The 64656-nt window shown below is 37.0% G+C and overlaps 1 protein-coding gene, 1 long non-coding RNA gene, 1 other non-coding gene and 1 pseudogene across 3 annotated transcripts; 2 read left to right on the forward strand and 2 right to left on the reverse strand.

Annotated features, from left to right (window-relative positions):
* Positions 1–7358: 7358 nt before the first annotated feature.
* Positions 7359–7474, forward strand: LOC139991916 (5S ribosomal RNA; annotated as a pseudogene).
* Positions 7475–7654: 180 nt separating this feature from the next.
* On the reverse strand, positions 7655–7773 carry LOC139991889 (5S ribosomal RNA). The gene has a single exon (XR_011800962.1). It is a non-coding gene; the product is annotated as a 5S ribosomal RNA (ribosomal RNA).
* Positions 7774–33453: 25680 nt separating this feature from the next.
* On the forward strand, positions 33454–37163 carry LOC139988303 (lipase member H-B). The gene is made up of 8 exons (XM_072005541.1): positions 33454–33643; positions 33769–33826; positions 34322–34470; positions 34550–34792; positions 35278–35466; positions 36082–36220; positions 36290–36361; positions 36736–37163. The coding sequence occupies exons 1-7, from the start codon at positions 33565–33567 to the stop codon at positions 36345–36347; spliced, it is 915 nt and encodes a 304-aa protein (XP_071861642.1). The 5' UTR covers positions 33454–33564; the 3' UTR covers positions 36348–36361; positions 36736–37163.
* An 11212-nt stretch (positions 37164–48375) lies between these two features.
* On the reverse strand, positions 48376–50352 carry LOC139990850 (uncharacterized). Its single transcript, XR_011800679.1, has 2 exons — positions 50004–50352; positions 48376–49893 (listed from the first exon to the last, which is right to left on the reverse strand). It is a non-coding gene; the product is annotated as an uncharacterized lncRNA (long non-coding RNA).
* Between the last annotated feature and the right edge of the window lie 14304 nt (positions 50353–64656).

A 64656-nucleotide genomic window follows, 5' to 3' on the forward strand; every position in this document is an offset into this window, starting at 1 on the left:
AATCGCTGGCACTTGCGGCCATCGACGATTATAAATCGAACAGAAATCCGTATTTACTGCGTGCGCGGTGTCACGATGATCGTCGTCGGGACCAGAGACGACTGCGGCCTATCTCTATCCTTCTTAAGTAGCTTTATGGCATCGAGACCATGGCATCGATACTCCGGTCTTATAACTACGTAACATTCCCTTTCCGGTAATTTTACAAATCACCGATGCTATTTCAGGAACGGTTTTTCCGCCCGAGAACGTTAATAGCGCATTATTTATAAAGCAATCGGCCAATTAATATCTCTCCACCCCTTGGTTGGCTCGATCCCTCCGTTAGCTATTCCTTATCCCTTCTCTCGATTCTGCCCTTCCTCTTCGACTCTCCCGAGGCATCGGGCGTCATCGTTATAACGTTCGGTTTTAATATCGAAGCCAGAGGAAAGGTCGTGAATGCTCGTAGTGCTGGGTGGTCCCATTGTGAGACGGCGGAGAAGCTAAAGTGGATTTTAAACGTCCGCCGGGCATAAAGAAGTACAGAAATTTACGTTCGTCGGCGTCCTCCTCCTCCTCCTCCTCCTCTTCATCCTCCTTCTCCTCTTTCTCGTCCTCCTTCTGCTCCTTTTCCTTTTCCTCGTCGTCGTCATCGTCCTCGTCCACGTCGTCGTCGCCTCCTCTGCTCTCATCGTCGCTCTGGCCACGGAAAGAATGCCGTGATGATATACCAGTTTCGTAACCGTCTCCGGTGCGTAGCCGGCTCCCCCGGCAAGAAGCGAACCCTCCTTCAGGAATCCGCCGGCATTAGCGCTTTTTTCGAGGCCGTTTTTACGGGGCGTCATTGCCGATCCGCGCAGCCGGCGTACACCCGATGACACTCGTTTCCAGCGTGCCGATACACGCCGCCAGCCAGAGGACAGAGGACTACTAGCTTCGGGGGAAGAGAGCAGCGAAGAACGACGAAACAGCAGACGCGACAGCAGAAGAAGGAAGAGGAAAGAAAAGGAGAAGAGTAGGGACCGGTGTGTACTCGTTGCGCCGGCATGCTTCCTCGATACCGGGAAACCTAACTAATAATTCCGACCGGCTTCGTTGTTCTCCTTCTCCTCGTGATCATCCGCGGCGTGGTTCTCTTCCTCCTCGTAATCATTACGGTTATCATTATTTCAGGTGCAACGACGAAGGACGAGGTTGAGAAGCGAGCACCGAGTGTGGCAGAGGATAAAGGAGATGGTAGGAGGAAGAGAGACCTCCCAGCTACCTCAGGGCTCTCGAACGTTCAACGACGAGGGGAGAACTCGCTTCTCACTCCAGGCGATTCTTTCCATTTGCCCCGGTGTTTAGCGGCCACGGTGCGAGAGAGCGAGCTTTTTGTCCACGTACAACTTTGTTTCTTCGCTTCCTTAGACTTCTTCGACGAGGCATCCTCCTGCTCCTTCTCTACCTCCTCCTCCATCTTTTGCTCTTCTTCGCACGCAGCATGGAGAATCGGCACGGACTCTTAAGATCGATGCGTTTGCAGCCACGGCTAAACGCATGTCGCCTCGAGACGCTAGCTGTGTTATTAAGCGGCGAGAAAAATTCATAATGCCGGCAGAAACGGAAGCAGAATCACGGCTCCTTTCGTTTCCAGATCGGCCGGATCGATGGTCGTCTGGAATGTCATGTATTACAATAATTACCTATCGCTAATCACTTAGACCATGGCCTGTTCGTCGCGCCGATAAACATTTTCGCAGGGGACAGCAATTTCCGCTTTCTAATTTTTGCTTCTTTTGATGGCATATCGCGTGTCCGCTCCGCGAAACGACTCCTAAATGGCGCGTACACGCTTTATAAACGCCTACCGGGAAACGAACTGTGTGTTTTGCAGCACGATTGCTGTAGAAATGGGATGGGGTTAAGGGTGTTTGAAAAGAAGATTTGTGTTGAGTTATGAGCTATAGATCGGAGTTATACTCTCTCCGTCTCTCTGTTGAATACAGTTATTATATATAATTATTTAATTTCCTAAGCCGATAGGCGTGGGCTAAGTATGATAAATAAACAACAACGATAAGTATGATATTTAATTACATAGTAATTAGAATTCAATATCACTATTTAATGGTGTATAAACTTTTTTGCGAAGATGTTATTTTCAGCTTCGTGCAACTGTCTAACGTTCTCTGTTTCTTGCATTTTATTTTCTTATCATGTAATGTGTATTTTATTTGAAATATGATGGAATTTCAAACTTCGTGATCATGAATTCCGTCTGTATACAAAATAGAAAAGAAATAGCACGCTCTTTAAATTACATCATTGTACGTTAAATCATAACTATTAACGTTCATATAGTATCAAATATCATATTTTAAGTCATACTTGTCTAGGTAATAATTTCAATTTCTATATGAAAGTAACGAGCTGTAACGAAGACAACAGAGAGAAACCTGAATAACTAATTAACTTTGTTATCAAAATTCGCTCACGATTCTCTGTCTTCTACCAGAAAAGTGGAAAATATCGAGTGTTCTTAACCGAATGATGTTAATTCGATGTCAGGGATTGTAGAAAGACGCTTGATCGGTAAAATTGGTGCGTGGTTGAATAGGTTCACGCGATGTGTCGTGTCGGGCATTAAAACCCTTTTCTCTGTGAGACTCGTCGCAAAAGGACTATCGAAAGGGAAAGTATAGAGCAATAAGTTTTAAACTAGAAAATATAGAGCTGCAGAACGTTTTGCTGGTGTGGAGTCGGAGAGGAACGGTTCATTAAAGAGTTTTGTCGGAAAAACGACCCGCATCGACGCCTGACGTTGAAAAACAGCACAGGAAATTGTAATGATTTGTACTGGAGGCGCTCCGTTAGCGGTAATAGTGCCAATAAGTGCTTCTGGGAATAAAGCAATTTATCCTATATCGACGTAATATGTTTGTATAAAGGTACGTCGAACGCTGCTCACCGTGGATAAATCGCAATTGCCTCCGAAACGAAATTTCCTCCGCCGACCTGTTTCATATCACGCACTTAAGAATTTATTTCCTCGTCTTTTTTCGGTTATTATACGTGACTTGTTACGTGGTTCTTTTTATAGGAAAATAAAATGCCTCGTTCTAAGCATTATGAAGACATTAGGCGTTAATGTAGTGTTTAATGCAAGATGAGACATTGATTGATAACGCTTAAATCGTAAATCAGTGTCCTTGAGGGAGATGAATGGTTTTTATAAATTTTTATTGGACCTTTTAATAGGAAGCTTTCTTCCTTTTAATGAGAAGCGCTTGTTGCTTCTACCTACCTTATACGTTCGATGTTCAATACGGCATTTACCTATGAAGAAAAAAGATTTGAAGAAGAAGATTTTTTCTTTTTTACGTATGTAGATTTAACGCTGCAACAACTGCGAGGTTATTAGCGACGAAGTTTGATATGCTTAAAGTATCATGTCAATTATTTTTGTTTCTTTGCTTGAATTTAAGCAGATCGTGGATTTTGTGCTTGTTAACATCGTCTTTGATATACGCTTTCAGTTTGTGCTCGATGCCACGTGTGCAATACTTCGAGCAGGACAAAATAAAGTAGACCGTTGTGACAATTTTGTTCAATAAGCTTCTTTGTTTCTAACCATTAAAATGGTGGCTACTAAAAATTATTATAGTTTCCAATAGTTACAAACAATATCACGATGATATTATTGAGGTAAAACGATACTAAAACGAAACTGACATGCGTTGGAGTTTCATTCGCGATAACTCCCAAGTGTGAAAATTCTACGCACGACCACGATTTATCAATCTCCTCCCGAGGAACGTCGCGCGATCATTTTCACACACAACGTCCCAAACATAGATTCATCAAAATGAATCATCACACACGCGTGACCCTTCAACGATTACCATAACGAGCCCTCGTGGAAGTGGTGCTCACTTGCACGCCAGTTTGGTTTTCTCCAAACAATTTATGCTTCGACACGTAATTGGGGCCGAGGTGCACACGGAATTCCGACCTTGAACGATCTCACCGACCGAACCAGAACAAGGGGGATACGGGATAAGGTGTGGAGAAGGGGAGGAGACTACAGGGACGAAGGGAGTCCCGACGAAATCAAGCGTGACCACGAGGGATGCACTACCGATCGATGAATCGACCTGGTAAAAAATTCGAACGCGATGTAAAGTTGAACGGACGTCTGGTTTTTGCCCGGGGAACCGCTGGCCGCACGAAAATCGTCGGAAGCTGTCTGCCAACGGCCACCATCTCTCTCCGTCTTTCCCACGATCCATTACGCGGGTCGTGACGATCCTCGACCACGCTCCAACGATTGATCAGCCTTGACATTGAACGTTGCAAAAAGGTTCTGCTTGTAGACTTTCTGCTTTTCTAAAATCCCATCGAACGATTTATGGAAATATCGAATAGCTGTGATTAGTCATTAATCTTAATTCACGTTTACTGGAATTTTTTTTAGTGTTTTGTAAAGTAGAATAGGTAGTGCTTGTGTTTCTTTATTTGAGCTGAAAATGGAAATTAATATGAAAAGAATGCTGTTGGCTAGTTTTCAAAAAATGACTATTCATTCTAAAGGTATAGTGTATATCCTGCTAATATTAGACTGAAGAATAAAAGCATGGAAATAAAGTTACAATTGTTGAACTACTTCAAAATAGTTCAGACCTACTTGCGAGCTAGTAATAAAGAGCATCTCTAACAAGTTTCTTACAAATAATTAAAACGAATTGAATAAGAAATGCAATATGTTCCAAGGATGAATTAATCAATAATTTCATTAATTTGACGCGAGTTTCCTTTTCGGTTCGCTAAATAACTTAATTGAATAATTTAATTAATTCCATCAATGTGCTGGATATTGGCAACTCACCAGTAGGTAGTATAGTACCAGTCATCAATGATCCTCATAGCAATGATTGTATGGATTGCAAAATCCATATGTAAATAAGTTATTAAGCTCAAAATATTGATCACAGGTAATACCAACAGGTTAACTCGTTGCTTAACAACTTAGACGTAGCTATAGTCAATGAACACCGCTGAATGCTTCTTGGGTTCTAAGGCTCGACCAAATCGAACGACTTCTTAAATCTCAATGAATCTACCCGATCAACGATGAGGCGAAGAGAAAGGCCAGCGAAAATATCGAACGTTCATCAGGTTTCGCGTTTTCTTCGGCAGCCGCGGCAGGCTTCCTCCTTCCCAGAAGGCTCGGAACTGCCTGTTCACGATGTTCGTTGCGGTCACACCTACATCGGGTAAACAACGGGGACCACACAAATTGGCAATAGTGACCGGTACCGGGTCGATCTTCGTTCTCGAGCACAGTCCCGCTTCTTTTTCACCATCCCCGACTAATTCGCCGCCGTAGAACGACCTTTACATAGCCTACACCTTTATGCAACAAAAACTCACTGCGAGATGACTTTCGAAACATCAGAGGCCTGGCGCCCGCTCGACCTCGATCGACCGGTCGACCACTGCATCCTCTTCGTCCCGACCTCTTTTTAGAAATTAGATGCTCTTTATCTAATACGGTCGTATCCCTGTAATTCGAAAATCTCTAGAAATCAAATTATGTTATTTCGAGTTGCTTCTCAGGTATTTCGATGTGTTAATTTGCTTGTACAACTAGAATTCAAAGCCTAACTTCTGCGAGTCGAAATTTGTTTCTAGGTTTTTTTTTATTATTATTTAATTTGTACTTTACAATTTTTCTAGCTGGATATTCCATAAATTTGTTTCTATGTACACGTCAGAGTTTCATCACTGCATCGTCTGCACACAACTCGGGATAATAGAAAATAAACTTCGTTATTCGTAAGAACAAACTATAAATAGGTACTTTTAGAAGTTGTTAGGTGCAATTGATTATCTTGCTTGTTTTCTTGGAACTTCATCAAACTCAATTCGCTGCTGGGACAACTATCATCTTCGTCGTATTTTCAAAGCATCACACAATTGCAAAATAATTTAGGAGTTTAATACACCGTAGCTTTACATGTTAAAGTTGAGATCAAACACTAAACGACCCACTTATCTTGTTCTTCGATGTAAATATATACTTCTGAAAGGAAACGAAGAATTTCAAGTTCACACAATCTTTCGATGCAGTTTGCAAAGGAATATTCCACATGGCACTACACAATTTTGTTACTTCTTAATTGACCATAAAATAAAATAAAATTCTCTTTAAGAACACCTTTAAACAATTAAAACAGTACAAAATTTTTATACATAATCTAAATATGTTTCAAATATCCGAAATCGAGGCAATTTCCAGTGATATTTCTACATGTACTTCGAAAACAAAACTTCGATCATTCGCGTGCGAAGACATCGACCGTCGCCAAAACGAACCGAAAAGGCGACTCAAGTCGATTCGCAATCAATCGACACCTCGATAAAAGAATGTAACCATTGACGAAAAACACGTGCTCCGAATAAACTTCGGTGATTGCACGAGCGGCATACGAAATTTCAGTATTGTCATCGGCCATTCCCATCTCTTATAAATAGCGTTCCTTGTGGCGCCGCGAATCCCCGACTTCCAAAGATGTCCGCTTAAATCACGATCTGGCGACAACGTGTGCGTATTATGCGCCCAGCGAAATCTTCACGAATGAGAATTAAGAATATTCACGGCGCGGCACGGCAGCATAACACGTCATACACGTTGCACGTGCCGCTCCCATAAGAATGCCGATTAAGATGCGAATGGAAACGAATTTACGAGACGATTCCTGCGAAAGGTTCACAGCCCTCTTCGTTGGAATGAAACAAGAAACATGGTAGGTTGGGAGTTAGGCTATAGTGATTACAGTAGATATGTATACATACATAGTACAGTAGATATGAGTAAGAAATCAATTATATAATGTGATGAACTTTGGTGAACTCTGTTGAAGTGATTCTCACTTCTAGGAAAACTCTACGTTTTCTCTAGTATTTAGTTTTCTTAGTCCTCGAAGCCATTGAGTATTGTTTAACTCTAAATCAATTTGAAGGGCCTCTCAGCCTCATAGCCTTTTCTAGAAATATGCGATACATAGATGGTGCAGCGGGGTATAGATAGGCCAGTTTTCGTAATTATATAAATACCCATAGGTCCATGGCTTCGAAGCTCTGTTGTAATGTAACGCTGCCAAAGTGCGGATTTGGATTAGCATACACTGTACTTATACTTACTTAAATATGTTTCTATTACACATTCATTCACGCGTTCCCCTCTGTACTATCGAGATAAATCTCAACACTAAGGAGGCCGTTTAAATATATTTTATTAAAAACTTGAAATTATTTTTTCTATTATGTCGTTAAATAATCAATTAATAGATTATATTGGAGAACAATGTGGCATAGTAAGATTTAAGTTTTCAGTCAATGCTCAAACCACGTTGGAAGCACTCGTTCTCGTCCGATCACGAAAGTTAAGCAGCGCTGGGCACGGATAGTACTTAGATAGTTCGCTTGGGAATTCCGTGTGGTATTGGCTTTTTTTTTTTAGTTTTCTTTCAATTCTATTTTTCTCCTTCATAACTTCTGGCCATATACATCACATTAAAAATTAGAAATATATTTTTAATATGAGAACTGTTATGTCCGTGCTTGCTATTATGTATATAATCAGAGTTTATAGAGAAGAATAAAAAGAATTGAAACAAAATTTAAAAAAAGCCAACACCACACGGAATTCCCAAGCGGTCAACCATCTAAGTACTATCCGTGCCCAGCGTTGCTTAACTTTCGTGATCGGACGAGAACGAGTGCTTCCAACGCGGTTTGAGCATTGACTGAAAACTTAAATCTTACTATGCCATATTGTTGTCCAATATAATCTATTAATTGCCAATTATTTATGTATTTCAAATGATTATTTCAAATTTTAATATAAAGATATATATTCATTTCGTAGTAGCTCATTTAGAACAATTTTTCTTTTGCACTTTTATATTATGTCTTAATAAATTGTAAATTGTTGTTAACACTGTATAATAATATTGTACAATGTATAAAAATTTCAAGACTTGATATTAATATTCTCACGATATTGGTTTCCCAGTATCGTGTAGCTGTTGCACTTGACATGCAAATACAGCAGCTACACGATTGTTTCTGAAAAACCAATATCATGACATCTGACCGCCGCGGGAACTTGAAATCTAAAATTAGATATTAATATTGTTTTAACAAAAATGATTAATTCAAACGTAATATGTATACAAGTCCAAGTATTATTTCATTAATTATAATATACTATTACAGTGAATTTATTTATTTGATGTATTTATTTATAGTGATTGAAAAGAGCTTAATGTAGTAATGTACATACAACTAAAACAACTAAAGTTGCACAACTACTCAACTTTTGAGTAACAACTCACCACTCACAACTTATGACCAAGTTCAACTCACTCCAACTAATGACTAACGACTAACGACTAACTTCTGAGTACAACTAACTCACTTTTTACACTTCCTTTTATCCCACAGCTTTCGGTACTTCTACCACGCACATGTGTTTTGTAGCTGTTAATGACCTAAGATGGTCACGTACACCCTTTCAATCAGTTATTGCCCATTGGAATTTCCCATCCTTCCCGGTCCGTCAGCATTTTCACTTTTTTATCTGAACTGTAGTTCATCGGAATTTCCCCAAATAGTTCTTCCACGATACTATACACTATTAATATTCATTTCTAGTATTAATTAAAACTTCAAATGAATTTTGCCGAAAATAAATACTGTACTTATTTTTTAGAACTTGTAAAATATAATATTGCATATATACAGTATTGAGCGTAAAAAGCTTCTTTTAATTGTTTTGGAAAAAGCTATTTGTTTCTAATAATAGAAGAGATACGCTACTCTTATGCTTATTGTACATACGTGAATAAAATCCACTGCCAACCAGAAACGATCTATCTTTATAAAAGAAATGCACCAATCATATTCGTTTTCTATACGAGAAAAGTGTGAAAACGAAATGGAAAGGGGTATTCCATACCAGTGGTGTGCGTAGCTGTTAAAAATCGAAAGTGGATTTCCGCGCGTAACCGGTCACCGTCCGAAGAGAAAGAACGTGGCGTTCGATATGGAAGGAGCACGTGCAGCTTGCATGTGCACGCGACCGACAGAATATCTACATATATCGTTACCTTCGATCATCCACGATTAGAAACCACCTATTCGTATACGGAAGTTGCTATCGCTGTATCTTAGTTCGTTTTCCTCGCAAAGGAATGGTTTTTGACCCTTAACTTTTTTATGCTTGATAGTCTCCACAGTTTTAACTACTGTTCGTGAAACAGTATTAAATTATCATATTAATGGTCAGAAGCTCCACCTTCTTATTTAATTTCTGCTATTTATATTTCAAACACGCGGCAAAGTAGAAAAGATGATCTTTTCCCCAAACAATTTACAAATCCAAACGACCTATGAAGTTTAATAAATTTTTGTCGTGATCCGCTCTACCATAAAGTAAAGATCGGGGTTAAATTGATTTTGTGTTAGGATAATTTTCTGTCGCGATTTTATTAAATTATATCGCGTGGAAGCACATAAATTCAAAGACACAAAAATTTCAAAGGAATCTTAATTGCTTCGATAGAACTACTTACCGATACGCAAAAATAAGACTAAAATAAAATAAACAAGGTAACGTAAATTTCAGATGAATACATTTCCCTCGTTATTTTAAATAACGCAATCCTTGCCTTTCTATTTATATCCCTTTTCAGTAAACGCGAGGCGGAATCAATACAATATTGAGCCGTTAATAATCCTTGGCTAAGTAAAAATTATTTAACAACGTACAAACATTCGATACTAAATAAATCGAACAACGAAACAAAGTTAAATTCCTGTAAACCAACATAGAGCTACATACAATGAACGTTTCAACGACTTCAGTGACCCAACATTCCTTTACCCTTTCAATGGCACAACAACGATCGACAGCAGTCAAAAGGATAATGTTTCAGTAACTGCAAATTGTCACGTCACCGTTTAATCCCTTCAATCGCTTACGCTCGATATGTTCGTCCAGGCTATGATTAATGCAATGCGACGTGTCAATTATATTCGACGATCGACAAGTAGAATCGCGGCACCGTCGATTTCGTAGAAAACCAGCGAGATTCACTCAGCCGTAATGACTTCGTTTACAGGCCGTCGCATGAAATACCACGTCCATCATCATCCCCGCGGAAGAACAAAGAAAGTGGACGGCGTAAAGACTCTTGGTGTCTTGAGAGCCAACGTGTTCGACCCTCGATTAACACTTTTCAATTGGTTGCCTTTCACGTGTGGAAACGGTTCACGGGCAAATAGAAGAGAAGAGAAGAGAGAAACAGACAGGGCCTGTCGGCATGAAATTGAAATAAAAGGTATAATAGAAAAATCTGCTCGTTCTCCTTGAAGGGTGCCGCGTGCAGCGCGAAACGAATTGACATTCAAACGAAGTAGCGGCTCTCCCGATTTGAAAGTAGACACCTGTATGCTGGAGGGCCCTGGCTCGCGCATAAACATGCCTCCGCGGTGAGAATAAATCTGAATTCGATTTGCCACGAATTTACGACGATATTGTCGCCGAGCAGTGAGAAACGGTGCGAGCCCAGAGATTAATATCATCGCGTCCCGGTGAGTCGTGTTTGCGTAAATTTCCCGTTATGTTTGCACTCGCGAACCCTGACAAAAATTCGCGGGTTCCACGTCCTGCGATATCTCACGTCGGATATCGATGCATACGGGGTAACAGTGAGATTTATTCAGAATCGTGAGCGAGGTAACACGTTGAGTTTGACCCTTTCGAATTTCGATGAAATTCATATTTCCGCTGAAAAGTGGTGGAAATTGTATTAATTTAATTTTGAATTTACAACGAAAGCAATTCTCGTCCATGCTCGTCTTTCTTTTAAAAAACCAAAGATTATTTTGCCACCTTTAATTTCTATTTAACATATCTCAATACTTTTCAAACAAGACGTCCATCGTATTATATTATATAATTTTTACGAGTGCGTCTGTAATTATATCGCAGACAGATTATGTGCCATATACCAACCATTTTTACGAGTGTTTAAGTAAAGCCTTGGATAACAAATTGTGCCTCATTTAATACGGTGATTATACCGTTTTATTCTTCAACTTAAACGGCGCAACTTAATATCATGTACGATATATCAACCACAAAGTTGCTGCTTTAATATGTTAAATGATACTAAAACGTATCATCCAATACATCCCGAGTTATTACCGAAAACAAAGCCAAGAAGCAGCCATACGAAGAAACTCGTTAGGAAGGATATATATACATATACGTATAACTCGATGATATTTCCGTTCAAATATATCATTTACCAGAAATTTTTCGAATGATTACCGGCATTATTTATTAGATAACCGCACGATCTCGCTATTAAGCGTTTCCTCTGCAATTTCTTTGCTCCGCCATATCGATAGCTCCATACATATAATAATATATCCACCATGATGCTCTTATAAAATGCAGACCATGGAGATTTATAATAATAAAGAGTTGAATTTTTCTTTATTTATCTGCATTTTTTCTTATTTTTTTCAGATCAAAGAGACAGACGATAACACGTCATGAAGTTCCAATCTCGCCGCGTCTCTGCCTCTCTCGGATCAATTACAATCCACCTAAATGGTAGATTCCACTCGGCCCAATAAAGGCGTATTGCAATTAGTACCGACTGTATTTCCATCCACCGATGCTCCTCCCGGTCCATCTGTTATTGCCGATGCATTATGATAGCGCCGAGAAACCGTGAGAGATGCTGAAGAGCAATGTACAGTCGCTACAAGCAAATTCCAACGTAAGTACAAGCAACGAGCAGCGAATCCAATGGTAAGTCGATCGTTCGATCTCTTTCAGGCTTCTGCCCAATGTGCGAAGACTCTTAACTTTCACGTCGACTGTTTTTCAATACGTTGACTTTATTACAAAATCAAATGTTTAGTTGAGAGTGGACTGTGTTGAATTTCTTCTTGTTGCTTAACTCTTGTTCTGAAAAGGACAGTTATGTGAACTGTGCGAGAGAATTGAATCGAAGCACGATCTGTGGATTGACGTTTGACAAGTCGTTTATTATGTTTCACGATGTTTTACAGTGACGAAGACGCGATATGTTTCGACAATTACAAACTACGATGACTTGAGAAACTGTGATACAACGTGGTTCGCGCAAAGTAACGGAAACTTTTCTATATAGCGAAATTATATACTTGAAATAAACTTGCTTTTTTGTTCTGCTTATCCTGATCGTTTCCTAGAGAGAAGACATTTGGTATGCTATTGATTAGTTGAATCATTATAATAGAAATTTGTTGATATAGTAAGATGGGGTTATCCGAATCGCCTAAGTTTCGACATTAAAAAATTTAATCTTGAGCTTTGTATGGAAGAATCAAATTTGCTTATTAATATTATTATTTCTATTATAAAACATTATTTTTATATTAATTAGTCTTTAATATAATAACGGTGAAATATGAAAATACCGTGTTCTTTAGGTCCAACCATCTTATGTTCTTTGGGACCATTTATATCCGCTTTCCCGAAAACTGTATCATTCAAAATTGCGAAACATCCCTTTCGTATAACAATCATTTGAACAAACATCGTGTCTGGTCCATTCCCCTTTCCTCAACACCTTCTCTCGTAATAAGCTTTACGAACGTCAATAAGACGTCCAAAAATTTCCATCCGTCTCCACAACCAATGTGCGCTAAATGCACGTTCAATCCGACGACGGCCATTTACAAGCGTAACTCGTAACTTAGCATCGCGTTAGGTCGACTTTACAACCTGACGGAGGAGTTCTGAGAGCACGGTGCACCGTTTTACGTTCTCTTCCTCTGCATCCCCGTTTCATCGTTCGTTCGAACGGGGAGGGAGAAATTAACAAGTTACCGGCGTACGAGAGACTGGCGCGCGCGTAATTACGTTCGTTACGTCGCGTTACGTACGTTTACTCTGGCCGACATATCGTTAAGCCAGCCCGGCGATTCCGTCGAACGATGGAAAAAGAGCCGCAGGAGAAAGGAAACGCGAGGCAGAAAACGCGACGATGGTAGCGAGGAACGAACTGGAACATCCGCCGTCTTCCCTTCGTATCGCCGCGTTCTCCGAGGAATTTTTACGACTCGAACTCGACGGTCGTTCGAGCTAGGATAGCAGCCCGGCTTCTTCTTCCAGCAGAGTGCCAGCACGGGGGCCACTTGCAGCCCTTTACTACTTTCACGTTTAAGCGGCTATTAGCGGCGATTTTCGCGACGGCAGCCTCCTCTCTCGGCCCACACTGTGCACAACCCACCTTCCCACCATTATTACCTTCCCTCCCAGGGAATCTATCCCTGGCAACTCTTTGTTCGCGCGCCCGTCACAAATATGTGCAACTTTTAATCCCCTGCTTCCTGATTCCCTGAGCTTCCTTCACAGGATGGATCTATTAAGAGCCATGATTTCGTGATATGATACGCAAAGCAACAGTATTACGATAGTTTTATAGTATCACGATAGTATTTGAATACCTATCGTGTAAAATTTGCGTTGCATTTAATTTTTAGAATATTGTAATGAGTGCGATTATCATGATTGTCATTAAAGTGATAGAATTTGAAAACAAGTTGGTAATACATGTACAAGTTAACGAACATTTATTAGAAAAATATTATAAATTATCGTTATGTGTACAATACATTGGATTGATAAACAGCACATAGTGTGGTAAAAGATACTTATAACTAACGATATTTCTCTCAAAAATAGAAAATTATTATTATTAAATATTAATTAATATTTAAATAAATTTAGAAACGAGGGAAAAAATTGTTATATAAATATAAACTTTTATTTAAGTATATCTTATAAAGTACATTGACTCTATAATAATTAATCATTTCTTCGTATAGTTCTAGTCCAAGTCTCAGGTTATTATCTATGTATTCCCCAAATACTATCAGCTCCTTTGTTCCAACGCCCGAAACATAATTATTCTAGCCATTGACTGTTTTTACGACTTCGTTATATCGTGGCCCACACTATACATCGCTGAAACGACGCCTTGATGAAGAAGGGTTTCTTTGAAGACACCGATTTTTCGGATACCTTCCCATTCCACGTTCTCTGGTTCTAGTTCACGGTATGTAATTGCAGTTAATGAGATCGAGAGAAGACGGCTTTTATTGGTCGACGAGTGATTTACGTGGTTTGAAAGGCGGTTTGATGGGGTACAGGTTTGATTATAGGGGTTGGTTAGGAAAGAGCAAAGGAAATGGTTTGCTTGGTGAGACATGTTTATTATCTTTGAGGCTCGTGGATTGTTAGTGGAAAAGATTGTTCAAAGACTGTTCTCATTTACACGTATAAAATAAAATTGTTCCTTTTAATATCATGTTGGAAATCCATTTGTAATTATCTTTGCACTTATTCCGGGACGTTATAACGAGCTGTTCCATTTTTTACTCGTCTTTTTTTCTTCTTTCTCCGTAGCTATTTTCAAAGATAAACTAAATGAGCATGAAAACCTGAACTTGTTTGAAGGGGATATTATTTTAAGGAAATTATGTTTTCCAACCATTTAACTCTACTTTTATTTATTTTCATGGTTGAAGGGCATACTATTCTACGGAATGACGTTAACGAGATTGCATAAGCGTAGTATGTAGGATTAATATTAATACTCTTCGCGCGAGACGTTCAAATGTATGAATAATATTTGGAAACATGTAAGTTTTATAATAAATTTAATATACACCTTAATTTAACATTATACTGCAAATATTAATATCGCGTAAGAATTCCATATCAGTAACGATTTGTTGAAATAATTGCTCATTGAAAATTAATCTGTGCAAGTTGAATATTCGAACATAAGATCACTCAATTTCTTTGTAATTTTTATCTTAAAAAAATAACAATTAAAAAGAATGAATGAATGAAAATTTAAATCAATCTCTTGCCCAAAAGTATTTCAATTTGTGAACTTCTTCATTAATGCTATGGTAACAGACTAGTTCCAAACATACTTTTTCCATAAATACATTAACATCCGCTGTCTACTACTCATTTAAATGATGCTGCTTTATTCCTTGAGATTTACTCTAGCAACGTAACACATATATTTTCCCTGGAAACCATAGATTGAATTATACTACACTATTTAATTTTAAATTTAATTTTTGCTAAATATTATATTATACGCGCGCTTTTTCTCTGACGCTGTTACCTAAGCCACTCACATCGTTGAACATTTTCTAATCCATGAAATATATCTCATCTCGATCGTTATAAAAATTTGAACAAGGTGAATCACCGGTCACCACCGTGGCAATAAACGTTTTAATGAATACTAACGTTTCTCCTTCTCCGTGACCTAGAAACATCGAAATTGACATTACACGCGTTATCTAATCGACAAAGCATTAACGAAGAGAACCCGCCAGAGTTGTCGCCACGAATTAGCAGCTAGTTTCTAAACAGAGCTGCTGGTTTCTAAACGGGAGCAAAACAGCTCGCTTCTAACTCGTTTCTACACAGATGGCTGATTATTGGAGGCTGGCAGGATTAGTTAATCTTCCATCTCTGCGGGAGAGTGGTTCTGCCAAATGGCGTGAGCATCGCGATCTCTGAAAATCGCGTCGTCGCATCGTCAAGCGGCCGATTTCCGGGAAACGGCGAATTCCTCGGCACAACGCGAACCTGTTCCCCTCGAAAACGACCTTCCTACGCCGAACAATGGGTGTAGGCAACGGGCGTGGGTGATCGACGAAGGATACCAACGCCAGATCTGACCTTATACGATCCGCCATGATGATGTAGCTCGATTGGTTTCCACGATGCGGAACAGGGACAGTATCTTGGATAGTGTCTCGTTATTTTCGATCTATTTTAAGAAAATCTCGTCTTGTCATTTAGCGTCGTTTAGGGTTCGTTTAAAGCAAGTAATTCTTTCGAACGAAAGTAAAGTTAGAAATCTTAGTCGTTCGATTTTTGGTACGTTCAAATGGAATCACGTGTGTAATTTTTCGACTTATTGCCGAAGAATTATAGGTGTTCCTCACATATGTATTTCGTGATAATTATTGTCATGGCAACTGGTGAGACCGTAGTAGCGTCATTATATATGAATATCCGCAGTATAGTGATTATTTAGAATTACTTTAAGGAGACTATTTTGGTTTTTTGAAGAGAAAGATATACTTTTGGTCGCGTGGAAAAATGATCTTGTTTTAAAAATTTATTTCGGAGGGACTACTTATTTTATAGTACGATTTCACTTTCTTCCTTATAGATATAATACGTAGCATATTATTTAAAAGAATCATCGAACAAATACATAAACGAACGTATCCGAGAAATTGATTACATTTTTTATCCCTGGTTATATAAATTTTCCGCCGAGAATGTAGGACAATGTTAAGAAACTAAGGAACTCTCCTGTAATATTAAATTTGTGGAGGATAATGGTGACAGAAGAAACACGTTTGTCATCGAGAATGAATGATATGTCTTTTAAGTTCGTGGGCAAGGTCGAGTCGCTTTTACTTTCGCCAGGATGGAACAATGACGCCCCTTTTTCTGCTGGTAAAATTGATGGTGTGCGTCGAGTGAAGTTGAATGCTGTGTATCAAGGAACAATTGAACGCCTCTGCCCAAGCGAACGCATTGCACTACTTTAAACGTGTTTCATAACGTACTGGTAATTATGTAACACTTTTTTCAGTCATCTACAGAATTTCGTTAATCGAAATACTTTTCAAATAATACGTAACAATATAATTGTAGAATATGAATAAAAAAGGCTGTAAATGTTAAAACTCAGGTGTTGAAATATTTTCGAGAGCCATTACATCGATAATTCATATTTTATCTCGTAAAATAATTCTTCTCTCTTCAAAATAATTACTTCATAGAGAAGTAAATGACTTCAATAAAACAACATTTGTTGCAATCCCATAAATTAGTTTTGAAAATGTAATAATATTGGTCTATACTATTGCAAACTATCACAAAAAGTACTACTTATTATACATTTCTGTTTATGGTGCTTATTTATGCAATCTGTTTAATGATTCACACAATGATCAGCACTAATTAAATCATTATTCGCACTATGTACTTTTTCATAGCGTCATTTAAGTCTTCTATCTACGCTATTAATCTTGATGTATGCGTTGCCTAGTTTGTGATCTCTATGTGGGAGTTGCATTCTATGACATTTCCTCGAGGGAATCGCAAATAGCGAAAAGGTGAGTCACAAGAGAAATGCGATACGGTCAACGACAGTATACACTGTCGCTTTTTGCCCTGGCACTAAATCACTAGAGCTTCAAACGACTATGACATCAACGACCGCAAAGACGCACCCATTTACGAGTTACTAGGTCTGCTGAATCGATCCGAGAAAACAGATCCTTCTTTGAAATCCCCGATCGAGAAAATGTGGAATTCAAGGAATCAACAATTCTTTTAAAAAAATATATTACTTATACTATTTTGATTTTATATGATATATATACGAAAAGAATTCATGTGATAATTCACTAACAACGATAAAGAGGACAATGAAAAACACATATATAAAGTTATACAATATATAATGTTAATGTATAATGTTACATAAAGCACACACACATATACACATGTTTTTTCATTGTCCTTTTTATCGTTCTTAGTAAATTATCACATAAATTCTTTTCATCGTTCTTAATAAAATATAAATAAAATCTTTTATTTAATTAAAACAAGAAACTCTATTTTCTTATTGAAACAAGAGTAAGATCAGGACATGAAAATCGAGGTCCGAGTAAGATTAATCCATCGAACGAATCCTGTCGTATCATTCGATCTCGGATGAGATCTGATCGAATGATCGATAGGGATTGCGGCATCGATGATCAATGGAATGTGGTTCGGTGGCCTGATCGCGACACAAGAGGAGGCGTCGAGAAAACGTGATTAAAAGGGACGGCTCGGTTTTCCTCGACCCTCGGTTACTGGGGAACCAGTAGATCTGGTTCACCCGACTAAACGGCGTACGTGTTACAATGCGCCACCGGCACGAAGGTCAGCACCGTAAATTCTTGTCATTCATCGTCTGTACCGTGCTAACTACGTGCAAACAACCCGCGAGAATTCCAGCCGGAAGATTGATTTCTAAGCGGTCGATCCACCACCTAAAACGTTCATAATTCAGGCCTGTATGGGGCGAATTAAGAGGCGATCTTGCCCTTTATCATCCTGACGGGTCAGGGAGATTAAAATCCGAGAATCGATGGTGGGGGAAGAGTTTCGAGGTCCTTTATTCTGGGTAGAATGATGAATTGTGGCCTGGAAACCGCTACGGGAGAAATTTATATCGCGTTGATATATTTTCTCAGAGCGATTCGCTACTGTAGTTAATGGAAAGGAGTGAGAAAGAAGGTTTTTGGGTTGTGACAAGGGAGGGTTTTTATGAAAGAAGTTTTATCTATAGAGGGTTTGAGCGGTGATTGATGCGAATTGCAAACAAAAGATATTATAGAGGATATTTCCAATTTTCTCGGACTTATTACATGAATACGATCTATCGGTGAAAATGAGTATTAGAGAAGCTTCAGAATGTTGAAGTTTAACGACCAGGAATTACGAGAGCACAAAGAAAGATCTAATATATAATAAGGAACGAATATTTTGATTTATATGACTCTTTATTAAAATGACCAGAAAAAAGAAACAGTTAGATATTAAAACAAACCGACAATTTCCTTGATCTCTGTTTGAACAATTAATTGAAATTAAAAACAATTAATCATCCGAACATTTTTATCTGCCTATTAATTAGGCTATTCTTCCGTACTACTGTACTATGAAACCTAACATAATATAATATAATTTACATGTACCCAGTCACTCTTTCATGATTTCCATCCAAGCTCACGTTCCGCGTCAGGTGGACCGAATTCATTATCCGCAATCTGGCGTTGCTATCGGGACCGCGGATCTCGTAAAAAATTCTGAAGGCGTTATCAGAGGAAGTGCTGTCACGGCTAGTAGGATCTGCTATGCTAATACGTCGTTGGCCACGCTGAGGCCGGCATGGCAGCGGCAGAAGAGAGGAATCGCATTTGCTATTAGGAATGGCATGTGGCAAAGGGCAGCATGTTGAACGAAGAGGAAGATTAGGAACGCTGCACCTGTGCCCAGAAAGGGTATACGCGTAATCATACGTTAAATGCCACTAATCCGATAAGAAATTGACTGACAAATCGCCATTCTCTACCGGGGAACGCACCCACACAACCGCCACGTCACGTGCGATCGCTGCTTAACGTCCGCGAGCGGCGGAAAGAGAGAGTAAAACCTTTAATGTCAGGTGGTGCTTCGTCATTCCACGGATACTCGCAGCGAAGAACTCGCCTCTCCGGTATTAGCCTATCTTTTTATAATTAGCAAACAGAATCGCATCGCGTATGAAAGATTCGTGATATTGTGTAGATGTAAGCTACCTTTTGATTTTTGTCTTATTTTCAATCGTGGAATCTCCCTGACTTCACATTTGCTACGAATTCAGGAACGCAGCGTATATTTCTAAAAATTCATGTATTTTTAACAAAAATCATAAATTGAACTACGTATTAATGAGAATGACACACACACACACACGCACACACACACACACACATATATATATCTTACATATTATATTATAGTAATCTTGCTATGATTTCTAAATTTTTATATCGCAATTTCACTTCCGTTTTGGTAAACAGAAAATCTTTTAATGTATTGACATAAACTTTATCATACAATTGTAATAGAGATAAAAAATCTTAAGAATAAAGCAGAAAAATGTTGCTTGTAAAAATAGTTGCAGATATGATAATAATAAAGACAAATATCGAATTATATCTTTATTATTAATAATCTTATATATATACCATTGCGCACAATTTTGGGATTATTCTTAATATCTGCAGTGTAAGAAAGATATAATTCAGTATTTGTCCCTTTATTATCATGACTGCCTTTATTTTTGCAAGCAACGTATTTCTGCATTATTCTTAAGATTTCTTAATCTCTATTACAATTGTGCGCTAAAGCATTTCTTAATACATTAAAAGATTAAAGATTTTCTATTTACCGAGATGGAAGTAAAATTGGGATATAAAAGTTGAGAGATTATAGCAAAATTGATACAATATGAGTTCGTGTTGATTAGCACAAAGATTATAAATGTTTGCTGGCATCGGTAGTTTTTGGTCTCGTTTAAATACTAACGTTAGGAAAGAAAATACTTATAATGTAAATATTTAATATAATAAGTATAATAAGTATTCAATATAATAAGTATTTTTTTTTTTTTTTTTTTTTTTTTTGATATTGTATAATGATATTCTCATTATACGAAAATACTAAAACACATTTTTATCGGAACCTCTTTCGTTCAAAAAGAACAGAGATGGAATTTCATATGGAGAATAAGCACTTAATATTTATTAAGATGAAGTTTATTGCTGATGTCGACTTTCACTAATAATGTTTGCTCGCAATGATTAACTTTCGCTTACACTTGTAAATTGAATTTTTCGCATCGACTAATCAACGTAAAGAAAATAGTAAATACGAACATAACTAAAAAGTTCGTAATAAAAAATTTTTAGTGTTTGAAAGGCAGGAGATTCGATATATGCCAGGAACCCCAGGGCAGAGGCTGTTAGGCTGTCATTAACTTTCGCTTTCGAATGATCTATCACACCATAAAACGAAGAGAAAGCGAAATTCCTTGTAAATCACTGATAGAAATCCAAGCCACGAATAAAGCGCTTAAATTAAAGAAAAAATCAGCGACATTAACCCCTACCTTGTTACCCAGATGTAGCTTCGACGAGCAGTCAGGCGAACGGTGATCTTCCCACCACTTCACCACTAGCCCACAGAACAACTTCGGTAGACACCTACTTCCCGTTTGCGTATCGAATCCCACTAAAGAAACACTCTGCCTGCGTCCACGTGGTCGACGGAATCTCAGTCGCTCGATCAGCGATCTCGATTCTCTCGAAAATGTTCGAACGTTCGAACGAGCGCCGATGATATACAGTCAATATACGTAGAAGGTTCCGGTGCAATCTTGGGTCGACAAGACCAGGACACTACGCCGGTACCGAGCACACGTCACGCGAGACGCCTCCGCATGAAGCGTCGATCTCATAAACAGTCCGATCACGACGATTTCGAAACACCACGGGAGATCCTCCCCGCGAAAGGAGGTCCACCGGAGAGGATCAAAGAGGATAGAAGTGGGGAGGATCGTAAGCAAGAAGACGGAAGGAGAGGTGGCGCGATGACTGAAAAGATTTCGACGGGGGTTGACCAAGCAAGTCCGTCCTTGACGCGTTTGGTCGCGACCGGTGAAACGATCCTCTCCAATGTGGAATTTGCAGACTCCCTAGGATCGTCGTTCGACCGACGTCCAAGAAGTGGAAGATTGGCGGGGTCGTTGCCGCGCGGATCGTCGTGGAGTGTTGATCGTCAGAGGGAGATCTCGCGATGGCTCGAGCCTATGGTCTCGGGAGAACTGACAGTGGCCTCCGCTCACCGGAGTAAGGTACACCCTACTACCTCACCACTACAACTGCTAGTTGCTGCTGTTACCACTACTAGCTGGATCATGCTACAACTACTACTACTTCTACAACTACTACTACTTCCACTACTACTACTGATACTACTACTATTAATGCTACTACTACTGCTACTAGTACTACTACTACCACTACTACTCCTCTACTGCTACTAATACTATTACTACCATTGCTTCTACTACTACTTCTACTATTACTACTACTGCTGCTACTACTACTACTACTATTACTACTACTACTAATACTAATACTAATACCACCGGTACTACTATTACTACTACTACTACTATTAATACTAATACCACCGGTACTACTATTATTACTGCTATTAATGCTACCACTATCGGTTGGGATCACTCTCTCCCTTCTGTTTTCTCTGCGTTCGCCTCTCGTTCGGTCGTTCTACCACGCCGATCTCTGACGACTTTCTTTCTCCTCCTTTCGTCCTTCTGTCCCCCATCCTCTATTGCACGCTATCCCGAATCCCTGCCAATCCAGCTTCATTTTCTCTGGCACGGCGGCACTCGTTGTATCGGAGCACCGCGAGACTCGGCGGACGTCCTTACCATATGTGAAAGGCGCACCCACATGGACTCCCTGGCCTGGTTGCACTCGTGTTTATGATTCTGTTACGGGTCCCCGGCTGCGTGGAGCGCCGCGCAGCGTCGCGGGTGCGCGCACTCTGTTTCTCGACCGGCTCAGGGATGCCATGCGGATCATGGACACGTCAATGTTCGCCGCGTCCAATGAGACGTTTTCTGATACCACGAGACGTGCTACTGACCAACGCTTCACCGCGGCGCGGTGGAGGGAATTTTGATGTCTGCTCGCGTTCCAGCGACTGATCTTGCTCAGCAGCGAACTGCTCGGATTTAACGCTAGAACTACTGATTTTTCATATTTACGTAAGTATATTATACGTGATTGATTGAAATTAAAATGGTCTGAGATAAAAATGATTAGAGATACGAGGGTGTTCTATCAATTCGGTACATCTGAAATATTTTTTCTATTTCGGATAATAAACGAAGATATCGTTTATAAAAATCAGCGACATCCTTCATAGATTGAATTGTGTAGGTTAATTGTAAGTTTTTCAATTTACTCGTAGCGTGCTGTAACTGTTGTTCCAATTTATATTTTATTCGATAAATAAGAATTTGTGTCGATTCAGATTGATGGAGATAAAGCCACAAGTTGTTATAATTATACTCCTATAAGTTTCGTAAAAATCGAAATACATTTAAAATATCCAGTAGGATGCTAATGCATATAATGCATATACAACAGGAAAAAGAAAGTTAATATAACAGCTAATATAACAAGACAATTACAAGTATCGGTAATCGTGATTCTGCCAATATACTGCTAAAAAATAGTATCCCATTACAGGAAGCTACCTTGAAAGAAATAATCTGTTCTTTACATAAAATAGGAAAGCAAGAAATAAACAGAATGCATCGTTCAATTACAAAGCCTGATTTTTCCAAAACAAACTTAATAAATCTGAAAAGGGAAATGATGCTGTATAATCTAGTATATCGTCTATCATCCACTGGCAAAAAGTACACGTAACTCACAGGCAAAGAGTATAGAAAGAAAGATATTATAGCGAGTATGACACGCCTAGTAGTCGAAAGAATATCAGGGTGTGACAGGCGAGCAATAATCGTGCGGTATCTTGAGCACCCATTATTCCTAGGCTTTTCCGAGGCAACCGGTTAAGACGTTCAACGGAGCATTGCACTTCGTTGTCCTCGTGGCGAATTGTACGCGAAAGAATAGTGGAATTACGATGCAACCTGTTCGAGAAAAAGAACTAGGGCCACCGTGTTCTCACTGTTTCGCCAAAACTGGCGAAAGACGATTCTCGACTCTCCGCGTTGCACAAAATTTTCGTAATTATACTTATTAAGTTGGTCTCTGTCGAAAAACAGGTTGGTATAATTATAGTCACAAATTACATACAAATTTTGGTATAATTGCAGTTTGAAGTCAGCGAAGTTCTTCCAGTGTGTCTTTTTAAGGTCAGTTGCGTAGTTCGAATTATACGTGATGAGTCTTTTAAGTTAAGAAACTTTGAATAATAGCTGTGTAAATTATATGATTAATTACGTTTCCTTTTTTGGAATACGATCATATTTTTTATTACTGTACAGAAATATTGCGTATACACGAAGTTGGAATGAGAACACCTTAATTTCTCCACAACGAAATCACAAAGTATAAAGTACATTAAATTAGTAAATTAATATATCAGACAAGGGTTTATATTCTTTATGAATGTGAATCGCTACTTAAAAATCTCTATCGATTTCAATAAACAATATATGCAATACATTGAACATAGCGTTGTACTAATACTTCCATTCATAAATATTAGGGCACATGTGTAAAATAAGGCAAAAGATAATTAGGACTTTTGAAAACTTTGGAATTATTATTTCGTTTGGGCCCGTATAAAATATATAAATAATGCAACTAAATCTTTTCCCTCCACTTTACAAAGAAAGTATATGCTACTGCATATATTAGTAATAGACAGTTAAAATTCATAGATAGTCAAAATTAATAGATAATTAGAATCTACCAACTTCGTAAGAGGATAGTAAGTTCAAGTTTCCAGTTATCAATTTACCTCTAATTTCTACATTTCGGTAAAATTCATATATTTTTACCACAAATTCACTAGGCTGTCCCAATACCTATGGACAATAACATACTTTGACATTTGGAGAATGAAAAATCGATGCGAGTAGAATCAACGACAAGGGTCGTCCCAGTGGCAGTGCACACGAGACGATACTGGTCGCGGAAGGAAATCACTCTAACAAAGATAAATATTTGCCGAACAGAGTGTCCATTAGGAGGAACTGGCAGCTTTGGTCTCGGCAGCGGACACACTGCTGTAGATTTAGGTAGATCTTGCAAATGAGCCTTTACCGTGCACTTGCCACTTTGTTTCCTGGGTAATAAATATGCTCGAACTTGGGAAGGTGCACGTTGGGAGGTGGTCTTGGAAGGGTTGGCCGAGGGGAACGATACAGCATCGTATTTTCTGCCCGTTCATGCGGAATCGGCATGTCGTAGATATCGTTCGCGACCTTCCTCTCTAGCTCTCCCTCTCTCTCTCTCTCTCTTTCTTCTGTACACAACCTGAAGAAAGAGCTAGGAGTGTTGGGTTGGGTTGGGTTAACGGTGTATACCGGGGACCGTGTCGATGCTATTCCTTCGTTTGTCCGCCGGTTAGGATACACAGCCTTTTACGGTGCAGGAGGGTGAACCATCAGAACGCGTCCACGATCGAAAGACGACAATAAGTTGATGCAACAACGCTGTAGCACCGAGAAAAGAAAAAACAGATGTATTTACGGAGTGACTTCATTGCTATGCGAGATGTCGAGACCAGCACTGTGCGCCTCCGTGCATCGGGGATTCGTAACGACCCGTTATTCCGCGACACGAACCAACGGACCAGAGTGTACACGACGAAGACGAAGAGATACGAATCGAGCAATGAGAAATATGAAGAGAGCGCTACAATAGGTAGGACATTGAATGATTCCTCTTCTTTGTTGGTCTTTCTAGCGTGCTCGCTGTGGAAACGATTCCTCGCAATCTAACTCTTTTGAGGCTGATGGGACAATAATACAAACTGGGCCAACTCTCAGGAAGATTACAGGGTTTCATAATATTTAGAGGGTCACCGAGACCTATTCGATTTATTCTTCTCAAATTTGAGTACGTTATAATCCGCGTTATTATATCACTGCATTATAAATAGCATATTAAATGCAGATAAGCATATATTAAAGGCAGATTCTTGAAAAATGAAGTTTTGCTGTGTTATGATATTGGTAATTGGTAGCATGAAAAATTATGTCTCATATCAATTACTGCTTTTAATTACACTACTTCGTTTACAAACTCCAAATCTCTCCACGGTTAAAGAGTCGTTCTTTTCACGTTATGGATAGTATAAACGCCTACAACCGCAACACCATCAATCTGACATCGCTAACGCGAAAAGAAAACGCACTCAACGATTTTCCCCGCATCGTTCATCTTCCAGATATACTCGTCAGAGGGCAATGCCGATCGTTATTATAGTCCGGCGAACGCGCGGCAACGGGATTAACGGTTGTCAGAAGGAATATCGCGATAAGCCGTGGCTAAAAGCGAGAACCCTGTGCAGGATTGAGACTGTGGTGACTGGAGGTGCCGCGAGAGCGACACGTTGGTGGACAAAGACGAGTTACCACGGCCCGCGGCCACGCGGCTTTTGAAGTTGTCTTTGGAAGGCGTAATCGCCGCGTGCTATTCCGCGCAGCTTACGCTTTCTGGTAGCATCTGCGAATACATAGCGTGTGGCCGTAGCTAATGTGATCTACGTTCACGTAGTATACTCGCGTTAGGGAATATATTTTTTTAAAGGTTTTCTGTAGGTAGTGAGGATTGCGATCACGACCCAAGTGATCCAACATCCTGCAGACCCATAATTAAAAAACGATGATTTTAATAATATTTCATTAAGATAATTTAGTAAGATGGTAGACGTTGAAACAATGTCTCATTTGTGATGTCATTAAGATTGTAATGGATAGACTACGGATATTTATGCAGTTTTACGTTCTTTTAAATGTAACTAACGATATGGAACCTAAATAGTGATGTTTCACACATTAAATATTATAACGTGTATTTTACTTGGAATGTTTTATATATTTTTACATATTGCGTACACCCTCTGCATTTTTTGTGTCTCTCCCCGGCGAATGTATAAACATTTGCAGACAAAAATATTGAAAAAATTGGATTCGAATGTTAATGAATTATATTTGATGGTATCACGCTTTTAAATGGATATTGTAAATGCGAGCATATATATTGTATGCGAACATGAATGGAACGTAATGAGTATGTAATTAAAGTAATTAAACTGATGAGGAAGAAATAGAGTATTGGATAATGTCTTTTTAATGATTTTTGATATACTATTCTGTAATTAAAGCGTAATTCTCATAAATTTTATTCGTATACATCATAATTATTTTATTTCGTTTCTCCTATTTGTTGAAGAATAATGATAAGATCTATAGTATACCTATTTTACGCTGAAAGTGCTATGTATTCTTCACACTATATGTACGTTTAAAGATACGTACAAGAATAACGTGTAAACGCAAATTAGCTCTGAAAAATCAAGGTTAATATTTCCTACGCTAACGATAATGAAAAGAAAATTGCATGTATCTATTTAGAAAAATATGATTTTGAGATTGCTATGATAAAAGGACGTTTTCGAAATGTTTTTTAGGTCTTGTACAATTTATCATTTCAACTTTTTAATTCTACTCGTAACGCCCATTCTCACGAAACGTAAAGCGAAAACGTTTGTGTCCTGAAAAAGAAAAATTGATGTTTAATTGAAATAGAATTTACGCTTATACGGTCTTTCTTCATGGTTATGAACTAAACGCGGAATGCAAAACGCTATAGCAAAGTTTGCTCACCTATCTTAGTGACACCCTGTATAATATAACAACGCAAGAGAAATTTTCATAGCCTCGAAGCTATTCGTAGCGGTAGGTCTCGGGCGTTATAAACTAAATAAATAATCCCCAGCATCTGGTCTCATCGCATCTGCGTACATGTCGCACAGCAGATTAATAAATCGTTCCCTTCTCTTTTCCCTCGCCTCGCCGACGCGTGCTACCAACGCAAAAATCTAGGTAAGCCCATTTGCCGTAGGACCGCGTAAATCACCGTCATTGTCTTGTTGCTTTATTGCCTTACTGCCTCGCGGACCCCTCTGCCGGCCGATCGGACTCTCTTCTTCACCTTTCCACCCGGCTTCTTGCTCTCTGCTACCATCTCTAGCTACGCTCTCCTATGTTTATCTACATCAAGAATACGACATATTAGTCCAGCGTATCTCGTGTAGGATTTACGATACTTGATCAATGTTTGAGAAAGAAATTGTGAATTTCAGATGTTGAGCTTTTATGCGAATGAATGACATATTTGTGATTCTGCGGCTTCCAATCGTGGCGTTAGGTCCACTCTGAAGAATTGAACTGGAATGTTCATAAAAATGTTCATAAAAATATCAAGTAAACGAGACTTTAGTTCGGTGTATTTCGTACGTAGTTTACGGTGCTTTATAGTATTTTATCTGCAAAAAGATACAAACATTTACTCAAAAGAAAGTTTAGAAAATTATTACAACGAAATTCATGTATAACAAGGTAATACTACCTAGAAATTATTATAATTCCTTCATTCAATTGTAGCTTCAGTTCCCATAATCAAATCAAGTTGTCAAATCAGATTTTCACGTTAAATTCAAGTAGCGAAAAATTAAAAGAAATTTGTTACAAATATATAGATAAAAATCAACGACGCCGTTTCTACGATTTTTCGTTTTCTACACACACACACACACACACACACACAAACACACACACACACACACACACACACAGACTGAGGTATCTATCGCAAACATTTGTTACAAGCAGACCAATGAAATCTGTTCCACGATTTTTCATTGTCCACTCAAAGTGAAAAAATTCCATCCCCATACCCATAGCATTTCGATATTATTCCGATTGTATATATCGCTATGGACGTTTCTTTCATCGCTGCTAGCTACCACCATGGTGGCGCGTTGGTCGAGGATCTTTGATCATCCGGCAGGGATTACGTGGATGAATATAAGTCAACCCCCCCGCGAGAATGAGTAATGCGTTGCCCGTAGCCGCGAATTACCGGCGATAATTCGCAGGGGGGTGAGAAATCTCCGTGGCATACATCGAGATGCATTATAACAGCGCGCGGTAGCCTAATTTTATTGCAGCACCATCCACTAGCTAACACTGCGCGAGATTTGTCGCCGTAAGGATTAAGCCGAATGCCGAAGGCGTTGACCGGATGCAATGGAAATTACGCGGCAACCCTCCCATGAATTTTATCACGGGTAGGATTAGAAACTGTTCGTCGATTCGCAGAAGTTATGACAAGGGACGACGATTCCTTGCTTTTGCGAGCCTGCTCGCGAAAGCTTTACGACGATCATCGCTTTAGCGTGCTGGTTTCTTCTTTCAGAGCGGCGAGACTGCCGTGTACCAAAGTGTTCGCTTTGACCACTGTTTCGAGCTTTATAGCTTGGAAATGACAGCCGTTTGTAATTGTATTTTGCTGGGTCTTGACCACGTAGTTTCTGTTTCAGCATTGACACTAGGGTGGGACACGTATCAGCGGGGAGATTTAAATTTAACAAATTTGTAGTATTTAAACGCATAATTTGTATATTGAATTTGTATATTGAGTTAGTGATGATATGTAGATATTAAGTAACTAAGCAAAATTGTTGTATCTCAATTAGGGAGGATATTTAAATTTTAAGTATCTAACTAAAGTTTGTCCGTAAAGATATTTAAATTTGCTAAATTTATATTTACTAATCAAAATTTTTATATGATAATTCTGTAGATTGTTTCTGGGCTTGTATTTTCGGAAATGGAATAGTTTATAAAATACCGATTTTATTGCAATATTATTATTTTGATTATTATTTTGCGCTTTTATCATTCTATGATACAAATTTCGAATATTTTTATTTAAAATGTTGATATCGAATAAAGTGTGCGTTGAAACGGAAATATTTACCTCAATCAGATCTTTGTGATTGCGTGTAATTATTTAAAAATTAGAAATTTTGCTTTCGCTCTTGATCATAGTTAAAAAGCCTTTCGCTCGTAATAACAATTTATGTTGAAAGAAAAAGAAAGATCGAACAGATTTTTCTTCCGTATGTTATACCGGGAATTACATCGTGTTTTCTCAATGTAGGGTATAGTCTAATGATTCGTCTGCTCATGAATCGGTTATTATTTTACGCGTAATTATTCGTTGTAGAACGTACATCAGAATGTTCGGTAATTACAGAGGAGTTAACGCAGCTTGTTCGATGCTTTTTTATTGCGAACAACCGTAAAGTATCAATAATAAGTCTTAATTCAACGGTGCGTAAACATGTAATTTTTTAACCAGCGTGCGCGACGATTTGCCCAAAACATCGATTTATTTTGTTATTTATATTCTTTTTTATTACTCCAAAGAACAATTTTCACCGATACAAATAAATTAACTATCTTTATTCTAGACCCTATAAGATAAAACTTTATACATCTATGTTTGATTGTTAAGAAACATATACTGCAGGTGTAAGAATCAAATTGGCTGTTAAATAATTTGATATGAGATTTGTAAGCGCAATTGCAAAATATGATATGATCAAACGCGATTATACATATTTATTACATATATTACACATATGGCATTATACATGACAGAATGATATGTTGTATATGAAATACCTTATTTACAAGATTTACCTTGCTTTCTCATGCTTCAAATTTTAATATTCAATTGTTAAGTACGATGTTATAAAAGATGAAACTTCTATACAGTACGTGTGTTGTATTTCAACTCAAGTATGCTAGAATTAATTTATGACATCTATTAAAATAATGACATTTTTTCTTTATTTTTAGATTTTAATTCAATATCGATTAGATTAAAGTTTTAATTATTCTAATCATAAAATGAAAATAAAATAAAAATTTTAATCTAAAAATAAAATGACTGATCGCTCTAAAAGGGTGTTGAATGGTATGAACTATACCAGTTACAAATTTCGAGTTTGGAATTGCGGCTATGTATTTCATCATTCCTCGAACGCATTCTCGACTTCAGGTGATCGCGAAACGACCAAAGAGAAAGGAAGAGAGGTGTTCGAGGGCGATGAAATTCTCGAAGGAAAAGGGAATCTGTCCGCCTCGTAGCTGGTGTCCGAGAATGGCGCATTCATCGTGTCTAAATCGCGAACACACTTAATACGTAAACGACCTACCCACCAACCCACCTACCTTACGTAGGCAGACATGTATGTATGTATACACATATATAGGGTGTTCGATGTAATGAAAAAATTAGTATTTAAAATTTATCTGGCTGTAATAAATGTTTCCTGAATATGTATTTTTAATAGTGAACTTCAAATCGCTATACATTTCCTAAATAGAGCGATACAATTTTGGTTTCGTTATTATATATTATATAGGAGATATTAATAAAAAATAAGGAATTAAATAATAAACAACGTATGTTCTACAATTTGTTAACATCTTCTTTATGACCTTTTAGTGCAAAAGACATGTAAATTCTCTACGAAATATTGTGAAAGTAGTTGCAACTGCTAAAGTGGTTTACATTACTTTCTGTGGTCAAGTTACGATCCTAAATTCTGTGGTCAGAAAAGAGAAATTTTCGGAAATGGTCCTGCGTAATTCGACAGCCAGAAACCTATAACATAAGAGGAATTCACATTCTGATAACTAAATTCAATCGGTAGAAGCTCGCGTTGATATTCATTCGGCTAACTAAAGTTACATTTCAATAGATAGAATTTTGCCGTATTTCTCTTTTCTAATCATTGTCGCTCTAATTCTAATTACACGTTAAATTATCACGGACGATTGAAATATCGTGCAGAACGTTAGAAGGAACACCCTGTATGTACACATACATATAGAAACAGGGCCGGCGTGATATCACGACATCGGGATGCAGATGTTTAAGCCCACGAGAGCATAAGTTGGTAGGAGGAAGACATGCTGGTACCCGCGCTTAAACTATACTCGTTACACGGTGTTATTAATGGTCGATGTTTCGCGCTGGCCCAAGCGCGTATTCACGCGTCGCTCTAACCTGCGAACGCCCACGGGACGGAATCGTCTGATTCGTCCCGCGGGATATCGCTTGACCCAGAAGATTTAATTAACGAACGCTGTGTTTACGGGTATAACGCGAGACGCGGCTCTACAACAGCGTAGGTGAGTGCCACGCTGATCTGTCGGAAGTGAAACTTTGCCACGTTTTGAGAAGTTGAATCCTTCGGATATTTGATATTCGAAATTAAAGAAGCAGAGAAGAAGAGAGAATTCCTTGCAAAGGGTAATGACTGTGGGAAAGAACGCGATCCGTGTGTGTTCTATGCGTATGTATTGCGCGATACTTGATCTTGTTATTGTGTCTTCAACCCTTAAGGGAATTTTACGCTTCGATTTAGCAGTCATGCGCGTCTTGTAACTGGTGCTACAAGCGAGAGCAGATAGTTCTATATGACAAAATACATAAGATGAAAATGTAGAATATCGATGATTAGATATTTGGTTAGCGTGCATCTGTGTGTTTGGATGGTGTGCGATAATGTGCATCTATGTTCTAATTACACCATCACTTACAGAAAAGTTATGAGAATTGGTAACTATGATAAAGTGACTAATTCAGATTGAAAACCGTGATCTTTCTAGTAATATATTTTCAAGATACGTTTATCAATCATCTAAATCACATATTCTGTAATTGTATAGATTGTTTCTTCCTTTCAATTTAAACAATACTAATAATATTCTTGCATTCGTATATACTCACAGTACAAACAGAAAATTTGCATGCATATCATTTTAATTCCAACAACAATCGCACAATTTGCAACGTAATATGGCAATTTCAGGTAAGGTTACGTAAATGTCATAAATTTTATTTCTTATCATGAGATTCATTGTATAGACAAGCATACATAACATATAATTCGATTCAGTCTCGTTACATCCTGTTTTTCTACTTTTCGATGCAGTTACAATTTTTTCGCGACTCGACTCTTTCTCGTTTCCATAAGTGCTGCAGGAACTATATCTAGTGGGTACACTAGAGGCATGCAATGGCGAACGAAATTCATTCTGAAAGTCATTTTTTAGCCACATTTCAAGGTCATCGTCGTTTTTTAATGGAACCATATATTTTTTAACATGTTAAGCGATCCATTTCGACATTCTCTATAAAAGAAAGTATTAGCTCATTCATGTCGGAAAACCTGTTTAAGTTTAACAAATATTTTAACTTTAATTTTGTTAAATTTAATGTACGAAAGACAAGGAAAGACGCGAAGAGATATTCCTGTGTTTGCGTTATCTTTGTCTCTCATGTATTAAATTTAACAAAATTAAATTAAAATTAAAATACTTGCTAAATTAATAAATAGTTTAGTTTTCGGCACAAGTAATTTAATACCTTTTTTATGGGGAATCCCGAGATGCATCGGTTGATGTATTAAAAAATACATGGTTTCGTTAAAAAAAAATGATAACGACCTGTTTCCATCTGAATGTTCCACCCTGTATATTAATTTTATTTGATACATTATTACATATGTTATATTTTTGTTTTACGTATTATACTTTGTGTTTATTATAATAATGTAATTCCAATATATAATATACAGAGTCCCGTACACAACTGGGACAAGTTCTCGTGTCTTCAAAGCGGTTACAGATGGATAAAAATACTATATTTCGAAATTAGGTCGTATTCAATGATGAAAAATTCTGAGAATAATTCTGTTCTTTTTTTGCAATTTTTTTGAAGAAAGTTTCTCAATTGCGTAGTAAACTCTGTATAATAATGTAATTTCTCCATTTGCTTATTACATAAAAAGTCCAAACAATGCGTGTGTTCAAGCTTGTTAAAAATGTTTACCTCGAAATCTAACGATGACTTTTATTACCGCAAAAAATATACATGTACTCTTAAAAAAAGAAAAAAAAAAACTATGCTCCCAATGTATTTTATAATCCGTATATCAATGACTTGTATGCCTCATATTGAAGTAGTTTCGCTTTTATTCCTTCCTTGTTACGTCAGTGGGAGGTTGCAGTCTCACGGAGAGGGTACTTTATATATATAGCAAAGATTTTCCAATCTATTTCATAACGATCGGGGATGTCATAAAACATGGACACATTCCCTTCGGGTTTACTGAACGCGTAGTGTACTTTTCATAAAAATTTCGGAATAAAAGTGACGATGTTAAAATATAAAATATACGCTTATCTGTATTTAATGTTTTATTTGATTCATAAAGACGTTATTGACGCGGTAATATGTACGTATGAATTTGTTTTTCTTTTCTCGTGACCTTTCTTGTTACTGGTAAAAGAATTATTGATAAAACAAGGAGAGGTTGGACGATTTACGTCTCATTGAGTAACCACATTTTTTGTGATTTAGGTGATGAGGAAGATACGTTGCAAGTCAGTACAAAAATTCGCCTGAAGATTTACAAAGGGTTTGTGAAATACGGTGACATTCTTTTCAATGACCTTGTGTTTTAAATTCTTGCGGAAGAAATATGATTAACAGTTGGAAATATAATTAAATTCGTTATTTCGTTTTGTACTGTACTTATATCTAGTAATTGTATGTTGAAGTTTCTGGTGAAACAAATTTTTCATTTCATGTTTTATAGTTTAAAGGTGATATCTAACAAAATTTCAACTGATATTGGGTATAATTGGTAACCAAAAAAGCAGTAGAACAAGTGAACATTGCTATTTGATATTAATTAAAAATTCTTTAAAATATTGCTTTTGAAATACCTACGTATAAAGAGAAAAATTGATGAAACTGAAATGCTGAAAATTGATGAAAACTGATCGAAAACTTTTGTATACCAGAGTATTTACTTATTACTATACGCAACTCCATTGAACATTAAACTTCATAAAATGTTCGCTTAAAGTTAATAATCGTCTTATTACAAAACTATTTTGCACGACTACAGTAACAGCTCTCACTTCACATCCACCGAAAGCATGGTTACGAATCCAGGAAACATTGCAGACGACATATTGCCCGACCGAGACAGTGTTCTCTATATACATGGATTCATGGAGAATACGGAAGCAGAGAACGCTCGGATAATAATTAAAGGTATTACTATCACGCGATGCAAAAAGGGGATAAGTAACAGGAAAATAAGACAACTAAGTTTACGATTTCGCGTTTGCAGCCTATCTGGACAAGGGAGACGTGAACGTCATTCTACTGGATTGGGGAGATATAGCATTTCATATTAATTACGTTTACGTGTCCAGCCAAATTGTCACAATAGGGAAGGCGGTTGCTGAATCCCTAAACAAACTCGTCGATCTGATTGATTTAGACACGTTGCACGTGGTTGGGCATTCTTTGGGCGCTCACATAGCTGGGAATATCGGCAGATACGCGAATATCAATCTTAGTCGAATAACGGGTGAGTTAAAAGTTTTATAAACAGTAAGGTAATTTCGTGCATATTTATTTTTATACGAAAGGCAGTTGTATATATCTCCCGGTAGAAGATTTTTTTAGAAAAGTAAGAGATATACATTTAGAAAAAATAGGGGTATTGTCATCAGATGTTAAATTAATTAACGAATGTACATTGGTTATAATAGTTGAATAGTAAATTCTAGATAAAAATTTATCAGTATAAAAGTTTATCAGAAATTTATCAACATAAAAAATTTACCAAAACCAGCACAATAATAAAATATTTCCTATAACACGAATAAAGATGTCTACACCCTCATAAGAACAAGCGTTTACAAGTATACGAATATTTTCATAAACATTTTAGAACAATAATTAGTTAGAGCAATGATCCAATATCCTGGTACCTGAAATATTAATACGTCATTATAAACAGTAGATTGTGTATTACGTGAAGACCAGAAGAGTACTAATCTCCTAATACAGGCTTAGATCCAGCGCTTCCGTTGTTTTATCCTTCTACGTGTCACATCAGATCAACCGACGCCGAAGCCGTTGTTATCCTTCACACTGATGGTGGATTTTATGGGACAGCTACCAACACGGGAACTGTTGACTTTTACGCAAACGGGGGCATCAGTGTTCAACCGGGTTGTCCTATAATCTTCGGTGGAGGTAAATCATAATATTTTGTCGTTAAGACGTCCCGGTGGTTCATTCTCATAGAATATAGAAAATTTTAATAGCGATCAAATACAGCATTTATACAATCTGATAACCGGTTATCATTGTAATTTATAAAGGATCCACTTACGTTGTTTGCTTACCGTAATCGTTGTCATCTATCGTAAATGCTCGATGGCCAGGGAAAAATTCAAAGCACTAATGAAATATCCTTTTAATGTTAGATTCTTCTTTTTTTTCCTTATATGTCTATACTGTGATATTATTTGTAACGGAAATTAGAATTGATCGACTAGAAGATGAAGTTAAATTTCAGTCTATAAAGCAAATTATTTTGACGACGTCAGAGTCGGATTATATCCTTTTGTAACTTTTTTACAATGCTTCCTCTTTTATTTTAAAAGGGTGAATTATTAACTGAGTAATATTAGGTGATCGCATTATTATTTATTAATTATTTATTTAAAAATCAAACCATTTTTCTGTCATTGAGTGAGATTTGCCAATTTTTCTTGAAATATTTTATTCTAATTTCCAATTAAAATTTCTGCAGTCCGTGTTAATTTTTAATTTATGGTTTTCATGGAAAAATATTTTTCTCGGAAGAATTATGCAGCCATCAAAGGTCCGTCCGAATATATGCAGAGTCTCTAATGAATCCAAAAGCATTCCCGGCGCATAAGTGTCTTAGCGAAATTGTGAATGCCGAGGAAATCTATTTTGGAGATTCGACACCAAAGAACATGTAAATAAAATTCCTTATGTCAGTATATTAAACTTTGCAACGTGATCATAACATCGTGTTTCATTTCAGATACGGAACATATTGTTTCAATACCAACGCCAAGCCTCCGTATGGCAAAGCTATTTAAAATTTCCGTTCCTTAGATAATATAATAATACTTTACCTTATAGATTAATCATTTTATTTCGTAGATTTGTTTTAGATCTGTCATCGTTTCAGTGAATATAAGCTTTAAGATTAAACGCATCACTCGCTATAAATCCTATTTCCATAAATCCTTTTCGTTTCCATCGTTTCTTAAATTCACATCATAAATTAGTTTTGAAGTTTATCTTCTGATTTATCTCTATATTATGATTTTCTTTTCATAATGATAATACATTTTTGAACACTGAGAGAATAATTTTACGAGCTATGGGATAAATCTTTTCACGGAAAATGCAATAGATTTCGAACATCGTCGTATCATGGTACCTGCAGATGACAAGCAACACTTTATTATCGTCTATTCTCACAGTATACGCGTAGCAGACAAGCGAGCATAACCATACGCAGTCTATCTCAGGATTGCAAATTCAAAAAGGACTATCTGACAACCCACGCTACTGTGTAGTTCTCCATTGCTAATCAATTGACGCTGCATCGAGGGTTCTTTAACCCTATTGTGTTCCATCAAGGATACACACATGGTTGAGTGTGCTCTAAGAAAGTTACTTCTACGAAAATCTCTTAACAATTTATCTACGTTGTTTTCGCATACGCATATACAGAGTGCCTATGTTGCTAACAAGAATTTCTCTTCAATAACAAACAAGAAACAGAGAGAGAAAATATTAATACAAATCGTTACTAATACTATTATTATTAATATTTAATTTAACGGGTATATTTATGAACAAATAAAAGTGTCATTAATGTGAGAAGATAATATCTTTATCATGTACAGTCTGTTTCATTATTAACTACTTCATTTCCTGCGTCTGGAAGCCACAAATAGCATTTCCGTTCACGAATGCTGAACCCGTCTGAAAGATTAAATCTACCTACCGATTTGGCAAAGTGACGCATGAATAGCTACTTATAATTTCATTTTAAACGTTCATCGTCATGAATAATTAATAAGAATCGCGACGTTCCTCTTGACGTGTACTATACCCGGAACCTCCCATTCAACGATGATAACATTCCACGTATTTATTACTTACATCTCGCAACAGCAAGCCAGAAGTGTCTTATTTTTGAAGTTTTATGTACAAATTACTATAATCAAATTTTAATTACGTATGTTAATAATACATTTTACATATACTTATATATATGTTATCAAAATTAACTTTTATTCAAAATTTTTATTTGATTTGTCAGTTGCTCCGTTACCTTATCTTAAATAACATAATATTTGTGATAACATATTTGAGAAATTTCTATTAGTTCTTGATTATAACGTAAGATTCTGTAAAACTGTACTTAGAAATTCTTTAAAAACATCCAGTTTAGTATAATTAGCCTGTGTTAACTCCGCGAAAGCCGCGCTAATTGTAAGCAAAGTAGAACTATTGTGGAAATAAATTTAGTGCTGACATCGAAAAAAATTCGTGCTCTATACAAAGCAGCCTATGCCTTGATTGTAATTTATAACCCATTCACCAAATTACTGCGATTACGCAGTGAAACGCCACACAGTAATGTTCAATTCTACCTGCCTAATTGAAACACATGCGTCTACTGTTCAGATATCCAACCGTTCGAAGACCGACCCAACGTGTAGTTAATTGTGTTGTTAACATGCATAACCGCGGCGCGGCAGCTAGCTGCGTAAAGCAATGTTCGCGCACGCGAATGCATTCTAATCGAACCAATTAAATTAACCTGACAGCGCAACTGGTTCGTTACCAACGGGCATCCGTGTGCCCGCGAGAACTCTTGCCATTCGCGTCGTTCGAAAGACTTCCGAAAAACAACTGCCACTTTTCTCTTCCTGGCTGTGCGTTCTGCAAATTATCAACAGGCTACGCGATATTTCAACCGAAGCGCAGCGATACCCGAACGGGTACGATACATCAATTTCATCGCGGCTTCTACACGCCGGTCGCTTAGAGATTTCTTAAACGCATCATTGCAATTCATACTGTCACCATACTGGAATTTAGTACAACGTATTTACGAATAATACTATTTATCTGCTGTGCATCTTGTGTATTTTTATTTTATATTATGGATTTCATTGTAATAATTTTAATTTATCGATAAATTGAAATGTTGGAATTCTTTTTGTAATCTCTTATTGAATTATTATCCAGGAACTGACAACAAATAATTACATTTACATTTATTACTGTCTGAATATATTTGAATATATTTAATAATATAGGAAATATTGCTCTTTTTACTTCTACATTCAAACTGGACAAATACCTTTGTCTCTTGTTGTATATCATATATATTGATTATTCCTGGTAATCGTAATTGTATTCTGTAAAATTAAGACCTTTTATCAACCATTGTATCTATACACATGATTTTGATCGCCTCTTCTCCGTATGTTCAAATAAACTTGCAACGAATTAGAATTACATAAACATCAATTCGTAAACAATTACGATACTATTCGTATAATGTTATCGTAATACGTTCACAGTCGTCCTCCTAATATATTCATCCTAATTAAATCAATACGCAATAACGACTCTCGAACAGGATTCGGACATCACGTAAAAGTGAATGAAACGCAAGAAGCGTAAATCGGATCGCTTCCGTAATCTTATCGATATCAGAATTGCCGTCGGAGAAATCAACGAGCCACCATCTGAATAGATACTGTTCGCCGAGGATCGGAACGCGAAGGAACAGGATCATTAACAACACCTATGACGCAAGGAAATGTCTAACGTCCAAGGTTGAATCCCGAGACCATTCATGCTTCACTGAATAAGACGAAACAAATACAATCGTTATGTATCCGCGGGACCCCTTCTTCCGCCAAGCTAAACAAGAATCCCCATACACAATCCGTTCACGGGGATAGCACGTATAATGCGCCTCCGCATCTACCGGCATGCCGGCTCGCCAGCACGAGTGTTGCGCGCACGAGGCGGTGCAACCGGTGCGCCTCTCCAGAGGGCATAATTCTTTGATCTCGATTTTTGTCCACTCACCCGCCCCCTCTGCTGCAGTCAACCTCGCCCAATCCTCATGCTCAGAGCCAGCTTCCCCGTGGACGATGCTGTTGCCGTTGCTGCTTCGTCGTTCTACATCGCGTACCGCCCTCTCTCCGCACAGAAAATTCAAGACCGGTTAATCCAGATTAACTTTGAGCCGACGTACTGTACGTAGGTAAGCACACGTGTACGAACGCCTCTGTACACATGTACATACATGCTCGTGAACATGTGCTCAAGTATGTGCACAAGTCTGTGGTGGCGAGCCTCGATCGGGAGTAACGATCTTCCGCGATCAAAATGCAACGATACTTTCCCCCTGAAGCACTCGCCGGACCTGTCCTACCGCTGCACCGAGCCTCCTCTTCGCACAGGCAGAATTACGGACGCGTGCAACGTCTGCGAGCGTCGTGACCTACGAGTCCGCAGAAAAACAGCCGCCGCATCGCTTCAATGAGAGGGGAACGTGCAAGGTGAAATTTGAAGTTTGCAGTTTAGATAGGGATGAGATTGCGATTTTTAGTTGGGTGGCTTGCACGGTTTGCTGGGTACAGTGACAAAGGAAATGAAGATTGACGTGGTGTCGGTTTTACGGTTGGCTGACTAAAATTATTTTTCAAAGCATGTTAGGATTTTGGATATACAGTTGCTCACGAAAGTATTCGAACCGCTTACATATGCAAACTTCAATTCCGTATTTGATTTTCTCCACACATAATTTTGATCATCTGAGTCAAAAATGTTGAACTTTGACTCGTCCGAAAAGATGACTTTGTCCCAAAAAGAATTATCTTTATTAATATAGTTTTTTGCAAAAGTCAATCCTTTTTTATGATTTACCGTATTAATATATGGCTTCTTCCGCGGTACTCTTTATGAACTTCTTTATGAAACATATCAGCTACCATACTTGCGAGTTGAGGAGCGGATGTAGTAGGATTTTTTTTTAATTCGCGAATGATAACTTTCTCCTCTCTTCCAGTCAATTTCTTTGGTCGACCTGATCGAGCTTTGTTTGCAAGCGTTCCCTCATTCTTTGACGTTTTTATGATATAATGTATTGTGGACTTACTTCTGTTCACAATTCCGGCAATCTCGTTATATGATTTGCCGTCCTCATGTAATCGGAATATTATTTCTCTTTTACACTTTTTTGTTTCGGAACTTTTGGTATTCATTTTAAATACTATTGTGCACACTTTTACGTTACTGTTACTGAAACGATATCCTAATATCAAGTGAACGTATCAATATTTTCATTTAGCAACCATGTTTACATTCGGTGCAAAGGAAAATGAAAAACTATTAACAGTGTTACAACTTTCGAATACTTTTATGAGACACTGTATGTAGAATACGTATATCCAAAAAGTATGTATGAATACATGAGATGCATTTGAGTATGGATATATTTGAATATAGACAGTGAAAGTTCATTTGTCTGAACTCATCGAAGGACAAACAATTCATATACCTGAAGACAATGGAAATTTCAAAATTTCAAAATTTCGTTCCTATAAATGAAACATAAATAAACTGAATTCTACTGCATACACGAGTTACACTATAGTTTATATCGTTAGAAATAAAAAGAAGTTTGGAAATGTCTCGGTAAATTACATAATTAAAGATTTCGAAACATGCGACTACACTATGTATTAGGTCGTCCGAAAAGTTTCCTTCGTTTTAGAAGAAAATAATCGAAACACAACATTTTCCGTTATATTCCGCTTATATTATTTTATCGAATTACGTATGGTCCATTTTATTCTATCAAGATAAAGATTACAACGTTCGACAGATTAGGTTTCATGTTTGTATAAAGATGCGTCGTTGTAAAAGGCGTGTCTGTCAAAGAATGCCACTTTCCTGACAACCTAATACCTGTCCTTAGAAGTAAGGGAAAACTAAACATATTTAGCATTGCACGTTGATGAAATCGTCATTGCTTGAAGAAGTTTACCTACCTTTAATTTATGAATTTAGAGTTCTATTTCAGATCGAGAAGCTTCCCCTGGCAAACCTAATAATGCTTTATAATTGTCTTAATCTTTACGATGATCAGTCTGAGAGTGAAAAGTCTAAAGAAAGATTTGAGAAATTCTGCGCGTTATTCGAAGAAATTTCCGAATATTAACCACCACGAAATCTAGGCTACCAAATGAAATACGCATATATTGCAATATCAATGAGATACGGATCTATAAAATAATCCGTACCAATAAATGGGCATAGAATTAAATTAAGAAAGGAATATAATAAAAATAACAATGTGAAAAGCTAAATGGTCATCCGTACCACGCTAGAAATGGAATAAGCTTTCAAAACGGTGGGAACGAGGATAGTGACCTGACTCGCCACGTCCGGAGGCTTAATTGAACCGAATGCGAATCAAATTTGCGTTTAAGATGTGTACTCAACGTAAGAACAGGATACCTATCGTGAGTATGAAGTCGCTGTATAAGGCATCGTTCTCGATATTAATGATGGCAACGCATCGTCGGTAATGAACACATGCATAACCTGTCCCGCCCACGTGCGTAGTTCGCTTTATACTTTATACGCATACAACGACATTATCTGTACAGTGCTGTATCAAGGGCTCGCCTAACTTTCCAGGAAATTGGATTATTAACCTCATCTTAATAATTAAGGTATTATCTCAAGTTCGTCTTGTTAGCAGATATGCGTGCGCACCAGTTCGCATTAACAATCTTTTCAACTGCTTAAGATTCTTCTTCGAATAAAAGATTAGCAAAATGGATCTTTTAATTACGGAATTATCATATAAAAATAATATCTCGTTTAATACGTTTAATCTTAAATAAGAAGTTAATAATAAAAGTTTGGTATAAAAATTGCAAATTACCAGCTATTCATATTCTCCATTTTCCTCGCCATTATATGATTCTCCGTCCTTTTTTCATCAGCTATCGTTTAACCGAGAAGAGCAGCCGTAAAGGCACTCTTATCGCCAACATCGTATCGTAATTATAAGACGAATCAAATAAAATAGCTGGTTCGACGCTAACATACCTTTCTCTCAAAGCTTTCTGCGCCAGCATCCCTCGTAAAAAAGATATAACGTTCGATTCAAAGGGGCGACAAGAAAAATGCCCCGAGCAACAAACGTTGCTGCACTATCACTATCATCGTTGAGAAACGATCTTTCCCTCTACTAATATTGCCATTCCACCTTTATTATTTCCTCCCATTCCGAGATAAAGTTTTCGAAGATAAATTGTTGCACGTTAGACGTTCGAATCGATTCGTTCTTAAGTATGATCTTTTACCCGAAATTAAAGAATCGAATATTCCTCTCATCGCATTATTTAATCGATTCTAAAGTGAATACGTGGCAAACATTCTTCATATCCTGTTGCTTAGATCAATCAGATTTTTGTTCGAACCTATATATAACGATTAGACTAATATACATTTCCATTGACGACACAGGTTTTACGCTCAAATATGGAACATGTTTGAAAGATCATTGGTAATGTATTGGTTATGATTTAATTCTCAGTATCATTGAAATTCCAAGATTAAATTTAATGCAGGAGCTGCAAATATCAAACTTCATAAAAGCTTCACTGCAACTCTAGATTATAAAACTGAACATCAGATTAAATTACGTATGCTGTAATTTAATATGTACGTCGTCCTTGTTCGGAACGCACTTAAATAGCTTGTTTTCTATTTTAACACGAATAAATATGACTAACTAAGTAATTTCAACATGTTGCGATTTTTCACATTCGTGTGGTAAGCGTCTCGTTTAACGGCTCGAAAATCTCGCGACGTCGTTACTTGTTAACCTTTAATAACCATCTTGTAAGCAGATATGCTATTATACTAAATATCATAGATGATATTCCGACATCGTGTCCAATGCCTTAATCATGCTCGTTGCCATTCGTATTCCGGCAGCGAAACGGCAAAAAACATATCGTTATGTTCGCCGATTACCGATATTAAGCTATATAAAGTACGTAGTAAATAGTACAATTTACAACCACGAGATTCCCATACCTGTGTTACGCTATAGGTACTAAAAAGTTATTAAAGTAATTATATAATGTAAATCCAATATTATATCGAAATAAAAAAAGAAGAAGCAAAAATCAGATGAAAGGGGGAAAGAACGAAATGTATAAAAAATAAAGATTGGTGAAAGTTACGATATGAAGGAAAAATAATTCAGCGATAATTAAGAACTTTGGGATAAAGCGAATTAAGAACTTTGGGATAAAGTGTATTAAGAACTTCAACTAGTCGCAAGAAATCGTACTGCTGCATTTATTTTTGTTCGACTAGTTCATAGATTTTCATTACAAACTCGTATACTAGCTCAATACGCCTTTACATTCGATTTCAGTGGAGAAGCACGGTAGAAGATTCAAACGTAATTTTCACTCCATGGAATGGAGATCTCGTAAACATGACAGACTGAGGTATACTCCAGATTGCAGCGTCCTTGGGCGCCACGGAAACTTCGCATACCTTACGTTCCATCCAATGCTCCATCTTCCCTTGAATGACGCTTAACGAAGCTGAATAGCTTATGGCCAGCAATATACACCGGTCGACGATCCAATCGTTCCGGAAAAAGATCAACGTGTTCATCGTCTTCGACGAGGACACAGGACTTCGACTATCAATTGTTCGATCGTGCGATAAAGCTAAGGATCCACTGAAGATTTAAACTATGCTACATATAAAAATACAATTTGCTTCGATATACAGATATATAGTAGCCACTGTATATAATAGCAGGTAAAAAAAAGTTTAAAGTTGTTAAATAATTTATTTGTGTACATGCACGTATTGATAACTTCTGTATTAGATATTTTTCACCACGTTACTGACGCACGTATTCTGGAGTATATCTTATAGCTTTTCACTGTCCTTGCCACATAAGAGACTCGTCCAGAAAATATCACCTGTTTATGTATGGAAGCCATATAAAACGATGGAACGTACTTATAGAAGGTCACCTAGCTTCATTTATATGTCGGAGATGAAAGGACATCGGGGCCTTTCTTGTGGAATTTCTGGGAAGATCTCCAATACTTTAGTCTAGACTATTTATTATAGCTGTAATAAATAATAAAACTTGGAAGTAGTTGTTTATGATTTAATCTGATTATGTTTGCCCGAGATTTGTGACAGTGGGCTTGGGCTCGAGGTGACACAACTGATCGCTGAACGTAGCCACGGTCACGGGATGGACGTTTTTACCTAACAGAGATATGGAGTAATTGTATAGTTCTCCTTAAAAAAATATAGTTGTAGCGACACACGGGCTCGAGGACAAATCAAGCCACGTGTGGTTTTGCCTCAGAAGTGCCAATATTATGGGACACACGTTGTATTAATAATCAATCCCTGGGCAGAAACAATGTCGCTGCTATGTGGGACTGCCTAGCAACGGCAATTGGAATTTTGTCGGTATCCCGCGATCAATATACAACGAACGAACGCGATCGTAAGGAGAGGAAAGTTTTCATCAGTCTTTTCTTCGTGCGATCTCCTTGGACAGTTTGACATCGTCTTTACGAGCAGTATATATCGAACGTCCCAGCGAACGTTTTTTGTGCTTCAAAATATATTCTACGTTTAACAAAGAGTTATCCCGTTGGCCGTGGATTCGTTATTGAACCTAAGATCATTGTCATTAACATCTCGAGTGTCTAATTACCGTGGTTATTTGTCAGATTCTGTAAAAACCATATTTAAGCCAGTAAATATAATCTCTATTGTACAACAACGATGACTAGTCCAAATGAAGATTCGTTACATGCCCCTAACCCTAATGATAACTCGACATATATATTGACATAAGTCATATCGAATTTTGTGCTTAAATATTTAATATTATCGTTGTATCACCAGTTTAAAATAGCGATGCGAATTGAAAATCCTGCCGATGACGCTTTTACACTTTTCGAACGCTGAAAACGCTCTTCCAAAAGGAATGCACCGCCGAATTACAGCAGTTTACGGTAATAAAGTTCAGGTGAATCATTGGTGATCGTAAGTATTCAGGGCAAATGATAGACGCATCAAATGAACCAAATTAAAATTTGTTTGCGAAACATACTGTTACGTCCGGTAACTCTCTATGGTCGAGGCGTCCACCAACTGTGCACGTACAATTAATCGAGTCGCAATAATCCTAAGGAACGGTCATAAAACGGGGCTTCTTGATTTACCGTTAAAGCCGTTAAGTGGCATAAAATATTTTCGATTCAAGAAGTTCCTTATGGTTATTGCTTTATCAGGTAAAAATTGGAGAAACGTAGGTTTTCCCATGTTCCACCCGCAAGCAACGGGTGTTGGGGCGATCATCACCGAGTAAGAATTTTCCTTTGCGACAGCATCGTCACCGGACTTCACTCTCGATCTCCGCCTACAGATCAGTCAACATATCTTCACTGGATCTACGACTACAGATTAGTCAACATCTCTTTACCGGGTTTACACCTGTCAATCATTCACTACTTCACTTATACCTTACACACCAGCGTATCTATCTACATACTATCGTTGAACTATTAATCAAGGATTCTACTCATTAAACCGTCTCTATTATCCTAATCTAAATAGGGAATCAATTTGTTCGTGGCGTCGATTATTCTAATCGTAACGGGAATTTACGACTCCCGTTGACACACTTCCTCGCGATCGCGTCTCTCTACGACTGAACGAATAAACACATACAGAGTTGTTTGATCGATAATGTTTCACAAGAAACGATGATTTAAATAATTGCGTAAAACGATGGTTACGTAAACTGGCGACGGAAGTGTATGACGAAGATACACAAAAACGTATAACGTTACGATAAGTATCCAAATAGTGGTTGTATTGAAAAATAACTCAGTATTTATACTAAAGTCACAGATAAAGAAAACTTTTTAAAATACATTTGTATTGTTGTTATTTCAAAACGAATACTACTTTCTGGACGACCCTCGTACAGTTCCGTTTTGTAAAGTACTCTTTGTTTATATATATATATATATATATATATATATATATATGTTTAAACTTGCTTTTGTTTACTACCGTATTTACAGAATCGTTTCCAACAAAATCTAAGCTAACTCGTTTCAAAATATTGTTTCAGTACTCTCAGGATGCATGATGCGCATATCAGGGAAAAGTATCGTCGCGCTGTTTCCCTTCGCTTTTCGCGCGTCCTTCGGAGGACGTATCACCGTTTCCAATTTCAAAAAATCATTGTCTCCTTCTTCCGCGGTGATCGCGTGCCTGTGGCCGTAAAGGAAATTCAATCGGTGGAAATTATACACTTCGGATTGCGTTAGATCGATACCGCTATGAGCAATGATAAACGGAGTATCGCTGTTTTTAATGGAATTTCTATTTATGTTATTGCGGTCTGGCAACTTTGTTCTAATATGGATAGAGGTTTGTTCTATTATGAATTACTTTGTATTGGATTTTATAAAAGTTTGTTTGTGTTATTTGTTAGATGGTTAAATACTTAAGTGATCAGTCTGTGAGAGTTACGAGTTTATTTGAGACACGTACTTTGCCCAACTTGTGATAGTCACAAATTGTCTTACCGCTACATGGACAAATTACTTCATAAATTTCGCACGTTTTTTCCCACATCTTTATAGTATTATGAAAACATGAACATCATTTTTTATGTACTTTTAAATAATAGAAAAAGACAGGTATATTTTCCGAATGAAGAGAAAACAAAACGATATTGCCAGTACATTATGAATGATTTAAAAGCAGATGGGAATGAGAAATGAATCAGAAAAGAAACATAATAATGTCGCAAAAAATTGCGATATAGGATTATACATTTTTCATGCTTCAAGATATACAGCACAAAAAGCTAAATGTGTAATTTTATCGTAATTAAGATTATATTAGAATCCATTCTTTTTTTCTTTTTTAATAAAATATTATGAACCAGTACCTACCCCGATCAGCATCACAAACGATCCTAGTAGGTGCTTCGAGATAAATTCAAAAGTACGTTAAACTGCATCGTTCAATTCATCCTTGTAACACGTTACACGATGTCGATTTATCGAGTACCACTAGCGTCTTAATCTTCCATTGAACACCGAACGAATCATAATATCTCGAGCAGTTTGCAACTACTTTCTCTGTTGTGTCGAACAAGCTTGATAGCGCGTGACGAAATAATTAGCGGCGATAGACACGATTGCTTAACGCTTCCTTAACATGTTAATACAGTCATTAAGCAGATTGATCATGGAATAACGAGAGAAGGAAAACGGTGCATTATATACTTATTACGAGAAGCAAGAAGAAAAGGAAACTCGTAAACATAGTTAACTTTCAATTACTCGGCCGCTTACGCAATAGTTGTTTGAACGTTTAACGTCCTCCACGTCGCGACGCGTCGTAAGAATCGATTGTTGTCACGCGACCAATTTATGCCAGCCTTTCAATCATCCTGTCACTGCACACGATCGATGGTTGTTATCATCGGTTAAGCGACAATCGATCGGAAACCAGTTAAATGAATCTCCCTATGGTGAGTGATGGGTATCGTAGATAACTTTAACGTCCTCGGTTTTTGCTTTAACTCCTTCACTCTCGTACTGGATTGTACTAATAAATTTTACTTGCAGTATTTATTAATATTTATTGCTTTCGCGAGAATCTAATATTATTCAGACGCATTTTATTTTGTAACATGCAACGTATTAATCTTAAAATAAAATGTGTAGCTATTCATATTTACGTTCAATATCTTATTTAATATATCGATCAAGTATAGTTTCTCTAGTTTATATTTAATACATCTGTATTCATAGTGCATATCTGTGCACTTAATAAGAATAATCAGCGTTCGCTGCTACTGAATATTAAATAACTTTTTATAATCGCTATGGCTAGATTATAATAGATTTTTATGTATTTATGATAAACTTGACGATGCAAAAATACACAGGATGCACATAATCTGCAAAAGTATTAAAATGTTCGAAATATAGTATTTATTATATTACTTAGTAGATAAAACGAACCTCCACGTAGATTTCATTTCCTCGGCCGTGTTCACAAAAATGCTCAAAGACCTTTCAACAAGTTCTTTCTGTGGGTAACGAATCTTCGGGAGAATTGTTCGTTCATTTTGTTTCAATAAACCAGCCGTAAAGGTACACCGCAACATGCTTCATTTGCCGGCACTATAACTATAATCACCGTTAAATTAACTAGCATTCAACGAATTGCTCTCTCACGTTTTTCCTTCTCGTGAAACAATCACGCAACACTTCGTTCTTCCCTCGAGAGCTCACAGTTCCGTCAACGATCAACTGCAGATCCTATGTAAATTCCTACTTTAATGGGTATCGTTCGATCGTCCCGAGACAACGAGAAACTCGAAAAGCTTGTATAATAAATCGTAATCAGTGTTTATAGTTGTTATATTCTAATCATCCATAATCGACGAATTATTTAAGTATTCTCATTTCCTGTACTGAAAGCATTGAATTATTCAGCCATCTAATACAGGTACATATCATCATCTGTATCTTATGAAGTTCAGCTAGTTCATGCATATATATTTCATTCAAAGTACCTAAAATTATTACTTATTGTATCATAATTATCGCTATCTTCAAAATTGCTGATATTTTCTCCATCATTCTGTGTCAATCGTTGTACTATTTCGCATTATTATCTTGCTTGTCCTTTTATTATATGCATACATCGAACTTGGAAATTTTCATTAACGAGTATATAAAAATTCCCCAGACAGAATCTTCAACAGCAATTATTATCGACATCAAGACTTTTGCACGTTTTCAGCTTCCCTTACTGCGCTTGGAACTATCGAAACTAATGCATGCTTCGTATTTATAATATTACGGATGAATTTCAATATTTTGGCCCTTAATTCTCTCTGTACTAACTCATTACATAGTTATATTAAACACGCGTTCGTAGAAAGTGTTTTAAAGCGAAGAAAAGGGTAGGAAAAAGTGAAGCACCGAAGAAGAAACGACCTCATTAGTTGCAACAAAGAAGATATCAGAAGTAACAGTTCACCGTATGGATCCAACACTTGGTCTAAGCAGAGATTAATAAACCAAAGCTGGATTTCATCATCAAACGTCTCTCTGAATCTGACTGGCAGCCGACGCCTCGGCATCGATTCTACCGAGATTCTATTTAGAATTTAGATAGCATGAGAACGTTTCTGAATCATCGTCGATCGATGCCCTCGGGTGTAACATCGTCCCTCCAGCGCTTTGTGCATCTCCGTCACGTTCGAACGGTGCCAATGCACAATCAATCGCCGGTATTCGCGTAATTGATACCCATCCACCGTGTAACAAACGACGCTCGCTACGGGATTCGAAAGCATCTTCACGACTAGCCTGATCGTGGATCATTCTTCGAGCTTCAAGATAGACACGCTTCCCTCTTCTCGGTTCTGCATTTTCACAGATTGACACGTTGACTGCAACGTTGAATTTTATATATTTTGCCCTGCAAATCGTAACAGATTGAAATATATTACGCAATAATTATCTTTATGCATATTCGTATTTTTGAGAATATTATTAAAAACGTAAAACCCAGGTAGAAAATCGTTTTACCTGTAAGGTGTTATAAGATACACTTCATATTTTTTTATATTATGTGTATTCTGAACAATCTTGTAGCTTTAAATTTCCTATAAATACATAAAAATCCACGGTCCAACAACATGTCATAACACTTAATTTTCGTTCAGTGATTTAAAGCAATCAATTCTCTGACTGAATAATCCTGTCTCGATAACTCTATATAGATATCCATAGGTATTTGTGTCACACAGATTACCATCAACAGCTTCACGAAAGTATTATAACTGCTATTTTTAAAGAAAACAGGAAATAAAATAAAATTTACAAGCCCGGTTGCAATACAAGAAATAATAATAGACAGAACGACACACAATTCTCACGTCGATCGTGTGTCGATTAAAATAAGGTCGTATGAAAAACAGCCCGCTCGATGAGCTAATGAATAACGGACGAATTAATTATGAGGTGTTCATCTATTGGCAAAGGTGACACAACATTAATCGGCAACATCGATCAATACAATTCTTTTTCGCAACTGATAGAACAGCCGATACCTGTAGTCGGATAATAAAACCACGGGGGGATGCTTACGTTGATTCGTCCTGGTAGAAAATCGTTAATTAACGCATACGAACGTAACCATGTTGGGTGGTCTGTTTGAAATACAAGCGTGCACGTCGCTCGTTTATATCGGGTATATTAATACGTCGCTAATTACCCGACAGTAGCTTCGACGAAGGCAAGCAACGCAACAGCTGTGCTGTTGTTGCCGTTGCTGGCGTCCTATGACGTCGGTTGTTCGCGACTAGTCAGGGGTAAGGTACAATAACGCGAGAAATACCGACGGCGATAATCAACCGATTCGCCGGCCAATCAGCATAAGTCAATTTTTTACGAGTAAACTGGATACCTGGAGGTGGAGGACGCGCGACTCCTCTTCAGGAGTGATAGGCAATCAATGGTCCATGTAAACTGGACGACGGTAACGACGATGCATCGCCGAGAAACTGTTTTTTCCAATAACAACTCTCTATTTTCTTGTTTAACCTTTCTATTTCTGTTACTTTATTCTGTTTAACACTTTAACGACGGCGAACATCAACTAAAGGATTCAGAATCATAGTGGTGTAAGTCTATCCATTAGTTTTTATAGTTCAGTTTTATAGCTACTTTTTGTAAAATAGTATTCTGCGCTCCTTTTTATTGTGAAAGATAAAAATACTTGAAATTATCATTAAATATGTGTAATTTTCTAGAAATCCAAAAATTCTATAATACGACTACGGATTTCAACTTAAAGTGAAATATAATCGTTCAATAGTGATCAAACCAAACTGATATACTTATTATTTTCGAAATATATCCTACATATTACAAAACGTCCTATAATAAAAATGATCTAATTAGTAAATATAATTGCGTCGTGTAAAAATATATTTATGTCTCAACATCTAAAAAGAAAAAGGAAGAGTCACTATCCCTCGCGTATAGTGCTGCGATGCAGCATGATATACATATTACACAGTATAATAAACATTACGTTCATAATATTATCCTAAAACACAAACTTGTCCATTTTCCTCTTTTCACCGTCATTCACGTTCGACTTGTGCATTTCTCACACTTATGACCCGCCACTGTCTGCTTTTTGCGCAGTCCCCCTATTTTTTTGTCTCATTCGCATCGTCGCTTTTAACCCTCCATTTTATGGTCTTCCCCGTTTTTCCTCTGCCGTTGTCGTGCAATCGAATCTAATGATCTTGAAGCATAAAACGAGTCGAGCGTGAAACGGTAGAATATAATCCACGGTGATGACGAGGGACGGTCTTGTCGTCGGGGTAACTCTGAATTTTGTTCCATTAAATCAAATACTTAAAATGCACTAGGTTTGGATAGAGTATTTCGTTAGAATCATATTGTAAACTGTTTTTCTGACTATCTCGGTCTTTTTCCGGATTCGATATTTAAAGAAGTTTCTCCTGAAAAGGTGAGAGTTCAGATACATAAGCAGAACTATGCTAAGTCCTGGTGCTACTTGAGCAAAGCTTAAGAACAATTAGTTATCTTCTCTTAAGAAAAATTTTAAAAAGACAACTATATTTTTAAATACGTATTAAAAAATTTTGAACGCAATTTGTTGTAAAATAAACTTCACTTCATATTTACGTGAATTTATTTCATTTTATTTCCAAATCTCCTCCCTATTCTTCTACGAAGAGGTCCGAGGTAATAGTTTCAAGCCACAGGAACTTTAAATCGGTGATTACTTTAAGACTGTGATTGGAAATGATTTTTGCTTTCCCCTTGGAAAATGAGTAACGAATTTGGAAGCTGCTGTGAATCGATGGATCTTTCAGTGGAAATCTACGTGCAAGGTGACAATTGGCGCGACGATGACTCGGCCTTGCACCCGATCGAATGGTAACGATGATAATGACGACATTGTCCGAGGTCGGTGTGCTCGATGGAATACAAAACACTCGCTGACAACATGATTTGGGCTGGATGGCGCCTTCATTCAGTACCACATATGGCCAATGACAATGGAGACACGCACGAGGTATGAAACATAATGTAGTACGCTTTATTAATAGAACGTGTGTTGTCTACGTACGTTGTCATATTCGATAATTTATTCATTATATACTATATGAATATTTTATACTTGCTTAAATATAGAATATTTATTCTCCAATACATTAAGCCTTATACGTCGAGCCGAACTCGACAATTGTATTTCGTTTCATTTCATCGCTTTTAGCATATCAGCATACACTTTCGCTTATAAGAATTCAAATACTCTGGCCGACTGTATTAACAATACCTATGTGAACTTTAGCAAAACGTACAAATTAATGAAAAATTCATAATTAGATGCAGTACTTGTTATTTTTTATGGAATTAGTAGACTATAAATACTAAATGGTAAGGAAGATTAATAAAAGATTGTGTATTAGAAAACGTAGTAACAACATATTTCATTTACTATTATATTGTATATATATAATATATATGTGGTAAATAATAAAATATGTTATTATTGTGCTCTCTAATTAGTATATATATATTAACAGGTACACTACATTCTTAAATCATGATATTTATATTATATTAACATTGCAGTTTTCCTACCAACTTAGAATTTAAAATTGATCTGAAAAATACACAACGTCTTCTCTACAAAACCATCTGAAAAAATCTGTTCCTATTACTAGTAGTTAACAAACGATAATTTTTCCCTTAAGGAAAAGAGATTCGGTCCTGATGAGGTCAAATGCGCAACTTCAAAAACGTCCTCTTTATCAAAATTAAATACGCATCTTTCTATTGTCTACGCCTACTACTTATTCTTTCAAATTTACTCAACTCGGTAGACGTATAACAGTTTCTCGTTTAGCGCAATTTTTATTATCCTTTTCGCACAAATTTTCAGGCAATTACGCATACCATCGACGAAACGCCAAGAAGTGTAGGAAGAGGAAAACGCGCAGGGCGCGCGTCGCGCCACTTATTGGATCGAATGAAACCTGCTTCGGCCTGAAGGGCGTAGCGTATGCATTATTCAAATAGCGGTACCAGCTATCCAACACCTCGCTAATAACACCGGGCCCATTTTTCTCCTGGACGGCTAAGTATCCGCCGCTCGAAGCGCATCGACGTACTTTAAACGTCCGTGTTGGAATGTCAAGGGAGGTCGTAGACGCGTGGTTGAACGATAATAAAGCACCGTGGCTGAAAAAGGACGGACAGACAGTTTTTGCATAAAAGTACGCCGACTCTCCGCTCCCAAGATTGTTCACACCACGTACACTACTTCTCAAAAGTATGTAGATACTTGTTCATTTTTGGTAGATTGTAATTTAATAACAAAATTACAAATATAAAGAGCTAGGTCGATTTTTTCTAACACTTTATTAGGGTTATCGTAGAATACTATGACGCAGAATTTCTTTTAAAATTTCTTTTTTAAAATTTACTATGCAGTAAAAAATTTTTCAATTTGCAATACCAATTAGTTTGGTTAGTTTAAAATCGTGTCATTTGGACTAAATCATGTTTGTAATAATAATGATTTATATGTACTTATTTCATATTTAATATTTTCATATTTACAAGGATTTCTGACATTATAATCTTAATTTTATCCAAAAGTAATTAATTTATATTGTAACTCTTACTAACAAGTAGTAAAACCTAGCAAGTAGTAAAACCCTATAATAAAGTCTCCTTTTTAGAACCATACGAATCATCCACCAAAATATTTCACCAAACTTAACTCTACCTAAAATATACATTTAATGGCAAATAAATAGAGAAAGAGAAACAATGAAATTTACACGTTACCCATAGTTGTATTGCTCATTGTCAAACCAATGGATCTTTCCACATAAAAAATCTGTATACAAAAATACACAGAATACACGTACGCAATTATTGTGGTTATTTTAGTAAAATCTAAAACCAATCTGGAAATAATAAAACTTACAAAACATTTCACACAAACATACGTTTAGTAAAAAATTAGTATACAGCATGAATAGCTATCTTTAACATATAGTAAGTTTTAAAAATGATTCCACTGATTATGGAGGTTTATCGATACATAGGTAATTAAAATACATACTTGCATTAAATATTTCGTAGCTCCTGCATACATTTTCAAATTTGTTTTAAATACCGATATGATCATGATAATTGATTCTCACTAAAATGCTAATTTAAAAATATTTCGTATAAGACACATGATATGTTCCCAGAAGGTTTCTACAACTGTTCGAATACTTTTATGAGTAACTGCATACAAATCAAAGTAAACACTTAACAAAATTCCAATCCTCATAAAATATAAAGATTGGTTTTAGTAAAACAATGCTCGTGCAATGTTTAATCGCTACCTTGCACTTTAAGAAGCTCTTCGATTTATCCCAGCGAAACGATCGATCATTCAACGGTAACTCGTTGTTTCGCAATCGATGCAGATAATCGTGGGTGTAATTACGCCGATCGGACAGCGTTTCTCGAGTTACTTTCACACCGAGAGGGTATTCTATCGGCGACCCATCGCCGGGGTATCACGCATCGAGCGACGTCGGCTATTCCGCTCACGTCTCTCACTGCACCACGTATGAATGATAAATTCTTTGATCCTATAAACTATTAATTACAACGACTTCAAGCCGTCTCGATAGTCGGAAGCTGTGATACGCGTTCCCTGTTTAGCCTGCGGACTGCGTAGCCGTTTCTCATTGAAGATGAAGAAAACACGTAGATTGCGTTTAAAATTGTCTTGCTTCGAACAACAGAGGCGTCGTTTATGCCAACGTATTCTGAGCAATGATTGCAATTATTAATATGTTAATTTAATTCGAATTAATGTATAGCGCGTGTTCAATACCAGGTAAATGCACATTGATAATTATGAGAAGTACATCAACATGTTGATGTAGGAGGATTTCTACGATTCCTACCTTCCGTGATGGATAAAACCGAAAAACATTTTGTTTACTTGGTTTCCCTTAAGAAATAGCTAGAATGCACGTTAGATCGTTAAAAATACTAAAGAAGAAATATAATTTAGATAATATATCGACGTTGTCACTAAAGAACCTCTCCTCTTGGATACATGCATCGACTTCGCATTGAACGTATTAAAATACAAACGAAAATAGTTTTGATATAAAATCAATTAGCAGCATATTAAATTTTCAAATTGCTCTTCTACTATATAAAAGACATATAGAAACATGACTTATCATGTTTTTAACCTTTGGTCTTCAGGTACAACAATTTTTGCGAATCTCATATAAAACCGAGGAAGCAACTAATTTCTCGTTCAACGAATTCAACGAGCCTCCATGACTCAACCGCAACTTTCCCTTGATTATCAAAAAGCAACTCGTACCGTCAATCTCCGCTCATCTCGCGGAACGCAACGCGTCAGGGGTCATCGTTGATTGATCTCACAGCCGGCCAAGGATGAAGCTCTATCCTCCCGTGCAAAATAATGGAATCCGACTTTTCCAGCTAACAGGAGTGCCACGATCTTGGCTAAGGAATCACGTGGATTCTAACGAAAGAACGGTGCGCGAATTCCTCCGGCAGATTGGCATCGAGCAGGAATCGAGCAGGGCTGGCTCACTCGGTGAATGAGTTCACCTCGACTTCCTCGGCGTTTAGGCTGCAGGCGCTATAGGTGGTCCACGACCGACACGTAGTGCGCTATCTCGGCTGAACTGGTGCAAGTTCATTCACCCACGGTTCACACCTCACTGGACACAATACCGAGGATACCAACTGGCTTCTGAGTATGCTACGCTTCTGTTCTACCTAGATTATCTTTTTCGTCGCGGTTAATTCGATGGTCGGTGAAAAGATATAATGGTCATGCTATTGTCATGCAATAATGTCACCGCCTGGTGACATGGTGGTGTATCGCATATTTCGATTATTTTGTGTATAAATAGCATAATGTTTTGTATAATTCAGTATAATATTATTTGTATATACATAATATAAATGTATACATAATATAAATATTCAGTATATTAAATATGTTTTCTTATATTCAGATACAGTGAATGTATCTAACAATAACTAGAAATTGTACTTTATTCTTGAATATAATTAAGAGACATACGCAGATGTGATTGTTTCATGAAACTTACATAAAATTTAAAATCATACATGCTTCTTAGACTTAAATTTATTAATCACAACATTATTACTAAAAAATAGACAAAAATTATTTCGTTCTAGTAACACTTATTTTGAGATTATCTTTGAATTCTATAATTTATAATGCATTTACATTTCCTAATCAGCTAATGATCTTACGACTGCTAAATTATCAATTGCTCTTCAAAAAGTTTTAATTGAAAAGCTAAATTGGCTGTAAGTTTGAGTTTTTTAAGGTTTCTCTGACTGTACACTTAACATACGAAGACGCAATTAAGTTATTAATCTATTCTTAATTACCGGTTATACGTTCACTTCGAATATTTTCCTTAACCGACTCGATGAGAACATTCTGTCAAACATTTGCGTTAATTATGAGTTTTGAAAGATCTTTTCGTTAGTTTAATGTTTCGTTAATTCATGTTATTTGGTACGTGCATGAATTGAATAAACTGACTGGGGCCTCCACGTCGGTAGCAATTTAAGATTGATGACGTTTTATTGAAATCATCAGAAAAGAAAAATTTTCTGTCATTAATAATTGATAAAGAGAAACTCCACTCACAGACTAAACAAAATTCTAGAAGATTAAATAATTTACGAACCAAGGAATTAAAAGGACTAAAGTCGCTTTCAGATACAAAACCTAAAATCTGAAAATCATCAAACCTATTCAAGAAATCTCATCGTCAACATTCTGATGTTAAACTTAGCGCTTCTTTGCAAAGCTCCTCACCTGGTTCACCTGGTTAAACTTGGCTCCTATACAAAATTGCGAAAATCGAGTATTTCAAAGGCTCGTCTTAACTCGTCACGCCGAGACGTTTCTAGAGCTCGTACAGCCCCACTCCGGAAATTTCCAGGCCAGTCGATTGCACTGCGGCTTACATAATCGTAAATTGACTCCGCGAAACAACGAGGCAACCGGGTCGTTCGCTCGATTCCAGATTTACCCCGGTACAGATAAACAGGTGTAAAATTTTATCGCGTCCGTATATATACAAGCCAGGTTCCGAGGCTGGGTCCGTATTAAATTCAACGCGAGAACTTGTTACGGTGCAGTCGACTCGAAGGTGGGCATTATTAACGACACGCTTCGTAACTCTGTTTAAAGCGGCAATAGCCTTCGCGTTTCGCGTCTCCCTGGTCATTCCGAGCAGATCCACCATCGTGGCTGTACGCACTACGCAGTGCAAGGTGCGAAAGGTTTCAACATTTTCTAATGAATGATTATCGCGAATCGGTTCGAGAGTAGCCGTCCGTAATCCCTAGTTATCGGGCCGAAGTTATCGACTAACAAGTTGTACCCCATAGGAACATAGTAATCCCCATTCCGGTAGAGATAAGAGCACCTAGCCACGGCACGAGTAACGCTATACTCATAGCAAACGTTGCCCTATCTCACCCCTGCATAGCGTTGTACTCGAGTCGATCGCGGATCCGAACTAATTTCTTTTAGCGCTCGTTATACCCGCTCTTGTTGTTTGTTTCACGTCTTGAAGGAACGACTGTATCGAGATTGGATGTCTCGGCGTTTCGAACAGGCTCATTTAGTTGCAAGCTCTTATGGGGATTAATTGGTAGTGATGAAAATTATGGAGGGGCGGTGGATGATATGTGTGTTAATAAACACTTTCTTTTTTTATTGCTTTTGTTGCTACGATTGAGGCGCTATTGATCGCATTTCTTTTTTTATTGCTTTTGTTGCTACGATTGAGGCGCTATTGATCGTAACTAAGTGTGCTCGTTGTATTTCCATGGGGCGCTAATCATAATAAAGCGTTATAATTTTCTTTATCTTCTATTCTATTTTCTATTTTCTTCTATGTTTTATATTTTTTTTAAAAGAGAGGGTTTATTAATGGCGATAATGAGATATTTAGACGATTGTTAATATCAATGGTAACATATACATTCAGAAGAACATTAATTGTTTTCTATTAAAACATTATATTCATAATGTTTAATAAATTACTAATATTTAAATTTGTTCCCGAAAAAGAAGTTTGAATTGTTATTTTTTCCAAGAAAAAATGTAAAAAACTTTCGATTAATTTGTAAAATTTCTCTAATAATATCAGTTAAATTATGCAAGAGGGAAATGGAGATAAATATAAGAAATATACCAGAATTATACAAAAAAAAAATTATTCAAATTATGCTATTCCTCGTCTAACTTTACTCGCAGCTTTCACTGTTGCTCGCTTCAGGTAGGCAGACATTCGTTCCCGTTTACGATGATACTACGTTGCAGGAAGGAAGTAAGAGAGGCGTACAAAACCGTGCCAAAGCAGAGAAACGTCTAGTACCGAACATTTTCCTAAATTGCGACCGGTGTTCGCCTTCACAATTACTTTCCGCTCACGTTTACAATTATTTAAACGTACACCAAACTACCCTAACATACCATGCCAAACAACTGATAATAACAGTAAAGATAACGATAACTATCGTTTTCCTTTTTAGCATGCAAAATTAAAGAATTAACTAACGTATAATTTCTGCTGAATTGTTATGACTACCATACTGCTGTCTTTATAACTCAATTCTCATACAATTGTCTTCTTCATAGCATAGGTTGTCGTCGTCTCTACGATATTTATCTCATCGTTGTAACTTTCATCTCTTTCCGAGTTCAATTAAAGATAGGTATAAAATTAAAGAAAAATATACATTGAATGTCATTCGTACAGCTTTGTCGTCTGACATGTTCGGATAAATAAAGTTCTACTAAAATCTCCCCATCGAACATTACCGTAAATTAACAAATTTAGGTTTTAAGGAAAGTAACCTCTTCCATAATTGTTATTTTTTCATACATTATTTTACATCATGGTACACTTAATAATATTGTATCGCATTTATGACACTATATTAAAGGCAAGTATCACGCGAGATTGTTTATTATACGAAGAAGTCTATCCGGTTGCTCTTCCCGTGCTCTTTACATCAAAACTTCCACCACCACTTTCCAACCCTGCATACCAGCTATATTACTTTGAAACACATACACACACACATAATTTGACTCTTCTGTACTAGAAAAACATCCTTAATCCAGACACACGTAATGAAGCAAAATTACAACGTGCCATCGAACGCAATCAACCCAGTACTACCAATTTTTCCAACGCTCTTCGCACGCCATAACTTTGCCCAAACTAAAACATGAAAAAAGATCTTCTTGATAAGGAATTCTCCTAACAAGAAGCTAACAAACACACTTTACATTCCTCGCTACAACCACGAATTACGTTAACAGAATTTTTCCCGAGCAAAATAGCTAACATTGAAACGTCTCTCGCAAACGAGGCTCGATAAAAGGCCCTCGTTCCAGAGAATGCGTCTTTGATCGACTACTGGTATACACGTAGTTGTCCAATGGTCACAAAGGCGAGCAAACGTGCTGACCACCAGGAATGCAACGAAATAAACGCTTTTCACAGTTGCATTACATACTACCGGAGGGTTTTATCAGCTAGCTGCCGCGATGGTCCACCAACGGTGGCAACGATCGAGGTTTTAACCTGTCTCCCTAATGAGCGAGCAGCCATTATGCATGGTCGCGAAAAACGTCACAGAGGTGTCAAACCAAATGTTTGAGAGTGGTTTCCCGGTAAAGGCTCAATGGGGCCCGTCCATCTTTCTGTCATCGCTGGCGTCGTGAATGGCGGGCAGCCGAGCAACGCTCGTCTTCTCACTTGCGTCAGTGTTTGCGCTCGCGTTAATTTGTTTGAGGGACCACGAGCGATTCTCCCGCGTTCAGCGTCGGTCGCTTTGCGCACCCTGCCTTCGAAGATTACGAGTTGTCCTCGACTGACCTGCTGTTTGCGAGATTTCTTCGTCGTCTCAGATCGTACAACTCGGACAACTCACCTTCGCTTAAATGACAGATCGATTGAATTTTTTCCAACGAGACACGAGTCGTGAAATTTAATCTGTATAGATGATAACTAGTATGCTGATCGTTTCGTCACGTAGGTGTAAGTAGCATAGTGGAATCATAGAAATACTCAAGAATTTAGAAATAACCAAAAAGTAAGAGGAGTTAATATTGTGAGTTAATACGTATTATTTTATCTAAAGATGGTTACCAGATATTGAAAAAAGTTAACGAGATATTGAAAAAGTTGCTGAAATTTGATAAACTTTAGATTACTACCCAATTAGCAATTACGCTCTGTTCAAAAATCATGAACTACGCTTACATGCAAAACACGTATTTTCGTTTCAGTTTTATTTCGAAGGCAAATATAAGAATTTCGTTATCTTTGATGTGTTCTTGTGAAGTCGTTATTACAGGCTGCATGAAAAAATGTCTAACAAAGAGAATGTTCAACAGATCTCTTATCTTCTTTGTACTCCTATGTAAATAAGGAAATATAGAACACTGTCAGGTAAATGTAATTTTAACCTCTTTTAACCGAATATTATTCGCAGATGTACAAAAGTGTTCCCACCATTTTTCATTTCGTTCCACCCAAATATGTCCATCAATATTTGATTTCCTTACGATACAATGCACATTGTTCTGCGTACTTAGCGAATAACCTACCTTTCAGAAGTGGTTTTATATTCTTTATGTGCCTCGTTAGCGGAATAGTACGAAAGAATATAGTCGTAAAACGAAATGTAAAGGTAGATAAGGCAAGTGCTAGATCAACGTCTAACACTTACGTCACTGGTGTTTCAGGAAAAATGAAAAGAGCGTAAAAATAAAGTAAGATTTCATGCTAGAAATAATATTTATTCATATCTTGTGTTAAATATCCTTATATCGAATGAACTACTGAAACAACTATTTACATATAACTGACAACAAATAAATTTATGGAAGTAACGTACACCGTATAACTTTACACGTTACAGTTATAAATCGTGCATGTTTATCGTGCATTTCAGCTTTAAAGGAGTCGTTAGCATCAAAATATTACATCTTTCAAAAGATAATTGCAAAAACATTCGATTTTTTCACTATTTACAAATTATTTCATTACCGTAATCACATGCCACGGTTTTAAAAAATCCTATAACGCTTTATTCAAATTTTATTCAAATTGATTAACTACTATCTCCTCTTTTCATGATCGCTATAATATATCGTTCATGGATGTTTCATTACATGTTTCGGAAGCTCTCAATTTCAAAATTACATATTAACGTTTACATATCACTAGGATACGAGACATGAACCGAGAGAAACTTCTTATTAGGGATGCTTTACAAGATCGCTGATGATACATACTAGTCGACGAGAACGACAACGATCGACTTAATTAAACAAATTCATCAAACTGCAAGATAGACGCGAACATGCGGTTAAGCTCATGAGTACACGGACACATTGATAAATTTGTAATAACGTACACGATTTTTATCAGGGTATACAAGTCAATAGCAAATTAATAACTACAAACAGTACTTACTGTCTTCGTATAAAGTCAGCACAAACTATAAATTTAAGTTACTTATTTTAAAAATTGGCAATATTATGTACTTTTTACGTTTAAATATACAATTCGTTAATATACCTACTGATTTTGTAATATGAAAGAATATTTATAGAAGCCATAATACACAGTAAGCGCTGTACAATCTTAAACTATCTAACAAATAGAGATGTTTCTGAAATATCTTGTAATCTTCGTATACTTGTTCAGATTCGTTTCAAATTTTACTATTATAATCACAATAGTCGTGTCCCGTTACGATGCTAACGAAATTTCAAAAAAGTTTCCTATAATGCACATAATATATTACTTACCACGACAGGCTTTATGCGTGCATCTTCGAATCACGCTCACGATCGACACCTTTCTCCACCTTTCTACATCCTTAACGATATTACCAATGGATTACCTGCGAGAATCGATGTGTGATTAATTATCGCGGAGCCATTGATATTTAATGAACCAAACGTGCACGATATATCGAAACGCAACACGACGCAACGATGCATCTCTAATTGTTCCCATGTAATGAACTTCAGCCTTTGTAATTTGTTTAAATGTATCGGACATAGGCGCTCGATGGTGTTAAATTTATCTGTACTTTATGAATTTTGTGCTTTATTAATTTCATTGAGGTCAAACGAACGCAGTCAACAAAAGTTAAAACCATCATTGAATCGTGTTTGACTGAGTTTATTCTACTTCGAAATACGATTGTTCCAAGTAAGAACAAGATTTTTGCACGATGATATCTTTGACTCGGTTGGTTTACTTTCTGATGCGGTTTAATCGTTTCCTATCCTATTATCGTTATTGAGTTAGAAAGTAGAGAAAGCTTGTGATCTACTCTAAACGCCAGCAACTTTAATAAACATCGAATACAGGGTACTATTGAGGAAATAGTTGCATAAATCATTCATGATGTTCTTACATTCGTGATTTTACCTGTTGAATCTATGAAAGGCCAACGTTGTGTTAATATAGCATATCCATTAAAAATTTTCAAACTTTCATATTTTCAAAGTTGTCAGTTTACAGTAATATATATTTTTTATATATTTATATATTTTTTATGCATTATTTCATTGCTTTGTCGTTAACAAAAGCACGATAGTACCCTGGAGCCAGTCGTTTTGAAAGTTATCTCTGTTGTTGTTTTTATTACTTTGCTATCCTTATCATTTAGCACTTCGATGCTAAATGAAATTTTTTTTAATAAATGATTCTGATATTGAATACACATTTTTGTTGAAATATTGCGTATACAAAATTTCGTAATTCGTATGTACATTTTTAAAAGATTATCATATAATCTGTATGAATTCTAAATTACGTGAAGTGTATTTGTATAATATAAATCGTATAAAAGAAACACACTTATGTATTTTAGTAAGACAAATTCTGTTTCTGATCATCTAAAATTATGATTTCTTTGTAATTTATTATCAGTTCACTTGACATAGGATTTTAAGTGATACTCCTTAATTACTTATTTATATATGTCGGAGATGAAAGGACAACGGGGTCACCCGTTGGAATTGCTTGGAAAAGCCTCAATAGCATTCACGAAATAACCCAGACACAGTCATTCGAAACTTGAGACAATGAGCTTAGGCTCGAGGCGACAACCGGTCGCCGAGCGTAGCCGCGGTCACGGGATGAACGTTCCACCTAACAGAAAAGTACCAATATTATGAGACACACGTTGTATTAACAATCAAACCCTGGGCAAAAGCAATGTCGCAGTTATGTGAGTCTGCCTAGCAACGGTAGCAGTTTGTTGGTATCCCAGGCCAACGTTAAACAAAGCTAACGCAATCGTAAGGAGAAGAAAGTTTCCATTACTCAATTATTCTTGTGATCTCCTTGGTGAGTGACACATCGTCTAGAGAGCAATATAAAGAGCGTCATAGCGAGCGATATTTTTGTGCATAGAAATTCTATTCTGAGTTTAATAAAGAGTGAGCCCGTGGACCGTGGATTCGCTATATCGAACCTAAGATCATTGCCATTAGCGTCTAGTTACCGCGGTCACTGGTCGATCTTATTTCATCTGTATTCGTGTTAATAAACGTTATCTTGATTGTGAGACAAGAATGAATAACCCAGGCGAAGATTCTTTACACGCCCATAATTCAAGCTCAAACAACTCAACTCCGACATATCTATACCACGTTATATTGCTTATACTTTACATTTATATATGATAAGTATCTATATGATAAAAGCTAATAACTGATAATGGAATTAATGAAAAAGATTATTGATAAGATAAAAGTTCTATACAATGGTTCATTAAACTCTATCTTTCTGTTTATTTCTTTTCTCAAATTGTAGAAATAAGAATATCAGATAAGATTTCGATAAGATTTTATATCCAAACTACACCTTTTTTAATGAAATGAAATATTTCGATATTTCTCTTTGCAACATTTCAGCGTATCAATGAACCATAAAATCAACATTTTCCTTGAGTAATGCACACTTTGTACGATTATTTCATGCGGATATCGCTTTATCATATACGTTAACACGCATTCATCAGAATGTTTTACAGT

Source organism: Bombus fervidus, chromosome 1 (assembly GCF_041682495.2).
Source record: "Bombus fervidus isolate BK054 chromosome 1, iyBomFerv1, whole genome shotgun sequence".
Lineage (NCBI taxonomy): Eukaryota > Metazoa > Arthropoda > Insecta > Hymenoptera > Apidae > Bombus > Bombus fervidus.

Coding starts and splice junctions, on each gene's coding strand:
- LOC139988303 (XM_072005541.1), top strand. CDS start 33,565: ATGTTAAAATATAAAATATACGCTTATCTGTATTTAATGTTTTATTTG. Junction 34,471..34,549: donor CGCTCGGATAATAATTAAAG/GTATTACTATCA, acceptor TCGCGTTTGCAG/CCTATCTGGACAAGGGAGAC. Junction 36,221..36,289: donor GATTCGACACCAAAGAACAT/GTAAATAAAATT, acceptor GTTTCATTTCAG/ATACGGAACATATTGTTTCA.